Here is a 72,089-nt window from a genome sequence, read left to right as displayed (position 1 = left end):
GCATTTTTTTTTAATAGCTCAGTGAATGCAATAGAAGCATTTAAAATAGCTTAGTTAGTCTTGCCACAGCATATATGGGACTGTGGTCCAATGGGTGGGCACCCACAGTCGCCTCTAGGTTCAGATAACCTAGTAAAAGCAAGATAAATTAGTTAGCTATGATCCAGTATTTACTTTCAGTAGGGGCACTGTACGGGACTAGATGTCCTTGGGCTGGGCTCCCATAGTCGGTCCCTAGGTTTAGATAACCTAGTAAACCTTACTAAATTCGGGATTTGCAACCCTGGGTCTAGTTAAGGATGCGCGCATAGCACGTACAGTTGCCGGGCTCATTAGCAGCATGATTATATATTTTCATCTATTATATGCATAGTTTTTAAACTCTCACAAATCAGTTGTGTATACGGTTTAAATTCAGTACTAGCTTAGTTTAGTTTAGCTCAGTTCATGCTTCAGCTCAGCTCACTCTTAGGGTGCGTTTGGTTCGGGGTTATTCTTGATAACCTTGGTTATCCATCCAAGGTTATCAACAAAAACTTTGTTTGATTTAGGTATTCGATGATTCCCAAGTAATGTTCCATGCCCGACACGTCAGCAAAAGGGTCATGCAGTCCGGAATCGGAAAACCTCAGAAAACTAAGGTTTTTGTTGATTCCGGGGTTAACGATTTTTTTTTACCAAAAATACCCTCCGATAAGAAAAAACATGAAAAAAAAAGAAAAAATATAAAAAAAATTAAAAAATGTAAAAAAATAAAAAAATGTTTTAAAAAATTTAAAAATGTATTTTTTTAAAAAATAAATAATTTAAAAAAAATAAAAAAAAATAAAAATTTTAAAAAAAATAAAAAATTTTAAAATGTTAAAAAAATTTAAAAAATTTAAAAATTTAAAAAATTCTAAAAAATTTTAAAAAAAAATTATAAAAATTTAAAATTTTTTTAAAAATTTAAAAAATTTAAATTTTTTTTTAAAATTTAAAAAAATTATAAAAATTTTAAAAATAAAAAAAAATAAATAAATAAAAATTAAAATAAAAAAAATAAATAATATAAATAATATAAAAATATAAAAACATTAAAAAAAATAAAAAAACACATAAAAAAGTAAAAAAATATACAAGAAAAAGAAAAGTTAAAAAACATTAAAAAATAAATAAATAATAATAATAATAATATTATGTATAGTTGGTTTTGTAACTGAGGGTAATACGGTAAAATATTAAACTAGGGTATTCATTAAAACGTTCAAACAAACAAGTTTTTGTTGCATTACCTAAGTTGAACCAAACAACATTTGGTTATGTTTTATTCCCTATAACCTTGGTTATGTGATTACCTGGTAATCACATAACCAAGGTTATACATGATGATTTGAACCAAACACACCCTTATGGTTATGTATGATAGCTCTATGTTCAGTTCATGTTACATATGCTTTAGATGATAGTATGCTATGACTAGCTTTTGATTGCTATGTATTGTATGATAGCATGCCATGTTTTAGTTCAATCAGTACATGTTTTAAATAGCATGTTTTCAAAGCATGATTTGCATCGATTGCATGTTTTGTGAGGTAGATGGTTTCTTACTAAGCGAAAGCTTACAGATACTTTTTCCTTATACTGCAGATAAAGGTAAAGGAAAGATGGACTAGCGGAGGCTGGAGGGCAATGCGATGAAGATGTGTGTGGATGGAACTTGGAATAGAGATCTTAGGGAATTTCAGCAAGCTTATTTAAGCACTAGAACCTTTTAGCTTTTCGATATTTTGCACTTCAGTATCTTAAATGTTATGAATTAGTTAATCATGCATCCTGTCAAGTTTAGAACACCATTTTGTGATGTTAGAATGTTTTGTATTTGGTTTAGAATTGTTATAGGTGATTTTGGCACGAACAAGTGCTGAAATCAGACCTTTGGTCGAAATCAGAAACTCGAATCGATCAACTGATCGATTCGAGGGTTCCCAATCGATCAGCTGATCGATTGGGCAAATTGTTCCGCGAACAGTAGGCTTCTGGATCGATCAGCCGATCGACCCAGCAATTTCTGTCGCGAACAGAAGGCTCTGGGATCGATCACTGGATCGATTGGCCAATCTGGATCGATCAGCCGATCGATCCAGAATATCGTCCCGAGCACAGTAGCGTGCTGGATCGATCACTGGATCGATTCAACCTATGTCCCGCATACAGTAGCCGGCTGAATCGATCACTGGATCGATCCGACTATTCCAATCGATCGGTGGATCGATTAGGAGGTCTGATAACAGCTGGAAAAGATTTATTTCAGTTCCGTGATCGTAGGGGACGTAGTATATGCTAGGTATACTTTAGATGGCACCCCTTAGCACATGTAGAACCAAGAAATGATAATAGTTTAGCAAAAATTTTAATTAGTACAGCTTCCGCAATTAGACTTAATGATGGTCATGGATTAGTTAGTACAGCATAATGTGATGATCGGCCTCACAGCCTAGTTAGTAGGAGGCGGGTCGTTACATTATTTCTATCTTATACCGCACTACTAATCCAAGACCTAGTCTTGGGATTTTTTGTCTATTTCTTTACTTGTGTGCAGAATGTCTCAAATTGAAGACTTCAGCACAATACATCCTCCCCTGTTCAATGAGGATGACTTTCCGTACTAGAAAAAGTGGATGGAGGTCTATTAAAGACGGACTTCGACCAATGGTTTAGCTTCACAAGAGGCTATAAAGCATCAGTCGACAACTCCGGAATTCCATTGGACCCGGAACAGTGGACTCCGGATATGAAGAAGAAAGCGTCAATGGATTTCAAAGCACTCAACATGCTTCAATGTGGACTGACAAAGGAAGAATTGAATTGGGTAGGACCGCACCAGAACGGAAAGGAATTATGGGACAAGCTGATCGAACTATATGAAGGAACAAGCGACGCTAAGGTAACGAAATGCGACCTGCTTTTAAATAGATTATTTAATATTAAAATGCAGGAAGGAGAAATGGTGAGTCAGCTTCATGCGAGAATCAAGGACATCCTCAACGAACTCCACGCAATAGGACATCAAATGGAGAATCGGGATTTGATAAGGTATGCTTTAAATGATTTTCAACGCAATAATTTATGAGCATCTATCGTGGATGTCTACACAATTTCTAAAAACTTATCAAAATTAAAATTAGACGAGCTATTTTGCGAATTAGAATTGCACGAACAAACTAACGCCGAGACCGAAAAAGGCATAGCTTTGTTTGCAAGTTCATCCAAGGAAAGGACGAAGAACAAGCCTGAGGTTGAGGATGAGTCTGACCAGGACTCTGTAGACGAAGAATACCTGGTGAACCTGGTAAGGAAAATGTTCACTAAGAGAAAGAAAAGCTTCGGCAAGAAGGATCTGCAAAAGATCAACTCCCCAACCGAACCGAGGAACGTGACCTACTTCGGATGCAACAAGAAGGGTCACTACAAGAACGAGTGCCAGAAACTGAAAAGCGACAAGACAAAGACATCCAAGAAGAAGGCTCTCAAAGCGACTTGGGGCGACTCTTCCTCAGACGAATCGGAAGCCGAAGATTAGAAGCACCAGAGTCACCTCGCGCTGATGGCCCTCAAAGAAGAATCGGACGAAGAATCGGAAGACGGGTCCGAACCCGAATCGAGCCACGAGTCCGTACTCGTTTCCGAAGGTCCCGACGAGGTAAATTTTAATTTAAATAGAAAATTCTTTAAAATTATTGCATGTTTGAATAGTAAATTAATTAAATTAGAAAAATAAAATAAATTACTCCTTGAGGAAAATCAAAACCTTAAGGAACAAATCAAAAATTCAAATCCAACTCAAGACCCAACACTTGAGGAGGAAAATTTAAAAATAGAAGTTAATAATTTAAAAGATCTCTTAGAAAAATTTACAACAAGATCTAAGAATTTAGATCTAATTTTGAACAATCAAAAGACAATCTACAACAAAACCGGACTTGGCTACAAGTCAAGTTCAAATAAAACATTTAAATTATTAATAACCCGACACAAACAATCATGTAAAGCTTGGGTTCCAAAAGCGTGCTTAACCACGCAAGTAGGACTTAACCAATACTACATACCCCAAGAAAAAATATATTATGTAAAATCAAATAAATCAACTCAAAAACCAAAATACAAACCTAGACCAACAAATTCAAAATCCAAATATTTTAAACCCCACCAAGACTTAGAATATCATCAAGTAAATTATAACTATAAAAAGAACAAACATAAACCAAGAACTAAAAATCAAAAATAAAGGTCAATAATTCAGGAGGAAGCTCCAGAATAACTGACACCTCCAAAACTAACCTACCTGACAGGGTAACCCAAACTATCCTACTCGGCAGGGTAATTAGAACTAATTAGAAAGGGACCAAGTTTAACTTGACCTATGGTACTGGTGAAGTTTTGGATGATAGTACATTAGGGAAGCATAGTCTGTGCATGTCTAGGAAGATATGGCTTCGACCTGGTGCATTTGGCTAAGTGAAACTAACCGAAGCTACCCTTTATGGATCCTAACCAGTTAGACCAAGGTTTTGTATTAAGTTCAGTGGATAGAACTATTTGGAAAACCTCGAAGGCATGGTTACTCTAATTATGTCCAAGTGACTCATCATAGCCCAGAAGTTTATCCAAAGAATGTCTATTTGTTGAGCCCAAAACTAAACCTAAATCTAACACAAAGTTAAACCAAATCCTAAATCTGAACCAAATTCATCTCACAAAATTATAGGATTCCCTAATTGAAAATGTAGATCAGGTAAGATGACTAAGGACTCAATTAAATTAAATTTAATTATTCAAATCAAATTAAATTAAATCAAATCAAATTAAATTAAATTAAATTAAATCAAATTAAATTAAATCAAATCAAATTAAATCAAATTAAATTAAATCAAATCAAATCAAATTAAATTAAATCAAATCAAATTAAATTAAATCAAATTAAATTAAATTTACTTGAAAAATTATTTTAAAAACTTTAAAAATTCTTTTAAAATCTTTTTAAAATTATTTTAAAAAAATTAAAATCATTTTAAAAAAATTAAAAATCATTTTAAAAATTCTTTTAAAAACTTTAAAAATTATTTTAAAAGCTATTTATAAAAAAACTTTAAAAATCACTTTTAAAAAAACTCTTTTAAAAACTTTAAAAAAAATTAAAAAAATTCTTTTAAAACTTAAAAATAATAATAATTATTATTATTATTATAATCATAATGATAATTATTTTATAAGTAGTTTTACCTAAACAAAATGAGAATCAAAACTTAAGCTAACCTTCAACCCCTACTTATTATAGGAAACAAAGTGGATCTTGGATAGTGGTTGCTCCAAGCACATGACTGGGGATCACACCAAGTTCACACAACTTACCTACAAAAGTTTAGGAATAGTTACCTTTGGAAACAATGGCAAACTCAAGGTAATTGGTATAGGTAATATTAAGCTTAAAATTGACTTTATTATTACAAATGTTCTACTTGTTGAAAATTTCAAATATAATCTCCTAAGTATCAGTCAATTATGTGACACTAGGTATAAGGTTAGGTTCTTATCCTCAGAATGCTTAATCAAACACCTAAATAATCTTAAGATAAGTCTAAAGGGGTTTAGAAAAGATAACATCTATGCAACTAATTTAACCACTTCTTCAATTATGTAACACCCCACCCTCCTCACTACTAGACTGTATCAAATGTATTGCAACATCAGCATCAAGATTTACCAACAGCCTATGATATTATGAACAATCTCAAGGAACTCTTTGGTCATCAGGATAGGGCTTCTAGGCAAGAAGCCATGAGAAAGATAATGACAGCCACCATGCAAGAGGGTACTCCTGTAAGGGATCATATCCTAAAGATGATGGCTTATCTGAACGAGATACAAATCCTTGGAGGAGAAATTGATGGGGAAACCCAGATCGATATGATCCTCCAAACACTACCTAGAAGTTTTGAGCAGTTTCGCCTGAACTATAATATGAATAAGAGGGTTTATTCATTAGCGGAACTACTGACAGAACTTCAAGCAGCAGAAGGATTATTTCGTCACAATGCTCAAATTCACTATGCTGAAAATGGTTCTACTTCTAAACCGAAAGGAAAGTAGAAGAAGAAACAAGCTGGTTCAGCAAAAAAAGTGAATAAATCTCAGAGTACGGGATTTAAAGCTGGAATGAAGAAGCCGAAGGGCAAGTGCTTCATCTGTAAGCAGGCAGGACATTGGAAGGCGGACTGTCCTCGTAGGAACCAAAACAAAGGTATATCTTATACTCTAGTTGTTGAAACATGTTTAGCGGTGTTATCTACCAGCACCTGGTGTGTAGATACGGGAGCCACTGATCATGTCTGCAATTCCTTGCAGGGGTTCCAGGAAACCCGACGACTATCTGAAGGAGAAATTACCGTCTACATGGGCAATGCTACTAAGGTGGCAGCTGTTGCAGTGGGAGACGTCTACTTATCTTTTAGTAGAAATAGAAATTTGATTTTAAGAAATTGTCTTTATGTACCCAGTTTTAGAAAGAATTTAATTTCAGTTTCTAAACTGTTTTTAGATGGATATTCAGTTTCTTTTAGTAACGATGTAGTTATTAAAAGAAATAAAGTGATTATCTGTTCTGGTGCATTAGTTGGCAATTTGTATACTTTAAATCCAATTTCTACCACAAAACAAAACATGGAAATTTATAACTCATCTTCTAACTCTAATAAGAGAAAAGAACCTTCGGAGATGAACCAAGCATATCTTTGGCATCTAAGGCTTGGTCATATTAACTTAAGTAGGATTCAGAGGCTTATAGCCGATGGACTTTTGAGTTCATTTGAGTTGGAAAATTTTCCAACTTGTGAATCTTGCCTGGAAGGTAAAATGACCAAGAGGTCGTTCATGGCCAAGGGGTATAGAGCCAAAGAAGTGTTAGAATTGGTTCATTCTGATTTGTGTGGTCCTATGTCTGTCCAGGCAAGAGGAGGTTTTGAATATTTTGTCTCTTTCATAGACGATTATTCAAGATATGGATACATTTACCTAATGCGCCGCAAGTCCGAGTGCTTTGATAAGTTCAAAGAATACAAGGCTGATGTGGAGAAATGACTAGGTAAAACTATCAAGACACTACGGTCATATCGTGGTGGCGAATACCTCTTAGGAGAGTTTAGGAATTACTTATCAGAGGCCGGGATTCAATCCCAATTGTCTGCACCTGGAACACCCCAACAGAATGGTGTAGCAGAACGAAGGAATAGGACTCTTATGGAGATGGTTAGATCAATGATGAGTTATTCAGAATTACCAAATTCGTTTTGGGGATATGCTCTGGAAACAGCAGTATACGTTCTGAACTTAGTACCTTCTAAATCAGTTTCTTCTACTCCCATAGAATTGTGGAATGGGCGAAAACCCAGTCTAAGACATATTCGGATTTGGGGTAGTCCAGCACATGTGCTGAAACCAGATGCTGATAAGTTAGAATCTCGTACAGAAGTTCGCGTGTTTGTAGGATATCCCAAAGTAACGAAAGGTGGTTTATTTTATAGTCCTAAAGACCAGAAGGTCATTGTTAGCACCAATGCCCAGTTTTTAGAAGAAGACTATATAATGGATCACAAGCCCAGTAGCAAAGTTATTTTAGAAGAACTCAGAGAGGACATGTCTACTTCAGTACCAACAGTACAAGATGAAGTACCACAAGAGACTGCAACACGTGTCACACATGATACACAACCACAGACAATGTCTCGTCGTAGTGGGAGGGTTGTAAGGCAACCTGAAAGATTCATGTTTTTGGGAGAGTCTTCGGATTTGATCCCAGGTAAACATGAACCTGATCCCCGGACATATGATGAAGCACTCCAAGATACAGATGCAGCATCTTGGCAAAAGGCGATGAATTCTGAAATAGAGTCAATGTACTCTAATAAGGTCTGGGAGCTTGTAGAACCACCTGATGGTGTAAAAGCCGTTGGATGTAAGTGGATCTACAAAAGGAAAAGAGGGACAGACGGGAAGGTAGAAACCTTCAAAGCTAGGCTTGTTGCGAAAGGGTACACTCAGAAAGAGGGAATCGATTATGAGGAAACCTTTTCACCGGTAGCCATGCTTAAGTCTATCCGGATACTCTTATCCATTGCTGCTCATATGGATTATGAGATTTGGCAAATGGATGTCAAGACAGCTTTCCTTAATGGAAGTCTTGAAGAGAACATCCATATGAAGCAACCAGAAGGGTTCATTAAAAAAGGCAAAGAGCATCTAGTGTGCAAGCTCAATCGGTCAATTTATGGACTGAAGCAAGCTTCAAGGTCTTGGAACATCCGGTTTAATGAAGTAATCCAGTCATATGGATTTATTCAAAGTCCAGATGAGTCTTGTGTATATAAGAAGTGTAACGGAAACGTGGTGGTATTTCTTGTACTATACGTAGATGATATTTTGTTAATTGGCAACAATGTCAAGGTATTATCAGACGTAAGGGTATGGTTGTCGAAACAATTTGATATGAAGGACTTAGGAGATTGTGCACACATTCTTGGGATCAAAGTTATAAGGGATCGTAAGAAAAGAATGTTGTGTTTATCCCAAGCTTCATATATAGATACAATTCTTGCTCGTTTTAGCATGCAGGATTCCAAGAAATGTTTCTTACCTTTTAGACATGGAGTAGCTCTATCTAAAGAGATGTGTCCTAAAACATCAAAGGAGATAGAGGACATGAAGGCAGTTCCTTATTCTTCTGCTATAGGAAGCCTAATGTATGCAATGTTATGTACGAGACCGGATATCTGTTTTGCCGTGGGCATGGTTAGCAGATATCAAAGTAATCCAGGACAGAGGCATTGAACTGTCGTAAAGCATATATTAAAGTACCTGAGAATGACTAGAGATTATATGCTGGTTTACCAAGCAAATGATTTGCTCTCTGTGGGATACACGGATTCTGACTTCCAATCATATATGGGCAATAGTAAGTCGACCTCGGGGTATGTGTTTACTTTGGGAGGTGGAGCCATAGCATGGAAGAGTGTTAAGCAAAAATACGTTTCGGACTCTACCATGAAAGCTGAATATGTGACAGCCTCTGAGGCAGCCAAAGAAGCTGTATGACTCAGAAACTTCTTGATGGACTTAGATGTGATTCCTGATTTACCCAAAATTATCACAATTTATTATGATAATAATTGTGCAGTAGCAAACTCGAAGGAACCACGAGCTCATAAGGCAAGTAAACATATAGAGCGCAAGTACCACCTGATACGAGATATCGTGAAGCGAGGAGAAGTTGTCATCGCCAAGATTGCATCAGCAGATAACCTGGCAGATCCTTTCACTAAGGCCCTTCCGGCGAAAGCTTTCGATCGGCATGTGGAGGGAATGAGAATCAGATGTATGGTAGAAGATATGGCAGCTTAGTCATTAGTATAGGTGGGAGATTGTTGGAGTGTATACTGAAAGCCTAAGCTTTGTAAACATTCATAATGAATAAAGAATCACATTTGGTCAAATTTTCTACATTTAGTTGTAGTTGTTCAATTAATTTATATTAAAGATAATATAGTATGTGGTGTCACATACAGAAGATGATATTATCAGTACCTTATAAATTATAAACAGTAGCTCATGACCAAAATGGAAAGGAACAAACATTAGAAGGTCGTAGTGTAATTAGGTATCAGTTTATCTTGACTGTATAATTACACTAGTACACTTAGTGTGTATTGAGAAGGACCATTTGAGGTCGTTTCTTTTATACTGACTTTATAAAGAAACAAAGACCTCGGTTATTATGGAAGTGTGTGCTCTTAATCCTGATATAATAACAAGCACATATATTTGATATTTATTTCTTTAATTTATCAATGGGTGAGGTTTAGTTCGATGAATCAATAAGCCCGATAAGTTGAGAAATGGTATCACTTATAGTGTGTGTTGTTGATTATAGAAGGAAACTGTGTCCTAGAGATACTAGGTTGATAATGTCCCCAAGAGGAGCTCATAAGGATTGTCATGTTAAACCCTGCAGGTGGACTTAGTCCGACATGACGATACGATTGAGTGGTACTACTCTTGGACTTAGATATTAATTAAATGAGTTGTCAGTAACTCACTTAATTAGTGGACATTCGATATCTTAAACACAGGGAGACTAACACACTCATAATAAGAAGGAGCCCAAAAATATAATTTGGGATTGGTGCGGTAGTTCAATGATAGTTCTCTAGTGGAATGAATTATCATTGATAAAATTAAGTTGTGTGTTCGGGGCGAACACGGGATGCTTAATTTTATCGGGAGACCAAAACCAATTCCTCCTCTCGGTCCCTATCGTAGCCTCTTAGTTATAGAGTTCTATACCCACCTATACCCACCTTCTATACCCACCCAATAGGGGCCGGCCAAGCTAGCTTGGGAAACAAGCTAGAGCCGGCCTAGGTATAAAATTGGGTGGCCGGCCCTAGCTTGAACCCAAGCTAGTAGGGCCGGCCAAATTAAATTAAAAAAGAAATTTAATTTTAATTTTTATTATTATTATTATGTGGAAGATATAATTTAAAAGAGAATTAAAATTAAAATATCTCTCTTGTAAAAGATCTACAAAAGATTAAAGAAAGAGATTAGATTTCTTTCCTTATTTGTAGATTGGAGAGATGTTTTATTTTCTCTTTAAAAATTATTCACATGTTTATAAAATTAAAATTATAGAAATTTCCTTTTATCAACCATGAAGAGATTTTAAAGAGAAATTTTATTTTTTAAAATTTCCAGAAACAAATTAGGAAGTTTTAATTGTTGATTAAAACTTGTCTAATTTTTTCCTTCATTGATGTGGCCGGCCATTGGTTTTAATTTGGGAAATTTTATTTTATTTTTCTCAATAAAATCATGTCAAGGAAATTGAGGAAATTTTATTGTAATTAAATTTCCTAATTTGCCTAGGCCAAGGAATATAAAAGAAGGGGTGAGGGTGCCTTCATGAGACACAAATTTTATTGTTTTCTCTCCCTCTTTTCCTTGGTGTTGTGGCCGGCCATCATCCTCTCCCTCTCTTCCTCTTGTGGTGGCTGAATACTTCATCTATATTGGAGTTCTTGTGGTGGCCGGATACTACTTGGAGAAGAAGAAGAAGAAGGAGAGAAAGCTAGCATCTCTTGGAGCTTGGTTAGTATTTTGGTTTTTCTCCTTGGTGAAGTTTTTCCTTTGTGGCCGAACCTTGCTTGGAGGAGAAGAAGGTGGTTGGTGGTTTCTCATCTCGGTAGATCGTTGCCCACACAACGTCCGAGGTTAGAAGAGGAATACGATAGAAGATCAAGAGGTTTTTCTACAAGGTATAACTAGTAATTTTTATTTCCGCATCATACTAGTTATTTATGGAAATAATACCAAATACAAGAGGCTTACGTTCTAGAATTTCGAATATGTTTTTTCGATGCTGTGTTCTTTTATTTTTTCTTTTCCTTGTGATTTGATTGTTCTCTTTGGTTAACCTAAAGTTATTTTAGGAAATTAAATATTAGCTTTCTATAAAAGGTTTTGTCTAGTCGGTGGTGGTTGCTCCCATATCCAAGAAGGCCATGTGCCTCACCACGTCAGTACTGGGAACCAATTAGGGAAATTAATATTTAATGGAATTAATAACTTAAGGAGACTTGGGTCGAACGTGTAAAGTTCCGCAGGAGATCCAAGTCAAAACCTAAAAGAACAAATAGATTAAGTTTTGGATCAAACGTGTTAAGTTCCGCAGGCGATCCAAAATTTAATTTAAAAGAACACATGGTAGCTAGGAAAAAGTTCAGACCTTTGTACAAAATTTTTGTACAGTGGAACCTATAGGTTTTCCGAGTAGCAACCAACACTTGGGCCCAGACGTAGTACCATCTTATGCGCGTTCCCTAATAGGTTGGGGTAGTGAGCCACCAATCCTAAAAGAGCAGACCTCGGTCTACCAGGGCCAAGACCTCAGAATTGGACACCTGGATTTGTTTAACGACAACCTCGGAAGTCGGGTACTAGCCTCTTAAATAAAGTAAAATACTTGTTGTCTTTTATTACTTCTAATATATAATGCCTCGGCATTTTCTTTAAGCACCTTGTGTGCCAAAATCCCTAAAGTCTTGACTTTGGGATTTACTTAAGGCCTTGGCCTTTCTCTTTCTTTTCTTTATCTTTCTTACACTTGTTAATACTTCTAATAAAAGAATGCTTCTTTAAAAATTGAAATGTTTAAACAAATTCTAACTTTGAAATGCATAAACAAAAATCTGCATACTATGCTAATCAAAATTCTGCATACTATACTAATCAAGATTCTGCATTCTATGCTACACTATTTCTGCATACTATGTAAATATAAATTCTGCACTATAATGCTTAACCAAACTGCACTATAATCTTTTTCTTTAAAAACTGCACTATAAGTTCCACCAAAAATCTGCACTACAAGTTCCACCAAAAATCTGCACTACAAGTTCCACCAAAAATCTGCACTATAAATTCCACCAAAAATCTACACTACAAGTTCCACCAAAAATCTGCACTATAAACTTTAAAAAAATCTGTACCATAAGCTCTTAAGAAATCTGCACTACAAGCTCTAAAGAAATCTGCTCTAAAGAAATCTGCATTTTAAGCTCTAAAGAAATCTGCTCTAAAGAAATCTGCATTTTAAGCTCTAAGAAATCTGCACTACAAGCTTAATAAAAATCTGCACTATAAGCTTACATAAAAATCTGCACTATAAGCTTAATTGAAATATGCACTATAGGCTTAATTAAAATCTGCACTATAAGCTTAAATAAAAATCTGCACTATAAGCTTAATTAAATATCTGCACTATAAGCTTAATTAAAATCTGCACTATAGGCTTAATTAAAATCTACACTATAAGCTTAATTAAAAATCACTACAAGCTTAATTAAAATCTGCACTATAAGCCTATATAAAAATCTGCACTATAAGCTTAATTAAAAATCTGCACTATAGGCTTAATTAAAAATCTGCACTACAAGCTTAATTAAAATCTGCACTATAAGCCTATATAAAAATCCGCACTATAAGCTTAATTAAAAATCTGCACTATAGGCTTAATTAAAAGTCTGCACTATAAGTGTTTCTCATGCTTCGAATTCAAGAAGAACAAAGGTCCGAAACTACTCCTACTGCAGGTGAGAAGCACTTACCTTTTGTAACGACCTAATTTTCCCTATTTTAAGTCCTAAAAGTCCATAAAAATATTCGGAAATGCTTTTAAAATATTCTAGAGATTTTTAGGAATTTTTAGAGTATTTTTACGTAATTTTTGGAGGTCGTTTAGTAAGTTTACAAAAGAAAGAAGTTTTGACAAAAACCGTTGAAGGTGAGACTCGAACCCAAGACCTCCGGCCGAACTTGACCTAACCGGATACAGCCAACCAACTGGGCTGCGCACGCTTTGCTAACCAAATATGAGGAGAAATAAGTTTAAGGTATAGTATAATGGGAACCCAAAATTAGACCTAGCTATAAAAAGGTTAAGGGAAAGGGGATTATTTTTATTCTTCTTTTTCTCCCGAAATCCTTTCTTCCTCTCGTTCTCGCGTGCGACAGCGGCGTCGTTGCTTGGGCGAAGACGAAGTCGAAATTAGGGCTGCATTCCGGCGGCTGGTGAGCGTTCTTCTTCAAGGGTTCTTCACAAACCAAGCTTCCCTCGGCAAGGCAAACGCTCGGGCAAGAGAAGAGGCCGAGATTTGGAGTTTCGCTCGAACCCTAGACCTTCTCCTCCTCGGTTGTAAGTCCAAGAACCAGCGGTAAGTACTACTCTCACCTGTGGTAGGAGTTGCTTCGTTTGGTATGGTTGCTTTCGGATTTTTGCTTGCCGTGTAGAATTGTAAGCTCGGTTTTGTTTCCTTTCCATGCCCTGTTCATAGCCGAACAACATCCTTTAACATTAGGGTTTGTAGATTTCGGTCTTAAGCCTAAGTCTAGCATGATATGAGCTTGCGGGGTTGAAGTGGGTGGATTTTTGGTGCCATCCGAGTGCTGCCGAGACCTGCATAGGAAGCCTTGATACCTGCCGTGACCTGCACATGAAGTTTGGGTTTATGCCGTGACCTGCATAGGGAACTCCAAGTATCATCTAGGCTAATTGAGCAAGTAGAATGGTTTAGTGCTAATTAGAATTGTATGCATTTTATTCTTGAGCGTATGTTGTTCATGAACCTCTTTGCTTTAGGGTCATGTTGTACATACTTAAGTTTGATAAGTAAATATTTTGGACAGCATGCTTATAAAACCTGAGTCGCATTCCTTTGCTTCCCTTATAGCATGATGAGAATTTCTAAGTAGCATCCTATACTTGTCTTTACAGCATACTTAGAAGGCCAAGAAATTAGTTTCCTTTACGCTTCGTTTATAGCATGTTTAAGAAGTTTAAAGTAGCATGTTACATTATTTTGTATAGCATGTTTAAAGGCCTTAAAGTAGTGTTCTTTGTCATGTTTTAATAGCAGGTTTAGAAGCCCTTAAAGTAGCATTCCATGCTCTGTTTCTACAGCATGATAGAAAGTGTAGAGTTACATATATTACTTTTATTACAGCATACTTAGAAAGCCCAAAGTTAGCTTCCTTTTGCTTTATTTACAGCATGATTAGAATCATTCCATACTTGATTTTACAGCATGTTTAGAAGCACTAAAATAGCATCCTTTGCCATGTTTTCACCGTATGATTCAAAGGCTTTAAATTGCTTTCTTTAGTTTAGCTTATAGCATGATCAGTAAGCTTTAAGTTACTTGTTTTATTCTGTTATATAGCATGGTTAGTTGATTATACACCCATACTTGTTAAGTATATTTAAAGGACTCCCACAATCTTTAATAAAAGATAATAAGGAAGATAAAAGAATAAGAAAGATAACAAGTAAGTCAAGCAAGAGGCTAGTACCCGACATCCAAGAGCTTGTCGTTAAACAAATCCAGGTGACCATTTCCGAGGTCTTGGCCCTGGTAGACCGAGGTCTGCTCTTTTAGGATTGGTGGCTCGCAACCCCAACCTATTAGGGAACGCGCATGAGATGGTACTAAGCCTGGGCCCAAAGTAAAGAAAAGTAAAGAAGTAAAGAAAGAAAGAAAAGTAAAGAAAGAAAGAAAGAAAGAAAGAAGAAGAAAGTAAAAGATAGAAATTAAAAGATTAATTTCTAACACAAGGATACAAGAAATGAAATAAGTTCCAAGCTTAGAATAAATAAGAATGGTTAGTTTTCCTTGATTCTAAGTTTACATTGTTAGTTTCTTGTTATCCTGCTTGATACTGAGTATGATTTGTATTCTGTTCATTTTCTGTATACCATGAGCACATGCAGATAGCTTTATTATTTCAGTTTCAGCACTCATGCATTTCGTTTATGCATTTCGAGTTTTGTGAGATAGATTAGTACTTACTAAGCGTTTTCGCTTATAGATCTTGTCTTCTTTCCTCCTACTGCAGATAAAGGAAAAGCTAAGATATGAAGGGAGGCGACAGAGTGGTGGTGATGATGGATGTGTGTGGTGACTGAACTATGGAGAGGTCCAGAGGGGACTAGCAAGACTTATTTATTTAGAGTTTATGTCTAGTTTATTTTCCATATTTCTGTTGTGAAATTATGAGTTTATGATTGAGTTTGATGTGCATTGTAGCTTATTATGCTTCATTCTGGGAGCTTGAGTTTAGTTCATGTTGCTAGATTAGTTTTTGATTATGATATGATTTATTACTGCGTGGTTGTGAATAAATTGTGATCCAGCCGCATGTGGCTGTGTATATTTCTTGTGTATTATAGATTTGGTCACCGGTACAGGGGAGACTCTGCCGAAATTTTTCGGTAGGAATTTCTCTGAACCGTGATAAATCTAAGTGTCACTAATAATAGCATAAGTGACACTAGTAAGTAGAGTAGGAGTTAGGTAACGGTCGCCCTTAGAGAGTAGTAGTAAGAAGGGTGGTTGTTACACCTTTGCATTCTTGGGCTTACAACCGGAAAGAAAACTTCTAGGGTTTGTGGGAATTGCAAGCTTCGACCCCTCCTTCGTGCTCACGGTTTCCCCTTGACGAGAGGATCACAACCATGTGAAGATCTCCCGGAAATCTCCCTTGGCCGGCCGCTGGAGAGGAACCCTAGATCCCCCCCTTTTTTTCCTTCGCCCAAACAGGAGACGCTGTGCCGTCAGGAGAGGAGAGGTTTAGGTTTTGGAAAATAATCCCTAAGTTCTCCTTTTTTATAACTTAATATTTATGTTAACTATCTTAAATAAATTCGCTACCTTTTCTAAACAGACAAATCCAACATCAACTTATCCCTTTTATAATCCAATATTCTGTTAACTATCTTAAATAAATTCGCTACCTTTTCTAAATAGATAAATCCAACATCAACTTATCCCTTTTATAATCCAATATTCTGTTAACTATCTTAAATAAATTCGCTACCTTTTCTAAACAGACAAATCCAACATCAACTTATCCCTTTTATAATCCAATATTCTGTTAACTATCTTAAATAAATTTTGCTACCTTTTCTAAATAGAACCACATGCTTGACCACTTGGTCAGCCGGATTTGCTTAAGGCTTGGTTCGGCCAGAGGTTGCAGGTTTGAATCTCGGCTAATTTTCTTTATTTTTTGCAACTTGTTTCTTTTGGTAAAAATACCAAACGAACTCCAAAAATTGTATAAAAATACTCTAAAAATTTCTAAAAATCTCTAGAATTTTTCTAAAGTATTTCTAAATATTTTTAAGTACTATTAGGACTCGAAATGAGGAAATTTGAGTTGTTACAATTCCCCATACCTTATAAAAAGTTCATCCTCGAACTTAGAATAATTCTGGATATTTCTGCCTCATGTTGTTCCTCACACAAGAACTTTTATCTAGCTTAAGCACATATAAACAAATACTTCTAAAGATTTCTCTTTACTGCAAAAAAAGAAAAGCATACTAAAAAGAATTTATGTACTTTCTTACTTGAGATGGCAAGGCTGGTGCTGATGTGTGATGCTGGAGAATAGGAACTGCTCTGATACCAACTTGTAACACCCCACCCTCCTCACTACTGGACTGTGAGGTTTGAGCGCTACTGGACTACTAACTTTACTTAACTATCCTTGTTCACATGTTGATAGAAATTCCTAAAACTCTCGGAGAACTCAAAATATACAATTAACTAGCAGCGGAAGACTAAATGACTCATCTAATACATTCTTAATAAATGACAATCTTAATAAATTCTTATGCTAGGTCCCAAGGCTTCTATAGTCCAGGCATCACACATCCATCCGCACCTCCTTGTCACCTTCCTTTGCTATAACTTTTCTTTCCTTTATCTGCAGTAAGAGGAAAATGCATCTATAAGCAAAATTGCTTAGTAAGCGATATCTAACTCACAAAACTCGAATATGCATGTGAATATACTGAAATCTAAAAGTTGAATGCTCAAAAGGAAAACTACTCATGCTCATCTACAAGCAAAAGAAACATACTGAAATGCTAAACGTGTAAAACAAATCTATACAATCATGCTAGCATAATCTTGCTGAATTTTAAACACTTTCTGAATCTTATTTCACTTGTTTAAAAACTTATACTTTAATACTTCAAAATAATAATCAACTTTCTTCTTGGGCCCAGGAGTAATACCATCTTATGCGCATTCCCTAATAGGTTGGGGTAGTGAGCCACCAATCCTAAAAGAGCAGACCTCGGTCTACCAGGGCCAAGACCTCAGAATTGGACACATGGATTTGTTTAACGACAACCTCGGAAGTCGGGTACTAGCCTCTTAAATAAAGTAAAATACTTGTTATCTTTTATTACTTCTAATATATAATGCCTCGGCATTTTCTTTAAGCACCTTGTGTACCAAAATCCCTAAAGTCTTGACTTTGGGATCTACTTAAGGTCTTGGCCTTTCTCTTTCTTTTCTTTATCTTTCTTACACTTGTTAATACTTCTAATAAAAGAATTCTTCTTTAAAAACTGAAATGTTTAAACAAAGTCTAACTTTGAAATGCATAAACAAAAATCTGCATACTATGCTAATCAAAATTCTGCATACTATACTAATCAAGATTCTGCATTCTATGCTACACTATTTCTGCATACTATGTAAACATAAATTCTGCACTATAATGCTTAACCAAACTGCACTATAATCTTTTTCTTTAAAAACTGCACTATAAGTTCCACCAAAAATCTGCACTACAAGTTCCACCAAAAATCTGCACTATAAATTCCACCAAAAATCTGCACTACAAGTTCCACCAAAAATCTGCACTATAAACTTTAAACAAATATGTACCATAAGCTCTTAAGAAATCTGCACTACAAGCTCTAAAGAAATCTGCATTTTAAGCTCTAAGAAATCTGCACTACAAGCTTAATAAAAATCTGCACTATAAGCTTACATAAAAATCTGCACTATAAGCTTAATTGAAATATGCACTATAGGCTTAATTAGAATCTGCACTATAAGCTTAAATAAAAATCTGCACTATAAGCTTAATTAAATATCTGCACTATAAGCTTAATTAAAATTTGCACTATATATAGGCTTAATTAAAATCTACACTATAAGCTTAATTAAATATCTGCACTATAAGCTTAATTAAAATTTACACTATATATAGGCTTAATTAAAATCTACACTATAAGCTTAATTAAAAATCTGCACTATAAGCTTAATTAAAATCTGCACTATAGGCTTAATTAAAAATCTGCACTACAAGCTTAATTAAATTTTGCACTATAAGTCTATATAAAAATCTGCACTATAAGCTTAATTAAAAATCTGCACTATAGGCTTAATTAAAAATCTGCACTACAAGCTTAATTAAAATCTGCACTATAAGCCCATATAAAAATCCGCACTATAAGCTTAATTAAAAATCTGCACTATAGGCTTAATTAAAAGTCTGCACTATAAGCGCTTCTCATGCTTCGAATTCAAGAAGAACAAAGGTCCAAAACTACTCCTACTGCAGGTGAGAAGCACTTACCTTTGCGTTCTTGGGCTTCCAACCGGAAAGAAAACTTCTAGGGTTTGCGGGAATTGCAAGCTTCGACCCCTCCTTCGTGCTCACGGTTTCCCCTTGACGAGAGGATCACAACCATGTGAAGATCTCCCGGAAATCTCCCTTGGCCGGCCGCTGGAGAGGAACCCTAGATCCCCCCCCCCCCTTTTTTCCTTCGCCCAAACAGGAGACGCTGTGCCATCGGGAGAGAAAAGGAGAGGAGAGGTTTAGGTTTTGGAAAATAATCCCTAAGTTCTCCCTTTTTATAACTTAATATTTCTGTTAACTATCTTAAATAAATTCGCTACCTTTTCTAAACAGACAAATCCAACATCAACTTATCCCTTTTATAATCCAATATTTTGTTAACTATCTTAAATAAATTCACTACCTTTTCTAAATAGACAAATCCAACATCAACTTATCCCTTTTATAATCCAATATTCTGTTAACTATCTTAAATAAATTCGCTACCTTTTCTAAACAGACAAATCCAACATCAACTTATCTCTTTTATAATCCAATATTCTGTTAACTATCTTAAATAAAATTTGCTACCTTTTCTAAATAGAACCGCCTGCTTGACCACTTGGTCAGCCTGATTTGCTTAAGGTTTGGTTCGGCCGGAGGTTGTAGGTTCGAATCTCGGCTAATTTTCTTTATTTTTTTCAACTTGTTTCTTTTGGTAAAAATACCAAACGAACTCCAAAAATTGTATAAAAATACTCTAAAAATTTCTAAAAATCTCTAGAATTTTTCTAAAGCATTTCTAAATATTTTTAAGTACTATTAGGACTCGAAATGAGGAAATTTGGGTTGTTACAAATTAAGTGTTATTTAACACAAAAAGAAGAAACTTGGTTATGGCATAAAAAAATGTCACACACTAATTTCAGAAATATAAATAAATCAAATGGATTAGTTAGAGATTTACCAAAATTATCTAACTTAGACTCAACAATATGTAATGCTTGTCAACAAGGTAAACAAACAAAGTCTACTCACAAACCAACTAATAAAACTCAAACCAACTCAATACTAGAACTTCTACACTTAGACTTATTTGACTCTCATGGAGTCAAATCAATAAATGACAATTTATATTGCCTAGTAATAATAGACGACTATTCTAGATTCACTTGGGCAAAATTCTTAAAAAATAAGGATGAAACTTTTGAAATTTTTACAAACTTTTGCAAACAAGTTGAAAATGAAAAGAACCTTAAAATTAAAAGAATTAGAAGTGACAATGGGGAAGAATTCAAAAATCATAAGTTTGATAAATTTTGTCTTGAAAATGGATATAATCACGAATTTTCGTGTCCTAAAACCCCCTAATAAAATGGAATAGTAGAAAGAAAAAATAGAACTTTACTTGAAGCTTCTAGAACTATGCTAAACGAATATAATCTACCTAGGTATTTTTGGGCAAAAGCTGTCAGTACAACCTGTTATGTCCAAAATAGAACAACACTAAATAAAATACATAATAAAATATTTTTCAAAATTTATTATAATAAACAACCAAATATAAAATACTTTAAAGTATTTGGGTGTCCAGCATTCATCTTAAACACAAGAGAGCACTTAGAAAAATTCACCTCTAAAACATAAGATGGAATTTTTATAGGATACTCCTTAAACAATAGGGGGTGCAAAATATATAATAAGGTTACATTAAAAATTGAAGAAACTACTAATGTAAAATTTGAGGAATCCAAACAACAAACCCAACCTCAACCAATTGAATTTATCCAAGAAAATAGCAATCAAGAAGGAACCAATGATTACGAAGAAGAAGAAGAACCTTTAGAAAATCAACCGCCTAGAACTATAAGAGTCAACCCAAATCATCCAATTGACCAAATAATTGGTGATCCAGAGTTAAGGGTTCAGACTAGGTCATCTTTTAGGAACCTAAGTCAAATTTCTTTGATTTCAAAAATTGAACCTAAAATCGTAGTTGAATCATTACTTGACCCAGACTGGGTCATAGCTATGTAAGAAGAACTAGCTCAATTTGAACGTAATGAAGTGTGGGACTTAGTACCACCACCCAAAAATAAGAAAATAATAGAAACAAAATGTATGTTTAGAAACAAACTAAGAGAAACTGGGGGAATTACCGGGAATAAGGCTAGGCTAGTCACTAAGGGGTTTAGTCAAGTTGAAGGACTTGACTATGATGAAACTTATGCCCCAGTAACCAAACTAGAGTCCATTAGAATGTTACTCAGTTATGCAACCCATAACAGGTTCCGACTGTATCAAATGGACGTTAAATCTGCCTTTCTAAATGGGCTGATCAAAGAGGAGGTCTATGTAGGCCAACCACCTAGGTTTGAATGTCTAGAGCACCTTGACTATGTCTTTAAATTAAAGAAAGCCTTATACGGACTTAAGCAAGCACCCAGGGCCTGGTATGAAAGGTTAACCTCTTACCTAATATCCAAAGGATTTAACCAGGGTCAAATTGACCCAACCCTATTCGGTAAATTAATAAAAGAGGACATATTTATAGCTCAAATCTATGTAGATGATATAATTTTTGGCTCAACTAATTCAAAATTTTTAGAAGAATTTACAAACTTAATGAAACAAGAATTTGAAATGAGTTTAGTAGGAAAATTAACTTACTTTTTAGGATTGCAAATCAAACAAACAAATGAGGAAAGTTATATCTATCAACAAAAATATACCAAAGAATTACTTAAAAAATTTGGAATGGGAAATACTAAAGAAATAAAAACACTCATGGAAGTTAACACTATTCTAGATAATGACCTAAGTGGAAAATCAGTTGACTTAAAATACTATAGGAGTGTCATAGGTAGTCTACTATACTTAACTGCAAGTCGACCTAATATTTTATTTGCAGTGAGTATGTGTGGTAGATATCAAACATGTGCTAAAGAATCTCATTTGACTTAAGTCAAAAGAATCTTTAGATACCTTAAAGGAACAACAAATGTAAGGATTTGGTATCCTATGACTAACAATTTTGAATTAATAGGGTACTCTGACTCAGATTACACTGGATACAAATTAGACCGCAAGAGAACAAGTGGTGGATGTCAACTACTAGGTCCATCATTTGTCATTTGGTTTAATAGAAAGCAACACTGTGTTGCTTTGTCTACAACTGAGTCAGAATACATAGCCATAGGTGAATGTGTTGCCCAACTACTATGGATGATGCATACTTTAAAAGACTTTAACTTAAATATTACAAATGTAAAAGTATTAATTGATAATATTAAATCAATTAATTTGGCAAAAAATCTCGTGCATCATTCCAGAACAACAAAACACATTGAAATTAGGCGTCACTTTATCAGGGATCATGTCACTAAAGGAGACATTGAACTCAAGTACATTAACTCCAAATCTAACTTAGCTGACATATTTACCAAACCCCTCCTTGAAAGTGAGTTTAGTAATCTACGTAGAAAACTAAGAATGTGTTTAATAGATTAGGATTACAAAAATTATTTTCAAAAATAATATTTTCAAATTCCAGGATAAAATATTTGTATTTTTTAAAATCTTCCATTTCCTAGAATTTTAAATCTGTTTTAGCCTTAGACTAGAATAATCCCTTAGAAAACATGTTCCCCTAGGGCTAGTACTTGAGCATCTCACCAACGCCCTAGGATTCCCTTGTTTGTGATTGCCAAACATAGAAAGGGGCGAGATGTATAGGCAAATTTCCTTGACTTAAGATGCTTATTTCAGTGCATCGACATAAGTCTGGACGTTAAATACCAAACATATATTAATCAAGCTAAGTCATTCAGTTTAGTCAAACACTACCTGATGCTTAGACTTAGCTTGACTAACCAAGTGAAAGCTTCTATCCTCTAATAGTCAGTGAGTAGCTAACTGGTTAGACAGATTTTGTAATGTCAGGTTTAGGGGGAGGTTAATTATTTTTATACTTATTTTAAAATTAATTTTTGAAAAATACCTCTTTTTTAAATCAAGTCAAAACTAAGTGTTTTAAAAAAATTTCTTTGGATTTTTAAAAATTGGTTTTGAAAGTTAAAATTATTTTTTAAAATTAGCTTTATTTTCAAATTTTAAACTTTTCAAATTCAATTTTGAAAATGACAACTTCTACACTTAGTTTTTTATTTAAAACCCTCCAAACTTAGGTAAAAAGTTGGTTTTGAAAATTGGATTCTTTATTTTGAAAATTATGGTATTTTTGGAAATTAAATTCTACTTGGGTTTTAAAATATATTTTTGAAATTTATCTAAAAGGATACAAAGTCATATTTAAAAATAAGTTTTACTTCGTTAAGTTTTACAAACTAAAACCTGATTTTACTTAGTTTTAAAAACTTGACTTGTAAATTGAACTTAACCCAAATATTTTTTACTATATTTGCAAATTATGTTTCCAAATTACAAAACTCTTTTCAAAAGATTAAGCTAAAATTACAATTATCTTTCTAAAGTTAAACGTAGCTACTTTTTGAAAAAGATAAAAGTTAAAACCTTAAGTTATGTTTTTATGTTATACTCCCCCAAGATAATCTGACTTACATTTCTAGATTGTTTTTAGTTTGCTTTCAATTACAAGTTGTTCTATGTTAATCTTTTGATGAATGCCAAAGGGGGAGGGTTAGGTGGTTAAGTTAGTTAAATAAACATAATCAAATTTAAAAAGCTAACTTAACAACCTTATGCTTGTTTTTACTTGCATATTTTTTCACTAACTTAATCAGGTTGTCATTGCATCAAAAAGGGGGAGATTGTTGGTGCAGTTAGCACTAACAGTCTAACTCAAGTTTTGATGAATGACAAAATAGGTTAAGTTAGTTTTGTTGTTATCTAACACTCTGACCGAGTGTGCAAGAGAAGCCCAGACAGGTTGACAAACTGACCTGATGTCTGGCACGAAGCCCAGCTAGGTTGACAGGTCAACTGGATAGTTGGCACGAAGTCCAAACGGGTCGACGGGCTGACCGGACATTTGGCACGAAGTCCAGTTAGGTCGACAGGCTGATCGGATAGCTGGCACGAAGCCCAGACTGATTGAAGGGCTGACCGGATGTCTGGTAGGTAAGTGGAGGTAAGTCACTTGAGGGGAGTGACTGTGAGGACGCGTTCCCGGGAAGGGAACATTAGACGTCGATCTGACTTAGACCCATTTCAAATATCTAAGTCGAGATCGTGACTAGATTCTAATCTCGAGGAGGCGAAATCTAATTAATATTCTGTTTGATTTTTAAATGTGTTATTACTCTATTTGGCAGGATATATATCTTATATTTGCCTCTGGATTAACGTTTTCTTGCAAGAAGGAATCTGCTAGAAAATGAGGGTCTGGACGCCCGGGATGGTTCCGGGTGCCCGGAGGTGAAATTTCATCTGCAACGTCATTTCGCCACCTGGAGTGGCACCCCGAACCTCCTATATAAGGAGGGTAAAGGCTGAAGCTCCAACAACAACTCACGATTCGCTCTCTAGTGCTCCTGCGACGCTGTAAATACGGTTTGACAATTCTCTGCTCTTTTCATTCTTCTTTTTCTTGTCAGTATTGTGTTTTCATTAGCTTTTATGTATTTTAAGTTGTATACAATTATTTTGAATTGCTAGTGAATTGCCCATCGAAAGCACCTTTGTGTGCGGACCTTGAAGTAGGAGTCGACATAGGCTCCGAACCAAGTAAAAAATTACTTGTGTCATTCTTTTCGCATTTCTTATTCCGTTGCTTACTCAAGATTTTTTTTTATCGATATTCACCCTCCCCCTCCATCGAATTTACGATCCAATAATTTTTGCAGGGCTATTCACCCTCTCTAGCCGGTCGCCAAGGGTCCTACAAAGTCTTTACTCTAGTTGTTCCATCGCCGTACATATCCTTAATTAATTCAATATATGTTACGCTAACACCTCTCTTTTCTAGAATTCTCCATATAATTTCTTTTGGAACTCTATCATAAGCTTTTTCTATATCAATGAATACTATGTGTAGATTTTATTTTTGCTCTTGATATTTTTCAATTAATTGTCTAAGAAGATGTATAACATCTATTGCTAACCTTCTAAGCATTAATCCAAATTAATTTTAGGTCACCATGGTCTCCTTCCTTAATCTTTTTTCTATTACTTTTTTTAAAAGTTTCATGGTATGACTCATTAGTTTAATACCCCTATAGTTTGTACAATTTTGTATGTCTCCCTTGTTTTTATATAAAGGAACTAGAGTATTTATTCTCCTTTGATAAGATATTTTTTTCATTTTGAATATCATGTTAAATAATTTTGTAAGTCATTCAATACCTTGTTTCCCTAGACACTTCCATACCTCTATTGGAGTATTATTTGGTTCAACGATTTTTCCATTGTACATCCCATTTAAAGCTTGTTCTACTTCTGAAGTTTGAATTTTATGATAAAAATTTAAATTTCTATGCTCATGTAACCTATATAAATTACCTAAGTTAAGTTCATCATCTAAACATTCATTAAAAAGATCATAAAAATATCTTCCACTACTCTTTTATTTCTCTATCATTTACTAGTAGCCTATTACATTCATCTTTAATATATTTTATTTAGATAAGATCTCTTGTCTTCATTTCTCTCACATTATCTATTCTATAAATATCTCTTTCCCCTTCTTTTGTATCTAATTTTTGATATAATCATTCAAAAGTTTCATTCTTTGCTTCATTTACTACTCTCTTACCTTCTTTCTTATCTATTGTTTATTTTTTTTAATGTTTTTCTCTTTCTCACAAATATATAATTCCTTATAAGTTATTCATTTTTTCCTTCACTTTCTCTTGTACTTTCTCATTCCACCACCAAGATTTCTTACTTAGTGATACATGTCCCTTTGACTCACCGAGTACACTCTTAGCTACTATTTTAACTTTGATACCATCTAATCCCATGTCGTATTAGAATCATCGAATATTTCATCTAATGCTTATACTCTTACCTTCTTCTTAAATATATTTTGCTTCCTAATTTAACTTCCACCACATAATTCTAGAAGTTGTATATATTTTCTTTCTATTGATACTATGGTTAAGGTATATATCCAATACTACTAACTTATGTTGGGTAGTTAAGCTTTCTCCAGGGATGACCTTGCAATCTTTATAAATCTTTCTATCCTTCTTCATAATCATAAGAAAGTCAATTTTTGATTTGTTATTTCCACTTTTGAATGTAACTAAGTACTCTTTTTTTAAAAAAAATGTATTAGTTAATATAAGATCATATGCTATTGCAAAATCTAATATAGTTTTTCCTTCCTTATTTCTGGTTCCAAACTCATAACTCCAATGTACCCTCTCATATTCTTTATTTTTCACTCCGACATGCCCATTTAGATCACCTTCTATTAAAATCATTTCATTTTATAGAATATTTTATAATATTTCATCTAAGTCATCCCAAAACCTTAATTTGGTAACTTCATCTAATCCTACTTACTATACATATATGCTAATTATGTTCATAGTTTTTTTGCCATTATTATCTTAAGGGCTATAATTCTATCTCTTTTTCTAACTACTCCTACAACTTCATTCTGTAACGAATTATCTACAACAATACTCATTTCATTTCTTTCTTTACTCTTTCTTGTGTACCATAACTTAAAACTAGAATTCTTTGTCAGTTTTACCTTCTCACCTACCCATTTAATTCACATCCAACAGTATAAATCCCCTTCATGCATAAAGTATTAGATCACTTCATTAGAATTTAATTCCTTAATGATAATTATTGTGTATTGTTAATCTCGTATTAGCCCACCAATGGAGACTTAAATCCTTCAATTTTACACTTGGGTTATACGTGATAGTATATACACCACACAACATCTTAGTTGAGCTCAAGATGCCAAATCTTTATGGGTTAAATACCCCCTTAAACAATCTTGTCCATTAATTTAATTAGTACAGGACTAAAAAAGTCAAAGTCATTATAACTGTAACAAGACTCAACAATAATTATAGTACTAATTTCATTAACGACATAGATCAAATGTAGATATGTAGTATGCAAATGACACGAAATGTGATTTGTATATGCCCATTCTCAAGAGTCCTTATAACCCAAACTAGGACCAAATTATATTTATCAATACCTTATGTTAAACTATAGTGGTAAATGATGATTCAATCTTATGACTCAAAATTAAGTCCTACATTATATTTACAAATATTGCATGGAAAATCGCAATAGTAAATCATGATATTTTTATGTCAAAGAGTCAAAACCTTGTACACATGTAAAAACTTTTGTATGTATAATAAGCCCAAAATTATATGTGTTCATTAATCTAGAGCATTACACCAAAATATAGATTCCTACCAAATGGGTAATTTGTCAAAATGAAAATCCCCCATGTTCAACACATGTTGATGAAATACCTTGGGTGACAAACCCTTGGTGAGCGGATCCGCTAAGATGGAATATGTCTTTGTATGCTTTGACATAATTTAATCACTTGAACTCTTTCTTTAACTTTCAAAAGCTATATGTCGATGTGTTTAGACTTTAGTGAACTGTGATTATTTTTAGAATATAATTTTATAACTTTGTTATCATAATTGATCTTCAATGGCTTGTAAATGCCTTAATGATCTACAAACCTATGATAAAGTTTCACATTTATATCCCATAGTTGGAAGTTTCATAGTAGACTATAAATTCTACCTCTATAATGAAAATAACTATTAACATTTGTTTGAGGTTTTCACATGATATAGTCTCTCCTGTCAATATGAAGACATAATCTGAGATGAACCTCTTGTTATATTAATATCCAATAAAATCAAAGTCTGAATATCCAATGATCTCTATATGACATGATCTACAATAAACAAACATATAATCCTTAGTTCTTTGTAAATACCGTAATATCCTCTTTACATCTTTCCAATGTTCTTGTCCAAAGTTACTCAAATATCTGTCTAACATCCCCATAATGGACACAAGATTCGGATGCGTACTTACTTGAGCATACATTAAACTCCCTACTATTGATGCATAGGGAAATTGATGCATTTCCTTAATCTTAAGTTCATAGCATGAACATTGCTATAAGTTAAGTCTATCACCCTTTGACATAGGAGTGTTTCCAAGAGCACAATTCCACATGTCATATCGAATGATCACCTTTTCTATATTTAGGCTTTTGTGATAGTCCAAGTGTGCACTTGAGCGATCATGAATAATATGCATGTTTAAGATAAATGATGCATCACCAAGATTCTTCATTTCAAAGGATGCATTACCAAGATTTCTCATTTCAAATTCATCTAATAGAAATGACTTGGTTTATACTAGCATACCCTTATCATTGCTTGCTAGTAGAGCTGTTAGATGAGTCGATCCATGGTGAGGCAGGTCGACCCATGGCAGACCGACCATTTGGCGGGATGAAGCGGGTTGACCCGTCATCTTGGTGGGTTGGAAAATCCCTAACTCAACTCAAGGTGGGTTACAGGTTAGGTGGGTCAACCCATGGGTCCACCAAAAAATAAAATAAAATAAAAAAGTTTGCTATGGCTTGGGTTGGCTCGCAGGTTGCTCATCTAGTCAAGAGAAAATGTTCATGAAGCAAAATGAATTTAACACATATTACTCAGGAAAACGTAAGTTAAGAAAGCTTACTATAAAAATGATTATAAACCAATCTAGTAACCCTAATTGCATCAATGCACTGTAAAAGAGCAGCAAGTGTGCTCTTAACTTTGATGAACATGAGAGAAGCACCAAGGGACATCAACGACTGTTCAAGGTGCATGAGTGACTGTTTCAACATTTTCTCAACCCGCGGGTCAATCCAAACTAGCAGTGAGCTGACCTGCATGGGTCATGGGCCCAGGTGGATTGGCTCACCTCGACCCGCCTTTAAATGAGTTGATAAAATTTTAACCCAATAGGCTTAAATTATTTGGCAGGGAGGACCAATCAAAAGGGATAGTGAATCATGATATTTCCATGTCGCCTCCAATACAATTAGAAGGTACATTAGCTCAAATAGAGATATTCCCTCCTATGATTAAGCATGACTCCCAATCACCTCAAGATCAAGTGTCACTAAAGAGATTCGTTAGGGAAAGGATATCAACGATATCTCATAATTATATATATCTTCAAGAGCATAAGTTTTGTATTAGGTTGGAGGATGATTCCACATCCTTCCAAGAAGACAAATAATGTCCTAATCAAGAAAAATTGATCAAAACCATGAGAGAAAAGATGAAGTCTATAATGGACAACAATGTTTGAGAACTTTTTAAATTGCCTAAAGAGGTGAAACTTATTGGTTGTAAATGAATATTTAAAATCAAACATGATTCACATGACAATGTCGAAAAGTATAAGGCACCTATAATCACCAAGAAATTCTCTCAGAAGGAGGACATTGATTATAGGGAGACTTTTTTACTAGTTTTGAAGATAGACTCTCTTAGGATAATCATGACACTTATAGCTTAATATGACCTAGAACTACACCAAATGGATGTTAAGATTGTGTTTCTCAATGGAAACATTGATGAAACTAAATATATTGTGTAGCCGGAGAACTTTGCGCCGAGAGATTCAAAACACCTTGTATGTACCTTCCATACTACGGACATTAATGTTGAACGCTGAATGTTGCCATGTATGCAGTTGTCCTCATGCACGCATGCAGGGCACATATATATATAATATGATGCACACCCTAATTGTGTGCGCCTTGCATGACTAAATGGGATTCTAAGAGCCCGAATCACTTCCAGGTGTCCCGAGTCTATGAGCGACTGAATGAGATTCGGGATGCCTGAATCACTATATATATATAGTGTCTTGATATGCTATAGACTGTTCGTTATGGAATGGTTCATGACTATGTTGTCGAGGTGTTTGGAATTGATATATGCATTTTGATTCTTTATATATATATATATATATATATATATATATATATATATATATATATATATATATATATATATATATATATATATATAATTGATGATCCGCTGAACGTTGCCATGTGTGCAGTTGTCCTATGCACACATGCATGGTGCGTATATATATATGATATGATGCACAGTGTGTATGTGTGTGTGTGTATATATATATATATATATAGTGTCTTGATATGCTGTAGATTGTTCGTTGTGGATGTGTTGTTGAGGCGCTTGGAATGATACAGGCGCCTTGATTCTTTTTATTTATTTATTTTTATTTTTTTAAAAATAAAAACATTCTTTAAATTCTAAATCCTAAATATTAGGTGACACTCTGAATATATATATTATACTCGTGAGCACATAATTTTTTACTTGAAACTATAACCCAACCCTAAATCCTAAAGTCAAAATCTAATTGCCTTAATCCCGGCCCATAGCTAAAAATAATAAACAAAAAAAAATGCTACGTATTTCAATTGGGGCGCTTGGATCAATTATAGTGCCCCGATAACAATGTCACAGACCATTCTACAATGAACAATCTACAGGTTAATATATATAGTAATTGTAACATCCCAAAATTTCACTATTTGAAGTCCTAAAAGACCTTATTAAAATCTAGAAATGCTTTAGAAAAATTCTAAAGATTTTTAGAAATTTTTAGAGTATTTTTATGGAATTTTTGGAGTTCGTTTGGTATTTTTACCAAGAGAAAGAAGTTTTAAAAAAGAAAGTGTTGAAGTCGGGTTTTGAACCCAAGACCTCGGACCCAAACCAGGTTCTAATCGGATGCAGCCAACCAACTGGGCCAGCGGGCTTTATTAATAAGAAGGGAAGCGAAAAATATATAAGCAATAGTAGTTAATAGAAATAAAAGGAAGAAAAGAGGTAGCAGCCGAAAATTGAACCCGGGGCTTTTGACTTGGTCAAAACCGCAGCCAACCAACTCTTCCGTGAGTATTTCGTGAAAAGGTAAGGGTGCGAGATATATATATATATATATGTGATGATTGAAACCCTAGTTATAAGAAAAGAATTAAGTTTTTCTTTTTCCCGAATCCTTTCCCTCTCCCTTTCTCTCCCGACGCGAGCGGCGCTGTTCTCCTCTCGGGCGGAAACGAAGCCAACCTAGGGCACGTCTCCGGCGGCCGACCAAGGCTCGATTCCAAGAGAGTTCTTCGTCCTCTCGATCCTCTCGACAAGGAGAACTCGAAGACGCGAGGAAGAGGCCGAGATCGTGAGTTCTCCGAAGCCCTAGAAGCTGTATTGCTCGGTTTTAAGTCCAAGAACTGAAGGTGAGTTGCTTCTCACCTGCAGTAGGAGTTGTTTCGAGCTTTGATTCATTTTCATGGCTTTCGGATTCTTGTTTTCTTTTGAATTTCGAAGCATGTTGTAAGGTTTTTTGGTTTTGATGTTCCACCGTGAACCCTAAAGAAAGAAGAGAAGGATTAGTGCAGTTTAAGCCTGAAGAACAGTTACAAATATGGTCCTAGATTTCCCGTAGTAGTGTTCTCTTATTAGTTGCATCTTGGTTTTTTTCCTTGCTGTGCTACAAGGCATGTAGAATAGTTGCAATTTAAGTTCCTTTTGTTTAGTTGTCGTGTGCCTCAAAGAAGGGAAATAGGCCAATGTTCCTTTTGTTTTGAATTCCAGTAGATTGCAGAATAGTATACCTTGTTAACAGAACGTGACAAACAGCTATGTTCATAAGTTCTTAGTAGCAAATCTTTGTAGTATCGAACATGAAGAAGGATTATCGATTTTGGTTCTTTTTAGTATAAGAAAATTCCATGTTGTTAGGTCAATGAAACAATGATTTTGATGAACTGATTTAATTCGGAAAGTTTCAGTTGGATTCTTAGTAGTTAATCCATGCATGAAGTTTTGATTTCTAGTAGCAATTTTCTTGATCCATCTTTTACTTCCCTATGCATGAGTTAGATTTTTATTTGTTAGTTCCTTTGAAGCTAGTTTAAGTTCCGTGAAGCATGATATTCTGTTAATTCCATACAACAACGATTCCTTATTTTCTAGATTCTATTGCATGCTTAGTAGTTGAATGGGTTTTACTTTCACAGCATGCTTAAGTTGTTCTAGTTTCCTATTGGCTATTGGAATAACATGAGCAGTTCTATTTTTATAGCATGCAGATTTTTATAAGTAAAGTATGCAAATTTTGATAGGCTTAATATGCAGATTTTTGTTAAGCTTTACATGCAGATTTATGTTAAGCTTTGTATACAGATTTTTAGTACGTAGAGTGTGTTCTAGTGCACCCCAAGTGCTTGATAAAATGCTTAGCTCAATATAATGCTACAGTAGGCATTTTAATAGCTCAGTAAATGCAGTAGAAGCATTTAAAATAACTTATTTAGTCTTGCTTCAGCTTATATGGGAAAACGGTCCAATGGGTGGGCTCCCACAGTCGCCTCTAGGTTCAGATAACCTAGTTCTAGGTTCAGATAACCTAGTTAAAGCTGTTGGTTGCTACTCGGAAAACCTAGAGGTTCCACTGTACAAAATTTTGTACAAAGGTCTGAACCTTTTCCTAGCTACCATGTGTTCTTTTAAATTAAATTTTGGATCGCTTGCGGAACTTAACACGTTTGATCCAAAACTTAATCTATTCGTTCTTTTAGGTTTTGACTTGGGTCTCCTGAGGAACTTAACACGTTCGACCCAAATCACCTTAAGTTATTAATTCCATTAAATATTAATTTCCATAATTGGTTCCCAGTACTGACGTGGCGAGGCACATGGCCTTCTTGGATATGGGAGCAACCACCACCGACTAGACAAAACCTTTTATGGAAAGCTAATATTTAATTTCCTAAAATAACTTTAGGTTAACCGAAAAGAACAATCAAATCACAAGGAAAAAAAAACAAAACAAAAGAACACAACATCGAAAAACATATTCGAAATACTAGAATCACATGCCTCTTGTATTTGGTATTATTTCCAAAAATAACTAGTATGATGCGGAAAGAAAAATTACTAGTTATACCTTTTAGAAAGACCTCTTGATCTTCTACCGTATTCCTCTTCTAACCTCGGACGTTGTGTGGGCAACGATCTTCCGAGATGAGAAACCACCAAAGCACCTTCTCCTTTCTTCAAATTTCGGCCAAGCACAAAGCTTCCAAAAGATGAAGATCTTTTCCACCAACCAAGCTCCTAGGGATATAAGCTTTTCTCTCCTTCTTCCTCAAGCTAGATCCGGCCACCAATTAACTCCATGATGAGAAGAGGTTCGGCCACAAAAAGAAGAAGAGAGAAGAAGGAAGGGCCGGCCACACCAAGGAAAAGAGGGAGAAAATAGAATAGAGTCATTCGCCTTGAAGCCTCCTCTACCCCCTCTTTTATAATCCTTGGTCTTGGCAAATAAGGAAATTTAATTAAAAACTTCCTTAATTCTTTTGCCATGAAAAAGAAAAATTAATTAATTAAAAATTAATTTCCTTTTTACAACTTATTTGGCCGGCCACCTTCAATCCACAAATCAAGGAAAGTTTTAATTAAAACAAAAATTAAAACTTCCTAATTTGTTTCTAGAAATTTATAAAAATTTCTCCAATAATTTTATCCCTTCATGATTGGTTAATAAAAAGGAAATTTTATAAATTAAAAATTTTCTTTTAAACATGTGGATAAAAAGAAAGTTATCTCTAAAAATTAAAATCTCTTTTAATCTACAAATAAGGAAAGATATCAAATCTTTTCTTAATCTTTTGTAGAAACTTATAAAAGAGAATATTTAATTTTAAACTCTCTTTTAAATCATGAACATGATTAAAAAGGAAAGTTTTCTTAAAATTTAAAATCCACCTTTAATCAACAAATAAGGAAAGATTTCAAATTTTAAACTCTCTTTTAAACATGTAGATGATTTACAAATAAGGAAAGCTTTTACCAAAAATTAAAACCATCCTTTTAAACTACAAATAAGGAAAGAGATTAATCTCTTCTCTTAATCTTTTGTAGAAAGTTATAAAAGGAAATTTTAATTTTTAAACTTTCTTTTAAAATCATGATATCCACATAAGAAATAATTTTAATAAAAATCCTTTTTAATATTCTAGTGGCCGGCCACCTAAGCTTGGGACCCAAGCTATGGCCGGCCACCTACATGGCTCATCCACTTGGCTGACCCTAGCTTGGGTTCCAAGCTAGCTTGGCCGGCCCCATTTGATGGGTAAGAAGGTGGGTATGCGGTGAGTATAAATCTCTATATACTAGAGGCTACGATAGGGACCGAGAGGAGGAATTGGTTTTGGTCTCCCGATAAAATTAAGCATCCCGTGCTCGCCCCGAACACACAACTTAATTTTATCAATAATAATTCATTCCACTAGAGAACTATTATTGATCTACCGCACCAATCCCAAATTACATTTTGGGCTCCTTCTTATTATGAGTGTGTTAGTCTCCCTGTGTTTAAGATAACAAATGTCCACTAATTAAGTAAGTTACTGACAACTCACTTAATTAATATCTTAGTCCAAGAGTAGTACCACTCAACCTTATCATCATGTCGGACTAGGTCCACCGCAGGTTTAACATGACAATCCTTATGAGCTCCTCTTGAGGACATTATCAACCTAGTATCTCTAGGACACGCTTCCTTCTATAATCAACAACACACACTATAAGTGATATCATTTCCCAACTTATCGGGCTTATTGATTCATCGAACTAAATCTCACCCATTGATAAATTAAAGAAATAAATATCAAATATATGTGCTTGTTATTATATTAGGATTAAGAGCACACACTTCCATAATAACCGAGGTCTTTGTTTCTTTATAAAATCAGTATAAAAGAAACGACCTCAAATGGTCCTACTCAATACACTCTAAGTGTACTAGTGTAATTATACAGTCAAGATAAACTGATACCTAATTACACTACGACCTTCTAATGGTTTGTTCCTTTCCATTTTGGTCGTGAGCTACTGTTTATAATTTATAAGGTACTGATAACATGATCCTCTGTGTGTGACACCACACACCATGTTATCTACAATATAAATTAATTGAACAACTACATTTATCACAAATGTAGACATTTGACCAATGTGATTCTTATTTCTAGATAAATGTTTATACCAAAAGCTAGGCTTTTAGTATACACTCTAACAAAAGCAAGGTAAGAAAACTAGCTATGAAATCAGTATTTTATTTTCAGCAGTGGCACTGTACTGGATTAGATATCCATTGGGTTGGGCTCCCACAGTTGTCCCTAGGTTTAGATAACCTAGTAAACCCTACTAGACTCGGAACTTGCAATCCCGGGTTTAGTTAGGGATGCGCGCACAGCAAGTACAGTTGCCGGGCCCATCAGCAGCATGATTATTATTTTGATCTATTATGTAAATAGTTTTCAAAACTTCACAAATTAGTTATGTGAATACAAGTTAGACTCAGTTTAGCATTAATTAGTTTAGCTTAGGTATCAATTCAGTTTCTTATTGATACACATGATAGTTCTATGATTATCTTTACATGTTAGCTCTTCAGTTAGTTTCTTCGCTATTTATGAGCATGATTAGCTGTACATGTTTAGTATTTCAGTTAGCATGATTTCTTTGCTATTTATGAGCATGATTAGCCATACATGTTTAGTATTTCAGTTAGCATGATTTCTTTGCCATTTATGAGCATGAGTAGCTATACATGTTAGCTTTTCTGTTAGTCGATTTCTTTGCTATTTTATGAGCATGAGTGGCTTTACCTGCTAGCATCCAGTTTTAGCATGTTTTTTCATATACATGCATATCGAGTTTTTGTGAGTAGATAGCGCTCACTAAGCTTTATGCTTATAGACTGCATTTCCTCCTACTGCAGATAAAGGAAAAGCTAAAGTATGAAAGGAAGGCGACAAGGAGATGCTGTGACGGTGTATGATGCCAGGACTATGGAGAGACCTTGGGACTTAGTTTAAAAAAAAAATTATTAAGATTGCTTTCGTCGAATTGTTAAAAGAATTTAGAACTTGTGTATGCTATTTTCATTGGAGTGTTTTTATCATGCATTGATAGAGTTATTTCTTTCAGTATTTTGATTCTTTTCATATATATAAACTGCGTGGTTGTAAAATATATGTTCCAGCCGCCTGTGGCTGAGTATACTCTGTATGTATTTACGGATATGGTCACCGGTACAGGGGAGACTCTGCCAAAATTTTTCGGTAGGGTTTCCATGTGGTTTTTAATCACACCGGTTAAGTAAAGTTAGTAGTTAAGTAACGGTCACCCTTAGAGAGTAGTAGTAGTAGTAAGAAGGGTGGTCGTTACAGTAATGGGATGAGCTTATAAAAAAAAATGATCGTTCAAGTTTGACTTTTTTTTTTATATAGATTTGAGTTTTGTTTAAGTTTAGTTTAAATTTGATTCATTAAGATATTATCAAACTCTTAATTTAAGTTTTTTTAATTATTTGAAACTTTTACCTTTTAAATTTATTTTTAATTTGTTATTGAGTTTGATAATACAAATCTATTTGTTCATTTTAAAAATTCCTTTATATATTTATTATTTTTTATGAACTCTCCGTTCATAATATTAACGAGCTAAATACATATATATTTAATTTTGTTCGTTTAATTTATTAAGTTATTCAAATTTATTTAGTTAATTAATTTTATATGAATTGAACGAATATAAATAAATTCTTGTCAGACTGAATGCTAAACTTGGTCGTGAACATATTTTTTTTAAGTTGACATCTTATACTAAATAATACTAGGATCATCAACCTTGTCCTTGTCCGGCCCCATAATTTTTTTTATATAAATATCAAGATAAATTAAAAAACACTTATAATAATAAGTCTAGAGATCAACCTTTCTTTATAAAAAAATAAAAACAAAAACAAAAAAAACAAAAAAAATATATAGATCAACCCTCGTTAAAAAAAAAATAATCTTAATCCCTATTCACTCAATATACTAAGTTTCAAGTGAAATCCTGATGGCTAGATTTCCCCACTTTAAGTACCCAATTCCAGGGTTTGGCAGCGAAGGGTAGAAACAACCATGGCGGAGGAGAAAGTGGTTCCCTCTTCTCATGATGTATCTCCGGGTGTTCCTCCTCCTCTTCCTCCTCTTCCTCCTCTCCCTGCTTCTGATCTCGATACTAAGGCCGTTATTCTCGTCTCTCCCCTCGCCGCCCTTCCCCCGCCTTCGTCCTCCGCCGATGTCCACCCTCCTACATCTTCTCCCGCTGTGGGTTCCTTATCCGGCCGGAAGCGCCGCCGCCGCAAGAAGCAGTTCCCGGAGATGGTCCCCACCGCTCGGCTCCGCACCCTCCGTCCCCCCTCCACTCGCTCCTCATCCGTGATCTACAGCGAGAAGCTCATCGACGAGATGATTCAGATGCAGATCAACGACTCCGGCCCCGTCCGGCGAGGCCGCGGCCGCCCACCGTCGTCCTCCCTCCGCCTTGCGCGCGAGCTCGATGTCGAGGCGCTGACTGCCAGTGCGGTCGGTTTCCCTGTCGATTCCCTCACCGAAGAGGAGATCGAGGCAAATGTGGTTCCTGTTCTTGGAGGGGCTTCGCAGGCTAACTACATCGTCGTCCGCAACCACATCATCGCCAGGTGGCGATCGAATCCCTCGATGTGGATCACGGAGGCTCACTCCATGGAGGCGATTCGATCAGAGCACCGAGTGCTCGTCTCTGCCGCCTACAGTTTCTTGTTAGAACATGGCTTCATCAACTTCGGCCTGGCCCCCTCTATCATCGCTGCCCCTCCAAAGCGCCTGCCAACCCTTCCCGCACCCTCCGTCCTGATAGTTGGCGCTGGCCTCGCTGGCTTGGGAGCCGCTCGCCACCTGCTTTCATTCGGCTTCAAGGTCGCTATCTTTGAGGGCCGCCGTCGCCCGGGGGGACGTGTCTACACCAAAAAGATGGAATCTTCCTCCACCACGCCGGCTGTCGTTGCAGCTGCTGATCTCGGTGGCAGCGTGCTCACTGGCATCAACGGCAATCCTTTCGGTGTTCTTGCTCGTCAGCTTGGCTTCCCACTCCACAAGATTCGCGACTTGTGTCCTCTGTACCTCCCTGATGGCCGACCAGTGGACACTGACATCGACAAGAGCCTTGAAAAAGCATTCAACCAGCTTCTTGAAAAGGTGTGCAAGTTCCGGCATGCCATTATTGATGAGCTCAAGTGCATGGATGCCTCCCTTGGGACTGCCCTAGAGTCCTTTCGCAAAGCTTATGGTATTGCTGATTCTTTGGAGGAAAGGATGTTACTTGATTGGCACCTTGCCAACCTCGAGTATGCCAATGCCGCCCCACTCTCAGACCTCTCCATGGACCACTGGGACCAAGATGACCCCTATGAGATGGGCGGTGATCACTGTTTCATTCCTGGTGGCAATGGGCGCTTCATTCGAGCTCTTGCAGAGGGCATTCCTATCTTCTATGGAAGGACAGTCAACCGAATCCAGTATGGATGTGATGGGGTGATGGTGTATGCTGGTGGGCAAATTTTTCGTGGTGACATGGCATTATGTACTGTTCCCTTGGGGGTTCTCAAGAAGGAATGCATTGAGTTTGTGCCTGAACTACCACAAGAGAAGCAAGATGCTATCAAAAGACTGGGTTTTGGATTACTTAATAAGGTTTTAATGTTGTTTCCCCATGTTTTTTGGGATGGTGAGCTTGATACTTTTGGGCACTTAACAGAGGATTCAAGTAATCGTGGTGAATTCTTTCTGTTCTATAGTTATTCCTCAGTTGCAGGAGGACCACTTCTCGTTGCCCTTGTTGCAGGGGAGGCTGCTACTAAATTTGAGAGAACATCTGCGCAGGAAAATGTTGAGAGGGTATTGGAAGTTATTAGGGAAATTTTTTTGCCCAAGGGGATCAAGGTCCCAAAGCCTCTTCAGGTGATATGCACTAGATGGGGTTCGGATAAGTTTACTTATGGATCATATTCTTATGTTGCTATTGGATCTTCTGGGGATGATTATGACATTTTGGCCGAGAGTGTGGGCAATGGAAGGGTATTCTTTGCTGGTGAGGCAACCAATAGGAGGTATCCCGCTACCATGCATGGAGCTTTGCTTAGTGGTTTCAGGGAAGCAGCTAATATAGCTAGGGCTGCTAGGAAGCGGTCAATATTTCCAGTCATGAATGTAGTGGATGTGAAAGAAGATATGTCAAATTTGGACAATTTCTTTCAAACACCGGACCTCTCTTTTGGTAATTTTTCTGTTCTTTATGATCCATGTTCTACAGGCCCTGACTCTATTTCATTGGTCCGAGTGGGAATCGACAATGGTTCTCCATTCCTTTATTGCTTGATTCCAAAGAAAAATGTTTTGGAAATGGCTGAAATTGATGGCAATGATAACCGACTGAACATGTTTTATCAATGCTTTGGCACAAAATTAGTTGCAAGTAATGACTTAGGCAGTGTTGGAGAGAGTTTTGTTTCCCGAATAAGAGCGGCAAGAACAACTGACATAAAAACTTGATCTGAGAATGAAATTTTATATTCATTAATGTCAGATAGTCCACATTCAGAAGCTGCATTTGATGATTTCTATTCGTAAACTTGTAAATTTATATCAATTCTGTTGTAATGCTTAATTCATATATCTTTGTATAGAGCTGATCAATTTTACTAGAGCTGATCAATTTTGCATATTCCTTGAAATCTTGTCACTACTAATATAATGTTAACTAAGAGACTTGAAAGAAGATCTCTTGAATCCATGTTTATTGGCTATACAATAACACTGTTATAGTTGAATCAAGTTGATGACTCATTTGAACAATATTTCTAGACCATTATTTATGGTGATGCTTAGAGAAGAAAAGAATATTTAATAGGTATTGATGTGATATTCAATATGATTCAAAATGTAGTTGATAGTAAAACTACTTGCAGTACATTGGATAATTTTTATGTTTACCTCATTGATCAACTCTAAGCTCCTATCATTTTGCATAAGTACTATAGTCTAAAATCTCATACTGTACTGGTCAGCATGGACGGAATTTATCGTTCTGCCCGTCGATTGGCAAGACCGTGATGGTCGCGTGAAGCCGTTGGGTTTTGTTTCAATATTTATTTTTTCTTTATTTTTTTAACTGCCTTTTTTTAATGGTTAATCCCTCCCTATATTTTAATTTTTTTTAATTCTTTTTCTCCTTGAACACATGGGGGAAAAAATTCTTTTTTTTTTTTCCTTTTTCCCTGTATTAATTTTTTTATTATTTTCTTCCTTAAATACATGGCGAAAAAATTTCCTCCTTAAACTGATTAAAATAAATTTAATTTAATTTAAACTTACTTTAGTTAATTTTAAATTGACTTTTATGCAATCCTAATTTTTAAAATATTAATTTAACCTAATAGTAAGTACTTATAGTAATTAAATATTATAATAATATTTTTTAATTAATATATTTTATATTTAAAAAAGTACCAAAATTGTATCAGTATGGCACAATACGGAAACAATATTGTTCCAGTCATAAATTGGAACTCCAACACGACTCAAAATTTTAAACATCATTAGTACTTACAAGAACTCATCAATTATATTCAAGATACACTTCTTTAGTGTATACTATTCGCAGATGATATTGTGTTAATTGATTAAAACTTGAATTATGGAACAAAAGCTGTAAAACTCAGGGTATTAAGTTGAACGGATATTGAGTATATGAATTGTGGTTTGAGTAATAAGCAAAAGAATCAAGGAACAATTAAAAATCAATGGACATTGAAATTCTCTTAATTAAGAGATTAGATATCTTGATTCATTATCAAACAGACAATAGTATTGATGAAGAGGTAGTAAAAAGAGTGGATAATTGGAATGGAGATCAGCATCTTGAAGTGCATGCATTATCTCGTTTTCCCCTTTGGCTAAAATGGTAAAATTGTGGAAAAACTTGCCATGTTTTATGGATTAGGGTGCTGGGCTAACAGGAAATAATATGTACTAAAGCTAATTTAACAAAACTTAAGCACATCGTATACACACTCAGAAGCTGACAAGCAGAATATTCATCTCTCTTTGTTTTTTTTTTCATTTTCTGAGTAGGCAAATTAGGGGGGAAGGCTGTCTACCTAATATCAAAAAATAAATAAATGCTAACATGGATGCTTCCGGCTACTACCAAAGATAAAATAAGAACATTATTGTCTAAGAGCAATTAGGCGTAGGTTCAAAAATGATTAAATGAATGAGATAGTATGGGCATGACTAAAGAGAACCAACAGATCTATATTTAGATGAGCTGAATCAGTTGGAGTGGAAGGGATAATGGGTAGAGGGAGGCTAGATTTTTTCGAGTTCTTGTAATATAACATGACTTATTTGATTTAAAGATTACTAGTGATATATTCTTGGAAGGGGAGTTTAGTGCAACGGTAAAGTTATTGCTTTGTGACCTAAAGGTGTTCGAATCCTGGAAATAGTTTCGTGTAAAAAGCAGGGTAAGACTGCATACAATGCATCCTTCCCTGCACCGGGCTGCCCTTTTAGTGATATATTGCTTCCGGCTACTACCAAAGATAAAATAAGAACATTATTGTCTAAGAGCAATTAGGCGTAGGTTCAAAAATGATTAAATGAATGAGATAGTATGGGCATGACTAAAGAGAACCAACAGATCTATATTTAGATGAGCTGAATCAGTTGGAGTGGAAGGGATAATGGGTAGAGGGAGGCTAGATTTTTTCGAGTTCTTGTAATATAACATGACTTATTTGATTTAAAGATTACTAGTGATATATTCTTGGAAGGGGAGTTTAGTGCAACGGTAAAGTTATTGCTTTGTGACCTAAAGGTGTTCGAATCCTGGAAATAGTTTCGTGTAAAAAGCAGGGTAAGACTGCATACAATGCATCCTTCCCTGCACCGGGCTGCCCTTTTAGTGATATATTCTTGTATAAAGCTCAACAAAAGGATAAGATCCATTTAACCAACCTAAAGTAGTTGGGATAAACATGGAAGATAATAGAACAAATAGTAATGACGGAACACTTGTCAATAGGAGCTTCAATTAACTAATTTTCAGGACTCTAATTTATCTGTCAGAGACTTGTCACCTATCATTCTTGTACACTGAGGTTCTCAATCCTCAGGTTTCCTTAAGTTGTTTATAGAACATTGCTCATGATTTGCCAATTGAATCTAGGTAGTTAGTAGATTGATTCAAGATATTATTCTCATCTGTTTGTTTCTATGTTTTAATGTGAATCTTTTATTGATATTGTCTCTTGTAATCTAAGTTGTTATCATCATCTTTGGCTTACCAAGGGGAATCACAAGTTACGCCAGCTACTAGTGTCTCTCTTATAGATGTGAGGTTATGACAGAAGTGCTTATTGATGTTTTTCTTGTTGTCTTTTATGTTAAAAATTGTCTGGCAACATATTCAAACAGAGCAATGAAGAAGCCAGAAATGTTACCATTTTCTTTTGCTTACCATGGGGAGTTGCAAGTGATGCCAGCTACTACCCTATATGGTAAGAGTAACCTTTTAGTCTTTGCCCTATAGAGGTGAGGTAATGACAGAAGTGCCTACACATTTTACTTATTTGTTTCAATGAGTATTAGCTTCATGCAGTAACTCTTAGGAAGGATGCTAGAAATTGCAACTTGATGGCATGTATCATCTTTCTTCTTTCAATAGACATTAAAATCGGGTAAATTCCTATACTTGGAAATTTGTCATTTTTGCATTTGTAAAGTAATAAAATCATTTAAAGCATTCAATTGCCTTTGTTAATAAATATATAAATTTCAGTATTTGATTGGTTTGCTTTTTCTTATACATGCTGAGAAAAACAATTAAATTTTGTGTTTAATTTAAAGGTGTGGATAATTGTTGGTGAAGGTGGAAAATATTTGATGACTATTTATTTCCTTAAATAATGCTTAAATATGTGAGAAAGTTGCTGATTCGTGACGCTTAAAAACACTATTTTTTTCATAGATAGAAACATTTAGAGCATTTAATTAACTTTCTAAGTAAATATGTAAGGTTCCAGGATTTGGTATTTGCACTTTTTTTTCAAGAGATCAAGAAAATTCATTTATTTTCTTTGTGGTTGCTTTAATGGAAATGGATAATTGTTGATCAAGGTAAATACATTGTGTAGTTTGCATTAATTTCTTTATGTAAACCTCAAGTTGCTTTACTTTCATGTCTCTAGGTATGATGCATTAACAAGTGTTCTGTTTTTAGGTGACATGGTTCAAGTACCTTACACATTCATGGTGTTGATTTTTTACAGAGAATTTTATTAAAGCATGATTCCTACCTTTACCCTTATTCATTTTCTCTAAAAGAATGAGTTGCTAATTTTACCAAATGTCCATTTTCATTCTTAATCAAGAACTGCAATCCGTTTTTGTGGCGATAACTACTATACAAATTATACATTTAATCCGCCTTTTAATGAAATATTTGTTTTCTTTAATTAATTGTTGATCTTATTCATTTTCAGATGGTTGGGTTGTCAGTGTCTCATCTATACCATTTAAGTTTACTAGAAATTTACTGCCATCAGTTTATAGAAGATTCTGAAGAAGCTTTCAAATTTTGGTGGTTCCTAAATTGCTAAGGTTTGTTTGCATATTACTGTATCCTCCTCAGTCCTTAAAATTTCGTTCATTCTGCTATAATAAAATTAAATAATTTATATTTGCAAATTGTAAACACCATTTTTTTTCATGGCAAATGTTGTCTTGTGCTATGACTATGCTTTGTTTAGTAATAAAAGCAAATCTCTCATTTTTGTTTAGTCATGTGTAGCAATTTGTGCACTGAAGCTGCAACTTCTCCTGTTGTCATCTTTGTTAGACTGATGTGACAACTAGAGGGGGAGGGGGTGAATAGCCATAAACCAGAAATTGACAAACTTAAATTTTGATATTAAGGTTAGCTGCACAACAGAAATAAGAATGCAACAATAAGAACAACAATGCTAATTTTAAGAAAGTACGTGGTTTGGAATTGCCAAGATCTTACTTTGATTTGTAAGGTAAGGCAATCCTCAAATCCCACTATCTTTTTTCCTTCCGGAGGTAGAGAAATCTCTTTCAAAACTCCATTACATATAAATAACTCACATTCTTTGTTGTTATTATTGGATCTCAACCATGTCATAGTCTCGCAACATTGTTACCATTATGGTCGCTACCATGCCTTCTTATTGCATTCTCGATCCATGACTACTTGACCCAAATATTGTCTTAGCTAAGGTTACTATCCTTCTTTTGTAGCAAAAGATGATTACGCTCACCTCAAGTGCCCCTCAGAGACGTGTCCCAGGCTATGTGAAGGGAGGTAAATCACATAGTCTACTTATAGACGACCGCCAAGTGGCTAAGGGGTGAGAGAAGTTTTTTGCCAAGGACATGCACTCGATGAGAATTGATCCTTGTCCCATTGTAGCAAATCTGCCCCATTATAGTTGATCGTCAAGTAGCTAGGGGTTACTATCCTTCTTTCTCTGTACACATAGTGCCTTTGTCACTATTGTTGATTGCTCTAATTGCTATCAAAATGTCTTCAAGTATGTGTGCCCTTGTAGGTTTGTGCAACATTAAACTCATTATTGCTTGTCCTTGTTCTTCATCTATGCTTGGCTATTATGTATTATATTTGTAATTTTCTCTTTAACATTACTATCGTTCCCTTGCCATAAGTGGTCACCAGAGCAATAATTTTGACATGACAACACATGAGGGCCGCATGAAAGTTTCCTCACTTCCTAAGTGAGAATCAACTATACCTTAAAAGAACTACATACAAGTATATATTTTCCCATGACTAGAAACTTGTGAAGTTATAGAAAAAAGTCATAAAGAAAATTTACTTTCAGAATCAACTATAAGTTCTTACCCTACTAGTAACAAAAAATAGGAGACAAGCACAAAGAGAAATTGCCAAAACTTGAAATTCTCAACCCACCAAAACCTAAAAACCACATAGGGTTGGAGCAGCTATAGGATGATCAGTATGGAAAACTAAATTTCATAGAAATCTACATCATGGAGATGATAGTTTAAGATTCATAGAAATCAAAGAGAAAGAACATGTATTATTAAGGTGATAGTTTAGGATTTTTCATAGAAATTAAGAGGGAGCATATTTATCATGAAGATGATAGTTGAAGTTAGAATTTTATATATATACTTTTTAAAGTGCCTAGATTAACATCTAACTAGATTGTAACCTGTGTGATGCACTCTAGGTGGTGTGTCAATGGATTGGACAAACATATTTTACTCAAGTAGACGAAATGTATGTTTGAACATTATAAATGTCATTCATCGCTTTTGCATTATCTTAGATCATAATTTACATCCTACAGAGACATATACACTGCTACTCCAGCTTCAATGATATCAGCCAGTCAATCATAGACATGGTGCCAGGTGAAATGCAAGTTTCATTCTCAAGATTTCAAAACTTCTTTACTTGTTTCTCCCAAGTATTCACCATACTGAGCTTGCTTTTCGTTAAATGGTTGTTGACTATTGTAGTATTCTTGTTTTCGAGATTACAAAGTGGTTTGCATTCCAAACAATCGTTTTAACTCATAAGATCCTTTGTTCTAACTGGTAAAATGACTGCTGCCAGGGACGCCAATTCATCTGTGATGCACATGATGGCTATATTATCTTTGTTCCAAACCAGATGCTTTCCTTTTCCTCATAAATCCGGAGTGGTTTATCAAAACTATAGATGGTTTTCTTCTCTAATCACATTGATGTATGAGATCTTTAGCTTGTCAAGTTCTTTCATAGGTTACTTCAAGTGTTTTATCTCGCACTGGTGGGATTTTCATGTATGGGGCTGCTTTTATTATCATTTATACTAGTGAAATTAATGGCTAATTATTTACAAATGTGGAAGAAGGAGAAGGCAATACAAAGTTGGGTCTAAATAGTTCTTTCATAAATATTAAAGAACTGTTAATTATTTTTGGGCAAAAATCAAAATAGCATCTCATATTTTACAAATCATCAAAAGAGTGTATAGTTTTTTTATAAAAAAAAAATTCAAATGGGTGCTCCTTTTATGATTTTATTTCAAAAATACTTCTTGGTCCAGTGTTGTTGTATAAGTTATTGGATAACTTCTGCAAGTATAGTAGCTATTGTGTAACTTTTACGATGTGTAAAGGTTACCGGGCTCCTACAATGTATAGAAGTTAAGTAACTGTTACAACGTGTTTAAAATGAAATTAGAATTTATATTGGGTAGAAAATATTCAGTAGTTGTTATAATATATAGAAACTATTATGTAGTTGTTATAATGTGTTTAGTGTGAGATTATGATTTATGTTTTAAGATTTGTTTAGGAGGCAGTGAGGGAAGGGTAAATAAGAGAAGAAAAACTTTGAATCATATTTGGAAAGAAGTTAAAGGAAAGGAAAGGTAGGGATGGATAAATTTTAACTTTCATTATCTATAAAGAAAAATGAAGCTTTCCTTACATTCCAATTTGGGATGTACTAAAGGGGAACTGAGTTATTTTTTTTCTAATTTTATTCTTATTTTAAAAATTAAATCAATGTCTAATTTAAACCGTGAGAATATTTTTATAATTTTATATATTTAATTTTTAGTCTTTTCTCTTTCATCCCAAATAGGATAACACATGTTATATTAATGAACATTTCATCTCTTCCAAACAAGGGGAATATAAATACTTTTTTTTTCCTCTCTTTCCCTTTGGATAATAAACTTTTTCCTCATTCCATCTAAGTATAGTTTTATTAGGATTTAGAATTTAAAGTTTAAGATTTATGAATATTATTATATCAAAATACTATTTAATAATTTAATTAAAATTATTTAAACTTCATAAAAATTATTTTAAAATAGTCCTATATTATATAGTTATTATAACTTAAATATTAAATTTATTTTAAATACGTAACAGTATTATGTAGCTTTTACCAGTTATAATAATTATTAGTAGCTTTGACATGGTGTAAATTTTAAATCCACTTTAAATATATTATAATGGTTAATGATAGCTTCTATAACCGCATTGAATTCAAGGATATTTTTGAAATAAAATGGAGGGAGGGCATCTATTTGTTTTTTTTTTATAAAAAAAAAAACAGAGATGTTTCTCTTAGTTTGGGGATTTTTTTCTTCTATAAAAATTATTGTGGCAAATTAAATTAATCGATTAATCATATTATTTCTCTTTCGAAAAAATAGATGGACCAAACTGATATTCGTTTCCAAGAAAAGTTAGGGGCCAAAGTATAAAAACGTCAGGGCCTGCCGGTCGACTCCGTCAAGTCCTCTTCCCCAAACGACCGCGTGGACCCTAGCCCGGTTTAGAACGACGGAGTATCTCCTGCATCAATTCAAAACAGGCAACTCAATATTGATGCTAGATGAAATACGATGACGTCACCAAAAGACCTAAAATCCGTGTTCCCTGTGTCGATCCTTTGACCCGAGCGAAAAGGCTCCCACCTCATTTCCGCCCCCACCCTCTTCTCCGCCCCATCGCTGATTTCCGCTTCATACTGCCCGTCCGATCTGTACAGGACGGTGGAGATTTCTTCTCCGGAAAACACCGGCTTCGTCTCCATTATTAACTCTGCTTCCTTCCCCATCGACGTTGCCAAGAAAAGAGGACCAAAATATTAAGGAAAAAAAAATCCTTTATAAATCTGTCGCCGGCCGTGGTCGCGGAGCTGGCACCAACGACGTCGCCCCGTCCTCTGCCGCTTCTCTCGCGTCCCCTCGACCTAGGGCTTCCTCTTGCCGTTCCTCTCCCGTTCTCTTGTCCGGATCTTCATATTTGCGGGAGTTGGAACCGGATCATGGAGGGGACCGGGAAGCAGACGCAGGCTCTGTCCGCTGCTCTTCTTTTCTTGGCCGCCTTCGTCGTCCTGGGGACGGGATCGCCTGCTTGCCCCGTGCCCTCGGTTGGGGACTCGATCTTGGGTCGCTTGGATTTGGATCCATCGATGATGCGTGCTAACTACCGGATCGGCGGCGTCGTTGAGGTGCTGAAAATATTCCCTTGTTTACATAAATTTATTATCGCGTGTTTTTTTTTTCTACACCTCTAATTCTAGTCTTATTTAATTGGATTCTTGAGAAAATAAATATTGTTCAAGGTATCGAAATAATATATGGTCCTGAAATAAATTAGGGATTTTCTTTTGTCGCACTCCAGATTTGATAGCACGCGAAGTTTATGAGAATCCCACAAGCTTTTGGTTTTATGAAGTTTAAATTTTGCAATACCTGCATCAGTTAACCCATATGTAATGAGCGTAACAGTAGCTGCTTTAATGAGAATAAAACTAGCATTTATGCCTAATATGCCCCCATGCCATCGGGAAGGGAGGTAAATGCGGCTTCGCCCATCACAGTGATCCTTTACATGAGGGTCAGGTGACCCATGATGTATTTTGCACGTGCGAATCGACCCATAACCTATTGCAGCAACACCACATGCAAGTATAGTTTGTCAGCCCGTGGGGGCTAGATTTTCATACTAGTGAAAACATGATGTATTTCACCAAGGTTTCATGTATCAGCCCATACCAGATATTTGGGCAGAAGTTCGTAATCAGTCCTAGCTTAGTGTGTTGGATATGGTACAGGTTGTTCCATTTGACCCCTATGATGAAAGAGAAAAGACGAGAGGAAGGAGGGAGAGATTGGTCTGATGAACAAGGAAAAGGCGAGAAAACACCTAAATAAGAGATGAGGAGATAGGAGGGAAAAGAGCTGAAATATAATCCTAGTTTTGACCAGCCTATGTTCTGCTGCTAGTCTGCAGTTAAATATCATCCTTACCTCATGCAATGGTCTGGTAATTGAAACTCAAGGAATCAATTTGTCCCCAGCCAGCCAGACTCCTGTCAAACACTTGGGATACTATGACCCAAGGCCAGCATGGGCCTAAGGAAATATCTATTTTTTTAAAGAAAACAAAATCTATAGAATCACGAAAAAGAAAATATTTTGGCTTCACTCAGGTTTTTGGCCTACCATACTATAGAATGTCTACATACCTTCCATTCAAAGGATCAATTTCTTGCATTTTTCTAGTAATTGGGATGGTCTCACTTCCTCATTAGAGATTGATGTCTTTAATAAAAACTTAACTATTTACTTCATAATTTAAATTACTGAATCTCCGCTATGTTGACTTGGAAGATTACAGTTCAATGATCTAAGTATAGATAAGAGGTTATAAGAGTAATAACAAGTTGATGGTGAAACCTAAGTATATACATGAGGCTATAAGAGTCATAAGAATTTGATGGTGTTGATTGTTGAGAATTTACATATTCTCATAATATTCAAATATATGTCACAATATCCATTCTATTTTATTCTGAATCTAAAACTACAGCTACACAAAATGAATCACATGACTGAATATCACACTCTAATATATATATCCAGTTCTGTTCCTATGGTGGCAATTAACTCGTCTAAGTTATTATCATTTTTATATTCATTAAACAAAGTACTGATATTACTAAACACTGTAATAATAAAAGAGAAGTGTGACACTAAACAATAGTAATATCATTATTAGCACAAAAAAATAATTCCAAAACATTGCAAACTTTAACAGCACTAATCAATTTCATCAATATTAATTTGAGGTAATCTATCACATATTAGTTTTGGAAAGTCCAACTCTAACTGTTTAAGTATTAAATTATAGCAAGTAAAATTGTAAACTATACCTCGCAAAGAAGAGTGGACAATGTAGCTGAGAGTTGGGGATGAAATTGGTGGTTAAGTATTGATGGTAAAACAAAAACAAAAAAAAAACAAGAGATCCAGAGAAGATTATGGGAAAATATTGTGAGAGAATGGCATTGAGTGTTTAAGAGTTGAGAGTTTGAGATCAAGATGAATGTATTTGGATGAGGGATGAGTTGAGGTGGGATGGTATTTATAGAGAAATTTTGAGATTTTTTTTTATATTTACAACCAAATGATCGTTACAACCCTGTGATTTTAATAATTTTGGCCATTTGTGAGGTTATTAGGGAAGTTGAATGAGAACTTTAGAGAGAAATATGGGTGAGATCATGCCCAACACATGGGATTGCACCTTGCTTTGCATGTGCCCGCGTACATAGTGATGAGCAGCATAGTTGACCTAATAAGCTGGTCCATGTTAGGTTGAGCTGACTTGTGCGCAGGCTGACATGTTTGATACTACTAATAGAAGCTATGCTATTTGTGAGCATAAACTATAAACTTTTACATTCAATTAATGCCAAGTGGAAAAAATAAATCTTGTTTTTGATACAATCAATGTTAGTTTTTTTTTTAAATATTCCAAGATGAACATGTGCACTTATTAGTACAGTTTGATAAAGATATTAATATTCACGATCAATTTAGTGTAGCTGTAATAGCTAACAAAATGAAAAAAAAAAATAGATCGAAATATGGTATAATAAAAAATAGATTGAGATACCAATTCCTTTTAGAGCACAGAGCTAAAACTCTATAGTATAAATAATTCATTTTTTATTTTATTAATTAGTATAAGTAGTCAGAACCTCTTTTGGAGCATAGAGCAAAATCTCTATAGTATAAATAATTCCTCCCCTGATTTATTGGTTAGATATAAGTAGTTCCGCCTTAATTTTTTAGATTTCACATGTATATGCTCTAATTTATTGGTTAGACAAACACTGAAATATCAAAAGGGCAAACAACATGAAAACAAGTTGCAAGTACAAGAGTGGAACAATCTCAAAATCAAGCTCTTTTTCAAGGACACTTCCATTATCTATTTTCATCAATTTAATCATAGACAAGGTACATGTAATGAAACAACTAGAAAGCACCCCCCTCAAAAAAGAAATCCACATCCCTCCAATCAACCTAAAATACCTTTATATTCTTCTAACAACTAAATATGCAACATATAAATGAGTATGGTTGTTAATTATGATTCTACACCGTAAATCAATCATCACGGCAGAGACACTTACCTTACACCTGATCAACATGATAACTAGTATATTCTCAAGCTTTACAAACACACACCATAACATCCTATCAAGAAGAGCCATAACTCGTTATTACATAAACTATAATATTGAATGAAGTCTTTTAATTGAAATTTGCTATACTTACATTCATAACAAGGCTACAAAGGGGAAACAAAAGGGGATTGGGGACTCTGATTACTCACATTTGAAACAAGACACTAAGTGGTTGTTGCCACTCGAAAGAGTTGAAGAGAAAGGTTTGATTGTTGTTGCTCACAAGGAGAGGGGAAATTGGTTTTGAGTCTTTTGACAATTGTTCGAAAGAAGGATGGGTTTCTATTGTCAAAGCGCTTTCAAAGATACATAGCGGCTCTACTCAAAAGAGGAAATGAGATTAGACTACTGCTTGGAAGAGGGATGAGGGATGTGTTTCTGTTGCTAAAGCACTTTTGAAGATGCATCGCGGACAACAATGGAGATGGATCGATGAGGTTGTAAGAAAGGGCAGCTGCTGTTGCAAGTTCACCAATTGGTGGTGGTAGGACTCATAGTCATTAGTGATTGCTGTTGTTGAGCAACTGCTGTGATGATTTGCAAGTGAAGAGAATGGTGTACTCACTGAAAGTAGAGACTCTGTAGGTAGGGGGGCGGCTGCGTGTGATGACTTTGTCAACATCTAACCATGACGTATGTCTAACAAAGGCATGCAAATAAGCATAATAGGGAAAGGTTAAAGCTCCTCATGAATATGAATAATCTTGAAAACTCTAGACCAAGTGAACTCAAGAATACGACTAAAATAGACTCAAATGTGTGGCTTGATTCAACCATAACTCATCCAAATTGAGTCCAAATCAATATCATTCTAACTAGGGGTGTAAATGAACTGAATCGAGCCGAATAGTATAAAAATATTGATATTTAAATTCGAGCATGAAAAATATATGATTTTCAAATTTGATTTGAAGTTTGAAAATACAAATAATCTTGGCTCGAGCTTAGTTCGAAATGAAATTTGAGCTCAAATTCGGTTAGAGTTGTTCGAATCTTGATTCAAGCAGAATCCAACTATAGCTTGAAATAACTCAAATTCGAGTCCAGTTCGAATTATTCGAAATTTAATTTTAGCATATTCAAATCAAAGCTGTGTACTACAAAATAAACGTATGTTTACTGTCTGATATAATAAAAATATTAAATATATAAACATATTGAATAAAAACTCGCGAGCTACCTGTGAACAATTGGAAAAAATATTATGGGTTCGAGTTCAACTTGAATTTTTATCAAACTTGTTAAATTTATGCTCGAATTGGATAGTTTTGAATGTTTGCACCTCTGTTTCTCATTTTCATCCATATTGAATCCAAATCGAGATCGGTCTAACCCTGTTGAACTTAATCACAAGATCTACATGGCAGACCCACTAACTTTTAAAAAAAAATAGGTACACCTTGACTCCATTTATCCTAAAATTAAATTAATTCTCTAAAATAATACCACTAGCACTAATAAATTGTAAATATAGATCATTTCTAACATTTGATTGATTTTTCTTAAATTTTCATACATAACATTACTAGTGAAATTGTCTTGCATAGACTTCAAAGGAGTTATATAATTTATGTGGTTGACCCAAATGGTTAGGACAAATATGGCTTGATGAGGATGATGATGATATTTAGTTCTCAAAACATCCTTGCATACTAGTTAATAGAATGGGTATAAAGAAGCACAAGATGGTAGGCTAAATGGTTTCGTAGTATAGATTAAAAATCAAAGGGGAATTTCACCAAAACTATTGATTTTGTCCGTTTAGATAAAATTCTACTTTTTTTAGGGCAACTTCACACATGTTCAGTTTGATGAGAGAATGCTATTATGAAGATCTAGAAAAATGTGGGTTGTATTTAAGAGCAATATAATAAAACAAGAGCAATATAACAAATCCGAACAGATTCACATCCTTTTAAGAGAAAAAATATAACAAACTTGGACAGAATCATTGGAACTATTCGATTTCATCCTGTCTATTTTTCACACTGACCATGATTACTTTTTTGTACAAATTAATATAGAACACATATACTATGATGAGAGAATGCACAGTAGCATATCTAAGTATGTTTTGGATTGAATTTAAGATTGATACAATAAAATTAAAGAGGGGTTAAATTGTTCGATTTAGTTTGTTCAATTTTCGCAATAACCATTTTACTCTTCTTTTTGAGATAGAGTTTTACAGAATGCATGTAGTGTGATGCGGCTTTCATAAGAGTTTAAGTTAATCAATTTTCACAGGCACGTGTATTATAAATAAGACTTACATAAGAGTGTAGGGTTTCAACCCTCTTTCACTTGTTCAACACACCTTAAATGATCCTTCCCCTTCTCTTCATGACTGAGCTTCATGGTAGAACATAACAAGGGTGAATTAATGTAAGATCAGGATTACTAAATATCTATCAGTCACTGGGAAGGAGAAGAAAAGGAACAAGAAGATCCTAATAAGGAGAAGAAGACTCCTTCCTTACTGACTAATCACCTCTTCAAATGAAGAAAGAAGAGGAAGCCATTGGGAGAGAGCACAAGATGGAGAAAATGTTGTATGTTGGTGAGAGGGACAACAATGATACAAGAGAAGGAATCCCACATGTTTGCTCTTTGGATGAAATCGAATCAGTTGAGAATTTTGAAGTCTATCAAGTGAACTATTTTTTAGGGCTATTATGGGGCTTTCTTTAACAGGCATACCATTTTGATGAAAAATAAAAAAAAAGGCATCCCTTTTAATATTGCTAAATTGGGGCACTGCCTTGATTGTTCCCTATATTATAAGATAATACTGCTCATGGTGGATATTGTCTAAAGTTAACATGGGATCAAACAATTTGCTATCTTTTTGCTGAAGTGGATTATGGATTTGCAATTACAATTTGTAAATGTTCTAACGGGAACACATTATGCCAAAATCAGCAGTTAACAACATGAGCACAAATCAAGACATGAAGTTTCAAAATCCAAATGCTTCCTTTCCCATGACTGGAATAGAATTCACTAGCCCCTACAATTCCATCAGCATTACTTCTGATGGACATTGATTGATGTACAAAATGTTAGAAAATACTGCACAAGACACGACGCAAGATTAGCACATGACAACAGGTTCAGTAAATATAAATAGCTTTAAAAAAAATTATATACCTGAAATGTTTAATGTACATACTCGGCCAATCTATAGACAGAGATAAACAAATGAACTAAGTACTGAATTGGGAATATAAGAAGCAGAACATGTCTTACAGCAACACCTAACGTCCTGATTTGACACTCCTAGTACTCAGCTTAAATCTATCGGCAAAAAAATAAAAAGGGATGTTGGCTGTGTTGCATAATTGTAACAGCCTAGTTAATCATGAAAGTACCTCAAATTTATTTCATTTAAATTGTATTAGTTGGCTTTTATTTGCAATGATCTTTATATATTTTCTCTATTGCATGCATAGGGTGATGAAGCAGCTTTGCAACGGGCATTGAGCATTGTGCAGACAAACAGAGACAGCTATGTGGCTTTGCTCTTTTATGCATCCTGGTGTCCTTTCTCTAAAATCTTTACTCCAAATTTCCACGTCTTGTCTGACTGGTTTCCAGCTATTCATCATTTTGCATTTGAAGAATCTGTTATCAGGCCAAGGTACATCAAAAAGTTTGTTAAAATAGCAAGATTCCTCAAATGTAATAATGTTTATATGGTAATATCTGAAAGTCGTCAATTGCAGTATACTATCAAAGCACGGAGTGCATGGTTTTCCAACCCTTCTTCTACTGAATTCCACTATGATGGTCCGTTATCGTGGTTCACGAACCTTGAATTCCCTTGTTGCCTTTTACAATCATGTCACAGGTATATTCTATTTTTCATGTGGTTGTCGCCCCTGAAGTTTTTTTCTTGATTACTAAAGGTAGATCCGCTACCTTAGCGGCCCCCCTAGCTATTTTTCATGGTGGCTATCTTTTAGTCTATTTAGAATTGTTTAGTAAATAAGTTACTGCATTTATTACAATGAATATTGGACACTAAATGAATTCAACTGATGATCGAGAAAAGTTACTGCATTTATCACAATCATACATCATGATTCTTGTTCTCGACTTTGTTTTGTGCATGGGGAAATCCAATCTGCCACATAGTTTGCAAACATATTCTAAAGGCTTTCCTTTATCGATTTTGTTATATTTTCAGGTGTTGACCCATCAGCAGAACCCATATCCCTCGCTGAAATTAGGGACTCGCCGAGGACTACTGAACCCACGGAAGACATGCAGGCAAACTGTCCATTCTCGTGGGCAAAGTCACCGGAGAAATTGCTGCAGCAGGACGGTTATCTGGCACTCGCAAGTTTCTTCCTGCTGATGAGACTACTACATCTTTTCCTTCCGAGCCTTAATGCTTGTTTCCAGAGAGCTTGGAGGAGGCAGATGCGATATGCAAGCCTGCGGAACATATGGAATTGCCTCAAGGCCTACATGGAACAAGCTAAGCAGGGTTTCAGTAGGCTGCATCCGTGCAAGCAAAGCAATTTGCAGGAAGGTGCGATGAATGCAAGAGCCTGGGCTTCCCAGTCATTAGCATCGGTGTCGCTAGGGGAAAGTAGTTCCGGAAGAGCATACCCCACAGTCGAAAGGAATTGAAAAGGCGAGACCGATGGCCGCTGCTTGTACAGTGTTGCATATTTGATATTGTTTCGGTTTTAAGCTGCAATGGGCTGCAACAATTGTTCAAGCAGCCCTTCCAACATGGCCTTCTCTTTAAGATAATTAGATTAGATCGGCTCGACACTCCCTGATGATCTGATCTTTTTCAACTTTTCGAAGCTTGACAACTTTAGCGCCCGTCGTCTCATTTGATGGTATGAAAACTTGATGATTCATCCAGCATCAGGTTGGCATCTCACCTACCGAACAAGCCTGGTGGGTCGGAATTCTACCTGTTTCTAGTTCTTCATTCTAAAAAAAATTTAGAAGCTCTAAATAACATGACACTTACGTAGTAAAACGTCATTCTTACAATTAATACTAATAACGCCTTCTTCTTAATATTAAATGATAGATCTAAGATCTTAATTAGGGATTAGCAATGAAATGAGTATTTTCGTAGTCATCATGACTACTTAATGGGATACAAGTATTCCTTAAAAAAGGTGTAATATAAAGATCAATCATAATAAATTTAAAATAAAATAAGTAAAAGTAAATCAAAATTTAGATAACTTATTTAAAAATTGTCATTATATATATTCACACACACAGGTGTGTTCGCCTGCATAGTCACGGTGGGCGACCATCGTGAGCGCTTCTTGTATAGGAGGCACCTATGATCATAGGAGACACTTCCGCACGTGAGAGTCACCCACGGTGGTCGCCCATCGTGGATGTGCAAGCTAACCACCTGTTATATATGGTGCAACCTCATAGGTGACCCCCACGGTGGTCGCCCACCGTGGGTGTGCAGGCTAACCACTTGCTATATATGGTGTACCCTCATAGGTAACCCTTACATGTTCGAAAGTCCGGGAGTGTTCTCGGGCGCTCCGATTCTCAAAAGTGAATTGAGACATCCAGGAATACTTTCGGATGCCCGGACATGTGAGAGTTGTTTAAGAGTATATACATCGACCGAGTCTGCAAGCTAAATTTTATATATATATATATATATATATATATATATATTCTTTTTCTCCTAAGAATTGAGCTATAAAGTAAAAAAAAAATGGTAATTTACCGGACAACGTAGGTGAATATATATTTTTCCTGAACACGTATGTGATTTTTAAAATGTTTGGAAATGTCCAAACAATGTAGTTTCGCATTTCCTTTTACTGTTTATCAACACCATTGTGTTGCCGGTTTTTGAAATTTAACAACACAATGACGAAAAAAATCCTAAAAAAAATCTATGTTGTTGATGTTCTTTTTGCAGTTAATCCGAAAAAAATTCCGAACCACTTTTTACAATGTTGCTGATTTTCAAAAATCAGTAACACCGTAAAAAATGATTTAGAGTTTGTACTCCACAAAAATAATAAGACAGTGAAAAGTGGTGTTGTTGATTTTTAAAAATCAACAACACAAGGTCAATTTTATGTGCTATTGTGTTGATGATTTTCTATGCCGGAAATATCCAAACAAAGTAATATCTCTCTTCCTTTATGTGGCTATCTTTTTATTTTTACTTATCTCTCTCTCCCTTTTAACTATTCATCCGAAAGAATTTCCAACAAGTCAATAACACTGTATGTTGTTGATTTCTAAAAAATGAGCAACACTATGTGTTTATTGATTTTCGAAAATTAGCAACACAGACATACGGTGTTGTTGAAATTTTTTTATCAACACTCTGTGTTGTTGATTAACACATAGTGTTGTTGATTTTTTTTTCAGCAACACACACAACACTCTGTAGACACACGATTTGTTGGAATTTTTTTAGTGACACATACATACGGTGTTGCTGGAATTTTTTCAACAACAAGAGTATTGCTGATTTCTAAAATCAACAACACAGATACACGATGTTGCTAAATCTTTTCCAACAACACTCTATGTTAGCAACACTGTGTGTCTGTGTTGCTGACTTGTTGGATTTTTTTTATAAACAGTAAAAAGAAAGAGAGAAATAAGTAAAAAGGGAAAAAGAGAAAAAGGAAGATAGATTACGTTGTTTGAACATTCCAACATAGAAAATTAACAATATAGCACTTTTCACAATGTTGCTGATTTTCAAAAACAACAACATTATGGAATATAAACTTCAAATCACTTTTTAGAGTGTTACTGATTTTCAGAAATCAACAATATAGTAAAAAGTGATTTGAATTTTTTTTGGATTAATAGTAAAAACAGGCAATCAACAACACATATTTTTTTTTTAGAATTTTTTTCAACATTGTATTATTAATTTTTGAAATCAACAACACAATAGTGTTGATGCCGGGAGAGAAATAATTTTTTTTATTGCATGCATGCATGCAAAAGAGATAAGAGAGGTTGCATACAATTTTTGTCAGATAAATAGTAAAAGGAACAAAGAGACTATATTATTTGGACATTTTCAAAACCGCATATGTGTTTGGAAAAAATACATATTCACCTACATTGTTTGGTAAATTGCCGAAAATAAAAAAATGTTTAATTCCAATCCTATTAAAAATAATCAAATTTTATCTCATAGGTAGGATTGATTATATATATATTTTGGATACGGAAATCTCATTTTGGTGATGCAGCGACAAAAATCCATATTACAACCAAGAGTGATGATGTCAAAGCATTTTCCTTGCTTTCTTCTCATGGCGAGCCAAATCTACAAAGAATGACAAACATCAAATGACTCACCACGAGTTGCCCTGACGAAACAACTTCGATGCCTAAGTTATCCTAATGTTTGGATGAAAAGGTACAAAGTAATAACATAGGTTTAGTTGGAGAGAGCCCCCTTCTCGGAGCATATACATGGCCTTTTATAAGCATGAGGTACCCCGAGAGAGCATGTAGAGGTGGAGAAGAGAACATGGGAGAGTGGGAATTGTTGGTTCTGATAGGCCGGCTAGAAGGAGGTGAATAGCCTGCATAAAGAGTTAGATTTTTTTTTTGTTATCGGCTTAGTAAGGACACGCAATTAATTAAAAATAATAAAAAGTATGAATTAAAGAAAAAAGAGGCACAACGAATTTATTTGGTTTCAACCGAGGAGTTTGCTAATTCAAGGTAATAGAAGCTTCAATAAGAAATCTTCTTTCAAGCAGGCGGAGTAGCTTCTTTATAAGCATTGAAAGCACATAACAATAAAAACAAAATGTGAAATGAAAGTACAAGTTTGTTATTCTAAACTTCGAGGACCGTGACTTTTTTTGTAGTTCACTGGTCGAAGTTAGCCGTTGGCTGACATGATAGCTTCTAGGCGTTTGGACTTGGTCGCCTCAATCCACTCCGCAACGAATTTTTTCCAACAATCTTCACTTCCAAGGTGCTTGGACCTAGTCCAAGTCCGAGGGCTTGAAGTCAGCTAATGTGGACTCTGTGTTGATCCTCTTCGACAACGGCTCGCTAATGTGATCCTTTTCTTGGAATATAATTTCTAAGCGTTTTTGTAATTTGGCTCCTATGATTTCTTAAATACCAATTAAGCCTTTTATAATCTCTAACATTTGAAACTGATAAGGAATTAGAGCATGAATAACCATTTTTCAATAAGTATATTTGATCTTTTAATTTTAAAATTTTCATTTGAATTTTATCAAAATCTTCTAACAAATATGCATAGTATTTCTTTGATTTTAAGTATATGGTTTTATTTTTACACAACGATTTACTTAGCATTTGAACAACTTCATATAATTGCTCAGAGGAAAGGTTACGTATCTCACTTATCATGTCGAACTCGTAGTTCGACGCTCCCCTTTCATCGTTTCTCTCGATGCTTATTTCGAACGAACTTTTGTGGTGTTCTTCTTTGTAACTCGTTGTTAATGCTAGTCCAACGTATTGCTCCATCTCAAATTTAGATGATGACGTCTCAAGTTACCTTAAGGTTCTTGTGTTTTGACCTTTTGTCTTTCTCCTTTCCTTTGCTTTTCAGCTTTGGACAGTTATCCTTGATATGTCTTTCTTCTTGACAGTTATATCACTGAACCTTCCTTTTGTTTCAGATTAACTTTGTTGTCTATTTCTTATCAAAATTGTTAGTTTTTAAAAATTTACTAAACTTTCTTACCATGTAGGCTTCTTCATTTTCGTAAAGCGATGATTCTGAGTCTAGATCGATCTCCTTAGCTTTGAAAGCTAGGTTCTGACTTGACTTCTTTTTCTTTCTTAAACCTACACATTAAGTTTCATGTAATTCTAAGGTTGAAAATAAACTTTCTAAGGTACTTACATCAAGATCCTTAGAGATGCAATAAGAATATATTGTCGATATCTAGTGTGGGGTCCTCGGAAATGCATTAAGTACATATCTTAATGAGTCTCGATTTGTTACCATTTCTCTGAGGATGATGATTTTGTTGATCGGTTCCTCAATTTTGTTGATCGGTTTCCCTTTCTTCAAGCCGGAGGTTGCTGAGTTGGTTCCGAAGATCTCTCTTAGCTAGTTTTGCTTCCAAAGTTTCTTCATATAGCTCTAGGAATTTTTTCCAGAGTTCTTTCACTGAGTTGTAGGTGCCGATTCGGTTGACTTCTTGAGGTGGTAGCATGCTCAGAAAGTGGAACTCGACCTTACCATTTGCCATGACTTCGATTTGCTGTTTTTTGTTCGATAGATGTTTTTCTTTTAATCTTTGTTCTCATCTCTAGGTATTTCAAAACTATATTTTATAGTTAGTAAAATGTCAAAATTAGTTTAAAATATACCTCTATTTTTCACTTCCATAGTGCGAACTTCCCCTCAAACTTTAGCAGAAAGATGTTGATCCGGCCATTTCCTTATTGCTTGAGTTGGCAATTAGTCCTTTTAAAGTGAAGCTCGCTCTAATATCACTTGTTGATCTTGGGACCGAAAAGTAGCTAGGGGGGGGGGGGGGGGGGAATAGCTCGTCATGTGCTCGTGTGCTTCGTTACTTGTTTCTTCAAGGATGCGCAGTGGAAATACAAAGAAACAACTACAACAATGCTAACAAATGGATTTTACTTGGTATCCACCTCACAAGAGGTGACTAGTCCAAGGATCCACGCACACACACACACACCTCCACTAATAAACACTCCTTAATGGCAACTACCAAAGGCGGAGAAGCCCTAGAACACTCTCAATACAAGAAGAAGAAAGGGAAATACAGGATAAGCAAAAGCTTACAAGATGTACAGTAAAAACCCTAACCCTAACGTCTTCTTCTTGCTTTTGATCCGCCTCTTGACTTGGAAGAGCCTCCAAGAATCTTCAAGAACTGGCGATCTGGAGCTTGGAGAGAGCTGTGGAGTTGCTGGAGAGGATCGGAGATGAATCGTGTAAGAGCTCTACCGAAGGAATCGAACGCCTGCGGCTTTTATCGACGCTAACGGTCGGATCCCGATCGATTGGATTGCTCCCAATCGATCGGGGAGGCATTGGATCGATCGGCTGATCGATCCAGAGCGCCTCTGTGCTCTCGGTAAATTGCCTGGATCGATCGGCTGATCGATCCAGGGCTTATCGTGCGAAATCGTAGCTCCCAATCGATCCGTTGATCGATTGAGGTATCTGGATTGATCGACCGATCGATCTAGCACTGTTCTGTGCGATCACGCACTTGTCCCAATCGATCCACTGATCGATTGGGAGGAGGTTCTCACGAAGAATCGCCCAATCGATCGGCCGATCGATTGGGCATGAGCCAATCGATCGGCTGATCGATCCAGCTCATGATTTCTCCCTAAAATCAAGTCTAAAGCCTCCTTAACCAACATCCGGTCAACCATGACCTGTTGGTTCATCGTGTCTAGCATCCGGTTACCCTTAACCTGCTAGAACTTGCTCACCAAGTGTCCGGTCAATCCCTTTGACCCACTTGGACTTTTCTCCTCTTGCCAAGTATCCGGTCAATCCCTTTGACCTACTTGGACTTTTCTCCTTGTGCCAAGTATCCGATCAATCCCTTGACCTACTTGAACTTTCACCAGATGTCTGGTCAACCTTGACCCATCTGGATTTTCCCCGTGCCTGGCTTCACTCACCAGGACTTTTCATTTGCCTGGCTTCACTCACCAGGACTTCCAATTTGCCTAGCCTCACTCACTAGGACTTTCACCTGGCTTCACTCACCAGGATTTTCTCACTGCCTAGCTTTACTCACTAAGACTTTCACCTGACTTCATTCACCAGGATTTTCTCTCTGTCTAGCTTCACTCACTAGGTCTTTCACCTGGCTTCACTCACCAGGATTTCCTTCTGCCTAACTTCACTCACTAGGACTTCCACTTGGCTTCACTCACCAGGATTTCCTTCTGCCTAACTTCACTCACTAGGACTTTCCACCTTCTGCCTAACATCCCAGTTAGGACTCCCAGTCAAGTATATGGTCACTCTTAACCTACTTGACTCTTCTACAACCAAACCTGATCAAGCCCCGATCAGTGGAGAATTACACCAACAATCTCTCCACATGAACAACTACACCTGCATTGTTCATGTGTCATCTGCATGTATTGACAAATATCGAAACCATGACCAAGACTCAAGCTTGGTCAACCAGGTCAACCTTGATCTAAGAGATATTGCTCCAACAATCTCCTCCTTTTTGATATTTGACAATACCTTTAAGTTAGGCTAGTCCCGTAGCCTCATCTTCTTTCTCATGCCACTAGGTAATGAGGGCGTAAGTTACAACCTTCATTTTCCCTCTAAGAAGGCAGACTCCCTCTTAGATAATGAAGGCCTAACTTAAACCCTACATTTCTCCCCCTATTGGCACATATCAACAAATTCACTTGTTGAAAAACACTTCTTGTTGAAAACTTTCCCCTTTGAGACTCTCCCCCTGAAGAGTTGCTCATTGTTGTTTACAACTTCACTCGTTGTGATCAACATGATAATGAAGGTCCCATACCCTTCATTTATCCTTAACCCTACATTTTCCCCCAATGTAGACAAATGCCCAACCTTGAGCATTTATAACTTAAAAGAAGGTTAACCACCTTCCAAGGTGTATGAAAAATAGTTTTCATGTCTTTAAAGAGTACCTCCCCCTAAAGCCATGGTCGTGAACTTCTATCATTGCACCAACAATGACTTGGAATCCCTAAACCTTTAGGAAACTCAAATTTAGAAGTTTGAGGTCCATAAATTCAATAATGAAACCAAACCTCAACCTAAACTTCAATTTAGTCTTTTCAACCAATCCATCCTCGTTTTCAACATGAGAACACCCTTTTTATATATACAAATGTATTTTGAGGGGTTTGGATTGGTTACCTAGACTAAAATAGGTTCAAAATGCTGAAAATAAGCTTTCCCAGCCAAAATCAGCATCTTCGATCGATTGGAGTTGGGTTCCAATCGATTGAACCAGCTTGAATCGATCCACTGATCGATTCAGGAGGTCTGGATCGATCGGTGGATCGATCCAAGAAGCTTCTATTAGCGAGAAGCTTGCTCTCAATCGATCACCCGATCGATTGAGACCCTTCAATCGATCGGGTGATCGATTGAGGTTTGATAGTTGCTGAAATTTCATTTCAGTCAACTTCAGAAACCCCTAGAAAATTCTACAAAATTCTAAAAATCATAAAAATTCGTGTAGACATTATTTAGGGTATACTTTATCATGAAAAAATAGTTTTCTATGAAAATACATCATATTTTCAAAGATTGATACAAACTAGAAAACTTACAAAAATTTTAGTGTTTTTTTCTAGTTTGTGTTTAATCATTCAATGATGAGTACTATCAAAAGATAGCCTTCACCAAGGTTTTCCAAAAGCATTTTAAAATGATTTTCAAAACAAATATCCCACCATGTTCCTTGGGCTTAATGCACATGACTTGTACATTAGCTTTCCCAATGATGGGAAAACACATAACTATGTGTTTTGATGACCTTAAAACTCAAGGAAATGCACTAAATCAACATGTTGAGTTTTGTTCATCATCCTAACATCTCACTTGTATCTACTGTGCACAAAACACATACAAGTCATCTTATAGGTCTTTGTAAGATGTAAAATTTGGTTTTGCTCTAGTCTAGGGATCATGCATATCTATCTAGGTATTTTGTGGATATTGAACATCCACTTAGGATGTCACTTGTTGATACTTGTTGATAAATGTCATTTGTCCTTAATTTTAAGGAATTAAAAATAATACATGATATGTTATGGCATACATCAAAATGAAATAACTTTCAAAAGAAAGATTCCTATAACCACATGATGTATGTATGTCATGACATGGTAATTTTGTATTTTTCATCATAAGGTATGAATGCAAGAATAATCATGATGTCATGGCATATAATGGGCAAATAGTCATGGCAAGGTTTAGCATAAATAAAAATTCTAGACTACCTATCTAAGTATCCTTAACCTTAGCTAACTTAAAATCTAACCTAGATTGCCCAAAGTGCTTCAAGAAAGTGCCAAAGCCTAAATTAGCATTTCTAATTCTTTTGATTAATTTATTCCAATTGAAATTTAGCTTATTCCTCAAATGTTGGCATATTTCATTCTTCCACAAGAGTAACATTAAGAAAATACCAAAATCCCAACTTGGTATTTCTTTATGATTTCCTAAATTGTGCCAATAAAATCAATACTTCTCAAATTTTGGCACATTTTACTCTTTCAAAGAGTAAATCATAAATCCATTTCATTTTCAAAGGTTAATAATAACCTTGAAAATGCTCCTTGAGTGTCAATTTCTTCAAAGTTGGGTTAACTACCCTTCTTCTTAGAGTTGACACTCTCTAACCCATCTATGGGGTAGAGAAAATGCTCTTAGGAACCCAAAACCTATTGGTGCTCCTTGGATGCTCTAGGTATTCACTAGGGATAACTTCCCTAAATACCTTCCTAGTGACTTTGTTTGGCTTCTTAGAAGCCTTGGTCACTTTTTCTAAGTCAACCCTAGGGATTGCTTCCCTTGTGACATTCTTAGTGACTTTCTTAGACTTCTTAGAAGTCTTAGTCACATTTGTTGCAAAAATACTCTTAGGGATAACCTCCCTAGTATTTTTGACTTGACCCTTAGACCTAGACTCGGTTTCATAGCTATATGGAACCCTATGGTAAGAAATTACATCCTTCTTAGCCTTAAGTTTGTATCCCAAACCTTTATGGCCCTTGGATGACCCTTGTAGTACTCCTAGACCTAGGTTTTGCTCATTTTGCCCTTTTAGGACATTTTCCATCCTTTTTAGGATCTTTTCCATTTTATCAAGCCTTGACCTCAAGACTTGATTTTCTTTCCATAAGTCCTTAGTTTTTGATTTTTCATTAAGTCCATGAGCATTTCTATTTCTAGGCTTATAACTAAAATCCTTAGAGTTATTGCCTAAATTCTTATCTACCTTCCTAATCTTAGGTGTGGTGGTTTTAGCATGATAAGCTACATGATTTTCCTTAACTTTATCATGCCTCCTATTTTCATGGTAAATAGCATTGAAATGATATAAGTTAGAACTAGCATGCTTTTTACCATAATTTAAAGGGGTAGGCTTAATAAAGGTTACCTTCCTTTTTACCTTGGAGGCTCCCCCTTGAATTGAGCTTCCTCCTTGAGCCTTGATCACCTTCTTCCCCTTAGGGCATTGACTTCGGTAATGCCCTTTTTGTTGGCACAAGAAGCACACAATGTGCTCCTTGCTCTTCTTTGTTCCGGGGATGGTCTCCTTGGGCTTCTCCTTGCCCTTGGGTGCCACTTGACCCTTCTTCTTGGCCAATTTGGGGCACTTTCTCTTGTAGTGCCCATGTTCCCTACACTCAAAACATACAATATGATTTTTATTATTAATTGAAATATTTTTACCTTCACATGTAGGGATGGAACTTGGTCTTCCATGTGATGTGGATGTAGAGGCTTCCTCTTGATCCGATAGTGATGCTCCTCCATTAGATTTGACTTGGCTTGTGGAGGTGGAAGCTTCTTCATCCTCTTCTTCTTTTGACCCGGATGTGGAGGCTTCTTCTTGCTCCGGTGTCAATGATCTACACTCCCCCTCAATCCTAGAGGTGGAGGCTTCATCATCTTGTACATGGAACAAGGAGTATGCTCCCTCCTTGTTCCCCTCATCGCATTCCCTCGAAGATGAAGCTTCTTCTTGGACTTCTTCTTCGGAAGTTGAGCATCTCTCAACTTCGGAGTCCTCCTCTTGATCTTGCTCCAATGAGTCACCCTTTTTGGATTCCTCTTGATTCAGTACAGTGGAGGAGATCTCATAAATTGATGCCAATTTGCTCCAAAGCTCCTTGGCATCTTTGAACTCTCCAATTTGCTCCAAAATGTGGCTAGGCAATAGATTGACCAAAAGCTTGGTCACTTTATCATTGGCCTCACATCTTTGGATTTGTTCTTGACTCCATTTGCTCCTCTTGAGAACCTTGCCCTTGGAGTTTGTTGGAGCTTCGAAGCCTTCCATAAGAGCAAACCATTGCTCTATCTCCATCATCAAGAATTTTTCGATTCTTGATCTCCAAGAATCGAAGCTTGTAGATGTGTACGGTGGAGCCACCATTGTGTCAAATCCAAGCCCATCTTGGAATTGCATCTTGAAGTTGAGCTTCTTGAATTCTTTGACTTTGATGATTTTGCTCCAACTTCTTCACCCTCTAGCTTTGTTTGTTTTGTTTGCCCCTTCGGCGATGATTCCTGTGAAGAGCGACCTTGCTCTGATACCACTTGTTGGAACCGAAAAGTAGCTAGAGGGCGGGGGTGAATAGCTCGTCACGTGCTCGTGTGCTTCGTTGCTTGTTTCTTCAAGGATGCGCAGCGGAAATACAAAGAAACAACTACAACAATGCTAACAAATGGATTTTACTTGGTATCCACCTCACAAGAGGTGACTAGTCCAAGGATCCACGCACACACACACACCTCCACTAATAAACACTCCTTAATGGTAACTACCAAAGGCGGAGAAGCCCTACAACACTCTCAATATAAGAAGAAGAAAGGGAAATACAGGATGAGCAAAAGCTTACAAGATGTACAGTAAAAATCCTAACCCTAACTTCTTCTTCTTGCTTTTGATCTGCCTCTTGACTTGGAAGAGCCTCCAAGAATCTTCAAGAACTGGCGATCTGGAGCTTGGAGAGAGTTGTGGAGTTGCTGGAGAGGATCAGAGATGAATTGTGTAAGAGCTCTACCGAAGGAATCGAGCGCCTGAGGCTTTTATCGACGCTAACGGTCGGATCCCGATCGATTGGATTGCTCCCAATAGATCGGGGAGGCTTTGGATCGATCGGCTGATCGATCCAGAGCGCCTTTGTGCTCTCGGTAAATTGCCTGGATCGATCGGCTGATCGATCCAGGGCTTATCGTGCGAAATCGTAGCTCTCAATTGATCCGTTGATCGATTAGGGTATCTGGATCGATCGACCGATCGATCCAGCGCTGTTCTGTGCGATCGCGCACTTGTCCCAATCGATCCACTGATCGATTGGGAGGAGGTTGTCGCGAAGACTCGCCCAATCGATCGGCCGATCGATTGGGCATGAGCCAATCGATCGGCTGATCGATCCAGCTCATGATTTCTCCCAAAAATCAAGTCTAAAGCCTCTTTAACCAACATCCGGTCAACCATGACCTGTTGGTCCATCGTGCCTAGCATCCGGTCACCCTTAACCTGCTAGAACTCGCTGACCAAGTGTCCGGTCAATCCCTTTGACCCACTTGGACTTTTCTCCTCTTGCTAAGTATCTGGTCAATCCCTTTGACCTACTTGGACTTTTCTCCTTGTGCCAAGTATCCGGTCAATCCCTTGACCTACTTGGACTTTCACCAGATGTCTGGTCAACCTTGACCCATCTGGATTTTCCCCGTGCCTGGCTTCACTCACCAGGACTTTTCATCTGCCTGGCTTCACTCACCAGGACTTCCAATTTGCCTAGCTTCACTCACTAGGACTTTCACCTGCCTTCACTCACCAGGATTTTCTCACTGCCTAGCTTCACTCACTAGGACTTTCACCGGGGTTCACTCACCAGGATTTTTTCTCTGCCTAGCTTCACTCACTAGGTCTTTCATTTAGCTTCACTCACCAGGATTTCCTTCTGCCTAGATTCACTCACTAGGACTTCCACCTGGCTTCACTCACCAGGATTTCCTTCTGACTAGCTTCACTCACTAGGACTTTCCACCTTCTGCCTAACATCCCAGTTAGGACTTCCCAGTCAAGTATATGGTCACTCTTGACCTACTTGACTCTTCTACAACCAAACCTGATCAAGTCCCGATCAGTGGAGAATTGCACCAACAATCTCTCCATATGAACAACTACACCTGCATTGTTCATGTATCGTCTGCATGTATTGACAAACATCGAAACCATGACCAAGACTCAAACTTGGTCAACCAGGTCAACCTTGACCTAAGGGATATTGCTCCAACAGTTGATTCCGATAGACCGGCTAGAGGGGGTGAATAACATGCACAAAGAGTTAAAAATTTTCTCTCGCTATAAGTTTAGCAAGGACATACAGTTAATTAAAAACAATAAAAAGCATGAATTAAAAAAAAAAAAGACACGACGAATTTACTTGATTTGCAACCGGAGAAGTTGCTAATCCAATGCAGTGGAAGGTCTAATAAGAAATCCCCTTCTAAGTAGGCAGAGTAGTCTCTTTACGAGCATTGAAAGCATGGAATCACAAAAATAGAATGCGAAATGAAAGTGCAAGTTTGTTATTCTAAACTTCGAGGACCAGAGTTCTATTTATAGCACACCAGTCGAAGTTAGTTGTTGGCTAACATATCAGCTCCTAGGCGTTAGTGTAGGAACGTTGGCGGGCGGCTAGAAGGGGGGGTTGAATAGCCTGCAAATACAAAAACAAAACCAACCCTTCTCGAACTCTTAAACTAATACTTGCATAAAGAATAAGCAGAAAGTAAATAGAATATTAAAAGAAGAGGCACAAGTATTTACTTGGTTACAACCGATGTGGTTATTAATCTAAGGAAGTTGAAGCACTAAATACTCCTTCAGGCAGAGAAGCCTCTTACAACGTTGAAACACAAAAAACAGAAGTTTAACTCTTAATTACAGCACACAAGCGTTGAAAGTGAATTTCTGAGTTCGTTGAAAAGCTTCTGGACCAAAGATATATTTATAGCCTTAGTTGGGGCGCCTCGAAGGGTTCCGAGCGCCCTAAGGGAGATAAAACTTTATCCCCAACGTCCAAATGGCGAAAGACTCGTTCTAGTCAAACTTCAAGGTCCGAGCGCCCGGAGCCATTCCGGGCGGCCCGGGCTGCTTCGGGCGCCCGAAATGGTTCCGGGTGCCCCGGAGCCTAAAGTCAACTAGTGTTGACTTTTTCATCCGGGGACCACTACTCCGGTTCAGTTTGCCTTGGACCGGGTCTTCAACTCCGACTCCGCTAGCTTGGGTGATCTCGACCATCCGGAAAGAGGCTCACCCGAACTCAAGTTCCGGTCTTCTCGAGCAGGCTTCCGCTCCGGCTCCTCGTCCCTCGGAATCGCCGCATGATTCCTTCTCGTCCGCCAGCGTACTCATCCGCAGTCTTCGTCCCTCGGTCGCACCAAGCCCGTCGACTCTCTTCCATGCCGACCTTCTCGCTAACTGTGTCTCTTGCTCCCCGAGCAATCTCCCGCTCCGGCTTCTCGTCCCTCGGAACCAACGCACACTTCCTTCTCGTCCGCCGGGGTACTCTTCCGCGGCACCTCGTCCCTCGGACACACCGAGCCCGTCGACTCTCTCCCCGTGCATGCCATCTTTCTCGCTAGCCGCGTCTTCCGCTCGACTACTTGTACTCCTAAGCTCTTGCATACTTAGACACAAGGTTAGAAATAAACAGGACCTAATTTAATTTGTTGATCACACCAAAACAATCTTGGGGTTCCAACAGTTTGGACCCTGTTCGGGCCTTTTGGACTTGGCCACCTTAATCTACTTCACAACTTCTTTCCAATGGGTCTTCACTTCTCGAGAGCTTGGACCCGGTTCAAGCACCTGGAGTCGGTTGACATGGACTCCATGCTGATCCCTTTTGACATCTTACTGATGTGGCCTGAAGGAATCTAGGTTTTTGGACTAGGTCCGGGCGCTTAGACTTGGTCTTGGCACCTAGATACAGTGAACTCAGCGGTTGACTTTGTCCGGTCGCTTGGGTGATGTTCCGACCGTCCAAAGTTGAGCTCATCGGAACCCAACTCCGGTCTTCTTCTCGAGCAGTCTTTCTCTCCAGTTTCTCGTCCCTCGGAAGCGCTGCGCGCGTCCTTCTCGTCCGTCGGTGTATTCCGTAGCTGCTCATAGCCTATCGATTCACTTTTCGTGTCATCCTTCTCACTCGCTGCATCTTCCGCTCAATTTCTAGTGCTCCTAAGTCATTGCACACTTAAACACAAAGCATTAAAACCACTTTTCCTAACTTAACTTGGTTGATCACATTAAAATCAACTCGGGACCCTTACATGGATCATGTCCCATGGCTACTTGTGTTCGGCTAAACTCGGTTAATTGAACTCAGACTAAGGGAGTCAGTCCTGCTGACTAGGCAACCTTAGTAAATCGGTTTAGTAAGTCAGAAAATCGGCAAATTGAAAGATCGACTCAACAAATCAAACAATTTAGGAAGTTGGGAGGTCGACGACTTGACTGATCGAGTTATCTCGATTGGTCTGACTTGGAACGCGACGTGGAGTTTATGTAAATCAAATCTTGAAGCATACCATCCGGACTCCTTATTAACCGACACCGAATCAAAAACTCACTGCATATAGATCTTTAACTACCTCCGCATCATTATCATTTAAAATAAATAAAAATAAATGCGTGGTAGAATTAATTATATATTTACATTTAGAAGAGAAATGAAGGTAGGAGTTGAAGGATGTAGTTTGGTCATGTCACGTGTTCATTGCCTACGCACGGAATCACGGATTCATTGTGGCATATGACCACATACAAAAATGCTGCGGTGCCTTGACTGGTTTAATCTCCTTAAACCGGTCGATGATTTGACCCATCCGTAAACCGGACGCGGTGTACAAAGTCGAACCAGAAGGTTGTCGGTGTCAAGAAGCAATCCGCTACCTGCTTTTTTGACCGGACCCTGCAAATTGACCACAAACCGTGCGTGAACCAAAAGAATCAACTAGTGAGTGATGTTGATTTAATGATTGTGTTTATTTATTCTATAATTTTTTTAAAAAAATTATTTTGAATTATAAATATCTTCAGTTCGTTGTAATAAATTAATGGATTTTATTTAAAGGATTGTAAATGGTGTTACATTGTTTATAAGTTTTATAAATTAATTATTAAATTATAAATAATTCTGAACATATTTCTTTAGCTCGTCTATATTAATGTACAATATGTGCTAGTCATTATTCTAAAAATTAATAGTCTTTCATAATTTACTTTCTTCGTATTGACCTTGAGACGAGTTAACGGAAGTCCTAGAGACGAATGTATTCACCTTTTATCACTATATACAAATCTCTCGAAAATAAGAATCAACCAATTAAAAAAATTTAAAAATATATAAAAAAATTTAAACAATCACACAACTTCAAATCCAACTCAAATCACACAACAGCTACTTTAGTAACTTAGTTAATTTTAAACTTAGTTTAGTTTAATATTTATTTACTTTATAAATTTTAAATTTTATTTTATTGATCAACCTCAGAAGTCTCACATGGTTGGCCATATAATTATTTGTAAAGAGTTCAATAAGGAGTCTGAACAATATCATCACATGATGCTTGACAATTTTATTAGTGGTGTAGTTAAGATTTTCATTCAAGAAAGGGCAAAGAGATGAAGTCGGTAAACACTGACGGTGATGTTGACAGTAAATAACGATGTTGGCTAAATGAAAGAAATTAATTAAGTAAATTTTACCTCAATTAAAAGATATTTTTTTATGGAGCATCGGCGAAGCGACAATGTTAGCCAAGTGAAGACAATGATCATGTAACAAATGACAGTAACGATGATGATAATTGGTGTTCGACAATAGTGACTTGGGCTATAACGATAACGACATATCGCGAAAGATTTTGTGACTAAAATTAGAGTTAGAAAAAAGAATATGAAAGAAATTAAGTTGGAGGTAATAGTGATACCGCTTGAGTCTTATATAACTACGCCCCTGAATTCTACCGTGGTGACCAACATAGCCAAGTCGGGGGCAAAAAGATAAATTAAGTTGAGATAATATACACAAGAGAGACCAAGTTGGGTTGATGCATCTCCCTCAAGTACATCTTTTCACCATATTCACACAATATTTTACTTAGATTCCATTCGTGCATCATTAATGACTAATCGATCAACTAATATTATCCACGAGTTCACATGTTTCACATACCCATTTTATATAATTTGCATTTTCCAATTGAACGATGACTTGGAATACGAAAATAAAAATACTAGCTAGAAAATCATCAAGTCAAATG

At 36.1% G+C, this 72,089-nt stretch overlaps 2 protein-coding genes across 14 annotated transcripts; both read left to right on the top strand.

Annotated features, from left to right (window-relative positions):
* The first annotated feature begins 36,976 nt into the window (after positions 1 to 36,976).
* LOC122029375 (lysine-specific histone demethylase 1 homolog 1-like) lies at positions 36,977 to 45,912 on the top strand. Of its 13 annotated transcripts, none has more exons than XR_006125031.1 (4): positions 36,977 to 39,194; positions 43,465 to 43,582; positions 45,337 to 45,400; positions 45,606 to 45,912. XR_006125031.1 is itself a non-coding variant. In XM_042588343.1 (3 exons), the coding sequence occupies exons 1-2, from the start codon at positions 37,019 to 37,021 to the stop codon at positions 43,542 to 43,544; spliced, it is 2,256 nt and encodes a 751-aa protein (XP_042444277.1). In that variant the 5' UTR covers positions 36,977 to 37,018; the 3' UTR covers positions 43,545 to 43,582; positions 45,606 to 45,912. The 13 variants fall into 13 exon arrangements, 4 of the variants coding, with proteins under 4 accessions (XP_042444277.1, XP_042444276.1, XP_042444278.1 ...); XR_006125037.1 differs by lacking the exon at positions 45,337 to 45,400 and adding an exon at positions 42,398 to 42,480; XR_006125036.1 differs by lacking the exon at positions 43,465 to 43,582 and adding exons at positions 42,398 to 42,480; positions 42,582 to 42,660 and having other exon boundaries at positions 45,337 to 45,912.
* Positions 45,913 to 47,598: 1,686 nt separating this feature from the next.
* Positions 47,599 to 55,827, top strand: LOC122029730 (5'-adenylylsulfate reductase-like 3). The gene is made up of 4 exons (XM_042588847.1): positions 47,599 to 48,004; positions 54,487 to 54,674; positions 54,760 to 54,884; positions 55,224 to 55,827. Exons 1-4 carry the CDS (start codon positions 47,819 to 47,821, stop codon positions 55,670 to 55,672), a joined length of 948 nt encoding a protein of 315 aa, XP_042444781.1. The 5' UTR covers positions 47,599 to 47,818; the 3' UTR covers positions 55,673 to 55,827.
* The last annotated feature ends 16,262 nt before the right edge of the window (positions 55,828 to 72,089 follow it).

This window comes from Zingiber officinale, chromosome 10B, assembly GCF_018446385.1.
Source record: "Zingiber officinale cultivar Zhangliang chromosome 10B, Zo_v1.1, whole genome shotgun sequence".
NCBI classification, from domain to species: Eukaryota; Viridiplantae; Streptophyta; class Magnoliopsida; order Zingiberales; family Zingiberaceae; genus Zingiber; species Zingiber officinale.
This window is presented reverse-complemented; position numbering and strand designations above follow the sequence as displayed.

What these genes read in the sequence shown, in the direction of transcription:
- LOC122029375 (XM_042588341.1), top strand. Translation starts at nt 37,019, where the DNA reads ATGGCGGAGGAGAAAGTGGTTCCCTCTTCTCATGATGTATCTCCGGGT.
- LOC122029730 (XM_042588847.1), top strand. Translation starts at nt 47,819, where the DNA reads ATGGAGGGGACCGGGAAGCAGACGCAGGCTCTGTCCGCTGCTCTTCTT. An exon ending in GAATCTGTTATCAGGCCAAG is followed by an intron (nt 54,675 to 54,759) that starts GTACATCAAAAA and finishes CGTCAATTGCAG; the next exon opens with TATACTATCAAAGCACGGAG. An exon ending in CTTTTACAATCATGTCACAG is followed by an intron (nt 54,885 to 55,223) that starts GTATATTCTATT and finishes TTATATTTTCAG; the next exon opens with GTGTTGACCCATCAGCAGAA.